Source organism: Magnolia sinica, chromosome 14, assembly GCF_029962835.1.
Source record: "Magnolia sinica isolate HGM2019 chromosome 14, MsV1, whole genome shotgun sequence".
NCBI classification, from domain to species: Eukaryota; Viridiplantae; Streptophyta; class Magnoliopsida; order Magnoliales; family Magnoliaceae; genus Magnolia; species Magnolia sinica.
Window position 1 is genome coordinate 61,768,656 of NC_080586.1, and position 72,089 is coordinate 61,840,744.

The 72,089-nt window shown below is 39.3% G+C and overlaps 1 protein-coding gene across 2 annotated transcripts; it reads right to left on the reverse strand.

Annotated features, from left to right (window-relative positions):
* Positions 1–2,448: 2,448 nt before the first annotated feature.
* On the reverse strand, positions 2,449–57,738 carry LOC131225896 (villin-2). 2 transcript variants are annotated; one of them, XM_058221500.1, is made up of 24 exons: positions 57,560–57,738; positions 55,253–55,424; positions 54,968–55,067; positions 41,832–41,900; positions 41,504–41,740; positions 41,198–41,375; positions 40,966–41,098; positions 40,172–40,334; positions 39,938–40,091; positions 39,749–39,849; positions 39,465–39,623; positions 33,551–33,619; positions 33,405–33,473; positions 33,096–33,233; positions 30,663–30,791; positions 30,164–30,311; positions 30,049–30,059; positions 29,811–29,951; positions 29,565–29,690; positions 11,416–11,481; positions 4,592–4,838; positions 3,453–3,685; positions 2,903–3,018; positions 2,449–2,791 (listed from the first exon to the last, which is right to left on the reverse strand). In XM_058221500.1, the coding sequence occupies exons 2-23, from the start codon at positions 55,306–55,308 to the stop codon at positions 2,905–2,907; spliced, it is 2,841 nt and encodes a 946-aa protein (XP_058077483.1). In that variant the 5' UTR covers positions 55,309–55,424; positions 57,560–57,738; the 3' UTR covers positions 2,449–2,791; positions 2,903–2,904. The 2 variants fall into 2 exon arrangements, with proteins under 2 accessions (XP_058077483.1, XP_058077482.1); XM_058221499.1 differs by having other exon boundaries at positions 2,449–3,018; positions 57,560–57,737.
* Positions 57,739–72,089: the final 14,351 nt, after the last annotated feature.

The following is a 72,089-nucleotide window of genomic DNA, read 5'->3' on the forward strand; positions in this document are numbered from 1 at the left end:
AGTGAAAGTCGGGCCCTAGGGGTTTTATGGGGTGCTGCATCACATGGATGGTTCAGATTTTGGGCCCACATCACGTGTGATGAGTTTCAAAAAGAACTGGTGCGCATGTGAGCATTCCTCTCTCTCTCTCTCTCTCTCTCTCTCTCTCTCTCTCTCTCTCTATATATATATATATATATATATATATATATATATATGGAAAAAGTTCTATACTGTCGAGCTCATGGGAACTTCCCATAAGGTTGAGCTATATATATGGAAAAGGTTCTACACGGTGGAGCTCATGGTAACTTCTCATGAGGTTGAGCTGTGTGGGCCAACCACGTACAAAAGTTGAGAAGGGTTACCCTTCCATTAAAACATTCATAATCATTTGTTGGGCCCACCAAGATGTGGTTCACAAATCCAGCCCATCCATTATGCGTGTCCCACTTGGTAGAGGAGTTAGACCAAGTTTCAGATGCATCCAAATTTCAGGTGGGCCCCACCAAGTGCTTTTATATGATTTAGGCATGTCTTTATATGATTTTAGATGGTATGGCCCACCTGAGTTCCGTATACAGTTGATTTTTAGGATATCCCATAATTTAAAGGGGACCCATCAAATGCATGGTGTTGATGTTCGACATACATCACAGTGGGGCCCACACAGCTCGACCTCATGGGAAGTTCCCATGAGCTCGCATAGAACTTTTTCCCACACACACACACATATATATATGGGAGAAGGTACTATAAGGTCAATCTCATGGGAACTTCCCATGAGGTCAAGCTGTGTGGGCCACACCGTGATGTGTGTAGAAAATCAAAGAAAATGAACACCGTTCATTTGATGGGTCCCCTTTAGGTGATGGGATATCCAAAAATGCTCCGTATACAGAACATGGGCTATAACATCTAAAACCTATAGAAGCACTTAGTGGGGCCCAACTGAGTTTTGGATGTGGTTGAAACTTTGTCTAACCTCTCATCCAAGTGGGCCACACACAATGGATGTGCTGGATTTGTGAACTAGATCTCAGTGGGCCCAATAAATGATTATGGATGTTTTAATGGGAGGGTAACCCCTCTCCACTGTTGTATGTGGTGTGGCCCACTTAAGTCCTGGATTGACTTGATTTTTAAGCCCATGGCCCACTATGGAATGGTACATCTAACTGATGGGATAGATGTTCAACACACATCAAGGTGAGGCCCACACAACTCAACCTCATGGGAACTTCCCATGAGGTTGCTACCGTTTCCCATATACATACATACTGCATAGTGTTCTATTACAGCTAAATAAATAAAGGTATAAATCTCTACATTGTAAATGTAAAATTGCATTGACTTGATCAATAGTAAGAACAAAGAAATTTGGGTCACTAAAAAAGCAATCTGGATTGCAAATGACCCACAATCCAGAACCTAAAATGGAGGAGGTTTTGCAATTTAGGGGTAGCCTGTAAACAGATTACCACTTAAAAGCAAAACCGAATAGCATGTAAACAGATTACACCTGAAACTCTTTTCAGGTGTAATGTGTTTACAACTAAACAATTACAAGCATCCAAATGACCTGATAGCATTGAGGTACATTGGGTCATTGCTAAGGCTGTATATGAGTCAAGCTAGCTCGAAAAGCTCACTTGACTCAGCTCGATTCAGCTCGGATTGACTGCCACCGGTCACCATCCTGCGCCCGCCCAAGCTCAGCTCTTTGCCTCTCTCTCTCTCTCTCTCAACCTGACTCTCTCTCTCTCTTTGCCCCCAACCTGACTCGTCTCAGCCCACTCGTCGACTCAAGAGCAGATTTGGGTCGGGTCAGGCGCTGGGTTGACATATGAACAAGCTCGACTCAACTTGAACCACTAGCTCAACTCGAGATCAACTCAAAAGCTTTGGCAAACAAGCCAAGCTTCAATGTTGAGCTGGAGTTCAAACTCGAGTATAGCACGGACGAGTCAAGCCGAGCTTCAATGTTGAGCTCGAGTTCAAACTCGAGTATAGCACGGACGAGTCAAGTCAAGCTTGGCCCAGCTCACCTCGACTCAGCTCGATGTACAGCCCTGGTCCTTGGTGTAGAGGCCCACAAGCATTTCAACAGGAGCTTGTGGTTCCTGTACCCATTGTAGTGAAATCCCACTGTGGTGTGAGTTACACTAACGTGATAACATGACCATCAATTAGCAAACACTTGGTGGACAGTCCCACTATCCCAAAATTGACAACGGATGCTCCACAAATCAGAGATTAGAATTACTCTCAATCTGATTTTTCGACACAGCCTATCTACAGCTGATGACACTAGAAATTAGAATTGTTCTCCCAATTTGATTTTCAGACTACGGCCCATCTACAGTTATTGACACGGTGGACGTTTTAATTAGAGTCATTACCATCCACTGACTACCAAAATATCAAGCATCCCACCGCTTAAGTATCAAATCACACCGTCCCAAAATCCGCATAATCATCATCATTTCTTTTTTATACATGATATGACCAACAAGAACATTCCAACAATGCCCAGCGAGAAAGAAATATGAACTCCCCACCCCTGCAATGAATCATTGTTCCATTAATACATATACACACCTCTTTTCAGCAAACAGATGAAAGAGACATAACCGTTACTACCCAAACATGTGGGTTCCCCCTATCACACATACTAAGCAAACCAGCGAGCAACCTAAGGCCCATCTGCTCGCATAAAATAAAAGAATGGCCTACTGCCGTTCAACAAAAAAAAAAACACTCCCGGCAGGCACAAAACGAGCAGCAGTCTTGTCATCTGAAAAACAGCAAACTAAAGCAATGCAAGCATAATAACCATTAACCACATCTCAACGAAAATCCACCAAGGAATAAGAAATGAAAGGAATAGTAGAAACAGTCGTTTGATCCTTTTGTATCCCACCCTTAGAAGAGATCGGCCTTCCTTTTCTGCATATCCTGCTTCCACTTTGGCTGTCGATAAAATGCTTCTTTCTTCATCCCCAACACACTCTCGAACTCGGCATCAGATAGATAGGCCTAAGAAACAAAAGATTGATAACGTGGATTACCATATGTTTCGTGTTGAAGGGTGATTAGTCAAAATCAGTTTTTATTTTTAAAAAAGCTAAAGGGAACACATCCCCAGAACCAGACCATTCATCGATAACATCCCACCATAAATCAGTTACATTTGAAAAAAAAATAAAAACAAACAGACCCTCACTCGTCCGGTGTGGCCTGTATATACAGCAGAACCTTTTAGATAAAGTCTGTATGGAGTGAGCATCCTTCACATTCTCCACAGACATTATTGAGAATGGGTCCACTTAATTCGACCACAGACACTCATTGGCTTTAGAAATGGGCCCACCCATTTTTAGAGGAGGATCAAAGCAATATATGCGATCTCCTTTATTTCCTCTTGAGAAAGAAAAACATGTAAATATATTAATTGTGAAATAAGCACAAACCTCCCTTCGCTTGTAATCAATCCCACTAGCTGGGTTGGTGGACTTTGCTTTCACACGCTCATAACTGAATGTACTTCCGCCTCCGTTCTCATCGGATGGTAACTCCTTCGGTGTCAAATCTTCTCCACTGCTTTCAGATCCAGATGGAGATCCTCCTCCCTCTATGGTCTCCTTGTCAGCTGAAACTTCTTGAGTATCCTCCACCGTGGGAGAACTATCACCCTTCGTCCTATCTGCAATAGTAATATAGAATGTCTTTAGTTTCAAACTTAAAAAAGTACATGAAAAACATAGAGCCCACCTGCATCCCATAGAACAGCCCAAAAGACAACTATTCTGAATCAGCCAATGACTATCTCGGATTGAGGAATTCCTTTCATCATTTTTACTAGGTGTTAAAACAAAACCAAAAGATAATTAAAAAAAATAATAATAATAATAATAATAATTAAAAAAAAAAAAATTTTGAAAAAAAAAAGAAGGAAGGAACAAAAGCCGCGAAAAATGGGTGTGATTGTTGTTTCGAGGTCTTCTTCAATACCAACTGTTTAATATAATTCCCTTCCCCCCCCCCCCCCCCAAATTACTGTTAAAAACTGTTGATCTGGTGACCCCACTGTGGTTGGCCACTCGCAATAAAATTTCTCTTCAAAGAATTCTAACAATCGATTTGTGGCTTGCAAACGAATGTTTGAGGAAGTGTAGGCAGTGTCCCATATGCAAAGTGAAAATGCCAACCCATTGAACCATGGAGGAGATCTTCAGTGTTGTTAAACCACAGTGCAGCCCACCAGATAAATAATCTGGATCACTGAACAGGCCCCCACCTCTATGTCATGCTGACCTGAACTAAAAGAAAGATATTTCAGGCTTAGCATATTTCATAAGCACGTGTGAAGATAATTCATGTAATCCAACAACAGGCAGTCAATAACTTGCATGAAGGTAGTTTGTGAGAGCATCTTTTCAGTCTGATAAAATCAGGACATTTTGGACCCCTACTAAGAATGCTTATGTCATTTGGAAAGAATGAGCTCTTTTTTTTCTTTTCTTTTTTCTTTTTTTTTTTGCAAGCATCTTCGAAATAAACAAATATCACTACAATTCACATCTAAACAAATATCACATCAGGGAACTACCGGATGGATCAGCTGAAGGACTTCTGCTGACCCGTGTGGGAGAGGCGTCCCCTGCCTTCTTTTGTTCTGCTGTAAGGACTGACGAGAGAGCTGCTACTGCAGCTGCCCTCTGTGATCCCTGGCCTGAACTAGATGGCTTTGGACCTGAAGTTTTGGATCCAGAAGATGGATTGAATGCAGAGGACAAAGCAGCCAAAGCCGAAGCCCGTTGAGTTGGTCCACTCGAACCATTAGATTTATCATGGCCCTGCAGTAAATTCACAAGCAGTAACTAGAAAGTAAATCAAACCCACCAAAAGCAAAACTCAGTCTCATTAGGAAAGGGCACAGCATGAAGATCATTGTTTTTTTTTGTTTTTTGTTTTTTTTTTCTGGTTAACCAATGATGCCAAGGATATTGGATCATTCAAAGAAGCAAAAGATAAATGCCAGGATAGAGGCATGAAAAATAAACAACATTCAGCAATGACTTGCTACCTAAATCTATATCGATCTTCTCGACATCCGTTTCAATCTGTACTGCAGACAATGCATATGTTAGAGTACAGCAGAAATCCCCTAGATATATGGCATAAGTACAATTGGCTGAGATATCTCGAAAAATATCGGTAGGGGTGTCAACAAGCCAAGTCAGGGTTAGTCCGAGCCTAACCCGATAATAGAACACCAGGCCTGAGTCTGAGATAAGCCAATTCTACATCCAATCACAGCTTATCGAAAATTTACCAGGCCCAATACCGACCCAATTAAAATTTCATTAGGACTAAGTAGACCCTACGTGCATTTCCTATATGTACAAAATGTTACAAACTGCTAATATATCTTAAATTTCTTGAGGACTGGAATTTGCAGGCGAAACCCAGTGGCACATTGTCTGGTCAGTCAATCAAACGAATAATGACCTGAATCAATAGCATTCTAATATGATTATCTAGCATAGGCCCACAACAATTCTCAAAAATGATATAGGTGTTCTTAGGTTTTAATTTCTAAAATCAGCAAATATCCTTACTTCCTACCAACTAGACGCAAAATGCAGGATTAGAAATCATTTCCAGTGGCCTCCAAGAGATTTCAGCATAAAAAGTAAATTCCATTGATCTTTAAAAGATTTCCAACAATCAGAATAAAATTTCAGCAATTAGAAAATTTTAAGTGATCTTAAACTGAAGTCAAATCAGATAAGTGATCTGCAACTTCGTGATTTTAACATGATTTTAATTCAAAACTTGTTGAGTTTACAATTACTTTAAGTTTGTTAAAAGACAGAAAAGTACAACAAACAAAACACATTTGAAATAAAGTGGGTTCTAGATGACTCGAACACAAAAGGCACTTCAATCAAACAATGGATTGAAAGAGTTCTCATGCCCCAGATTCTCCTAGATTTACTACACTTTTTAAAAATAAGGTATGTTTGCTTAACAAGGTGATACATGGTTCAAAGCAAGCCACTCGAGCTTGGTTTGACAAATTTAGTGGGGTCTCGATTGGTATTGGATTATCTTATACTCGGTCAAACCACTCAGTATTCGTTAACCAGCATGTGCAAGGCATTATGCTAATATCTGTGTGCATGGCATTATTGTTATAGGTGATGATGCTGTGGGATTTATAACTTGAGGCTCCATCTAAGTAAGGTTTTGGACATTAAAGATTTGGGGCTGTTCAAATATTTTCTTGGCATTGCAGTCTCTCGTTCAAAGAAGGGAATTGTTTTGTCTCAATGAAAATATATACTCTTGATCTTTTGATTTCAACTAGTAATCTTAGTGTCAAACCTATTAATTCCCTATTATAGCTTAATAAGAAACTTCAGGCTAATGATAGACACTTATTGATTATCCTCACATGTATCAATGCTTGGTTGGTCAGTTCATATATTCAACTACTACTCATCTTCACCTATCTCATGCAATCAAATCTCGTGAGCCAGTTTATGCATGCACCTATCTCCAATCATTTAGAAGTTGTTCGTTGCATACTTCGCCACATCAAGTCTTCTCCAGGATGTGGCATTCTATTTAGTTGTTATAATCATCTGATTATTGAAGATTATTCAGATGCAGATTGCATGAGATCTCTTGATGATCATCGTTCTAAAATAGGGTATTAAACTTTTTTTAGAGGACATCTTGTTATGTGGAAGACTAAGAAGTAAATTGTTAGTGCAAGATCCAGTGTTAAGGCTAAATATCAAGCTATAGGTTTTTTTTTTTTCCTAATTTTGCCCTTTTACTTGAGGGTATTTTATGTAATTTGCATATTTTATCTTATAAATACAATAGGGTTGGACGTCCAACCTAACTGATCTTTCCTTTCTTTCAAAGCTAAATAAAAATAAAAAGCAAAGAAGAGAGCCATGTAGAGATATGCTCGAGTTTTGGTCACTAAAGCTTGAAGATTTAAACCAGCATAGTAGTAATGAATTTGAAAATTTTCCCCTTCATTTCTCGGGGGTAAGCATTTTAGTGAGGTGGTCAGGAGGGAGGAGCATCTTCTCCATGTTCAGGGCAGTTACAATTGCCCTGGGCTGTGACCAGAAAAGTGGTCGCCTGAGCCATTGCCATGCAATCATAGCATAATCACACATTGTTCAGAGTATTGATATCGTTACATGCCACTCAATGCTTAAGATCTTGAAACTCGAACAAAATAAGGGACAAATCCATCAAAACTCAAGAATTCCTTGAGCTGAATTGGGTTTCTAAGTCTTTGCTCCATAGAAATAAAAAAGCACAGAAAAGATGGGCTGAAATGTTGGTGCAGCACCTACACTAATTAGTAAGTTCATAAATTCTCACTAAGTTATCAATTCGCACAGGCTCAATTACAAGTTGATACATCACATATCTCAGATAAAGATAATTTACAATTGACTGATTCATTTTTACAGTCAGAAGAAAAAATTCAGACTAAAGCCAAAGAATTCAGAAAACAAGTTACAGGCATTGCTTTCCATTTTGTAACTTCAGTTACAAGATACAGAAATTGTCTACATAAGCTACACTTAGAAACGACAAGGTGAAAAAGATAACATGATACTGCTTAGTACCAACTAACATCATATAAACCACCATCATCATCATCCAAGCCTCATCCCAATTAATTGAAAATCGGTTACATGAATCATGTTCCCCCATTCCACTATACCAAGGGCCAGACCTTCAGTTAGACCATATGTCATCAAGTCTTTTCTTACTACCACCATCCATGTCCCTTTGGGCCTTCCCCTTGCCCTTTTAGAGCCTTCAACTCGTACTTACTCCTAAAAGACACTACACTATTTCATCCAGAATCTGAACCCCTGGTAGAGGCAAAATGTAATGATTGAGGATCTAGACCCCTTGTGGAGGCGGCTGCTACAATTTGATACAGAATCAAGCTACCAGAGTCACCTAGAAAGTATAGAAACCCATCCTATCTCCATTATTGTCAGCAAGCAGAACTGCTATTGTCTTTGTTGTGAACATAAAACTATTTTCCATCCATATATAATACTACACTTCAGTTAATAATCCACAGGTTCTTGAACTACATCTTCTGCCTTTAGTCAGTAAGTGTAGATTGTAAAACAGTTCAACTAACTTCATGACAGTTGTACACATTCTTTGTACTGCAGAATCCTAGGACACCCAAAGGGTATCAGCATTGCAAAAGAATGCTCAATTGTCTTCATTGTCTTTCTTTGTATTTTTCTGTTTTCTTCCTCTTTGCTTTTTGGTCATGAAGGTAGAGTAGCACATCCACATGATGCAGCCCTAGCAACCAGCACAATTGCCTACCAGCAGTTGTCAAAACACCCAAAGATGGCCAAGCCATCTACATCACCAACATAACCAGCTGCTCCTTCAACTCTTCCTATATCATTACACATTTATTCTTTCGTTTATGCTGCCTTCCTGAACCTTTATCTTAGCAACATCCAGAAATAGCACCGTGTCATCCATGCTACATGAGGTAACGGTCCATACTACATGAGGTAATGGTCCAGACATAATCATCATCACCATCCAGGTCATGGTATTGTTATTTAACTTACCGCCTCTCCTTTCTTTTGCTTCTCCAAGGGGCTGTTTGCGGTGGAGGATTTTTCTGATGGATTACCAATTACATCAACTCAGTAACTAGAGATGGTCAAAACCTATAGATTTGACAAATCCTCTCCCCTGAAAAGTTTTCCTCCAGAAACCTTGTTATTCCCCCACAATTATCATGTCAAATTAGTTTCCGCCAATGCCTTCAACTGCAAAAAACCAAAAGCCAGATCTCCTGCTAAAGTATTCTTATTCCCATGGATGAATTTATTGCCTTGGCATGATTATAGTTGCATGAAGCATGAAGTGAAGCAGCAAGAGGTTCGGGTTCAAGAGCAGAGGATTATCTGTTTCAAACTGTTAGCAATTACAAACAGCTAGGAAATAGGAGCCAAAGCGTGAGTTCAAAGGGCAATTCCAAGTGGGAGTGGCACCTGCTTAGAAGGATCATGCAACTAGAGATGGTCAAAACCTATAGATTTGACAAATCCTCTCCCCTGAAAAGTTTTCCTCCAGAAACCTTGTTATTCCCCCACAATTATCATGTCAAATTAGTTTCCGCCAATGCCTTCAACTGCAAAAAACCAAAAGCCAGATCTCCTGCTAAAGTATTCTTATTCCCATGGATGAATTTATTGCCTTGGCATGATTATAGTTGCATGAAGCATGAAGTGAAGCAGCAAGAGGTTCGGGTTCAAGAGCAGAGGATTATCTGTTTCAAACTGTTAGCAATTACAAACAGCTAGGAAATAGGAGCCAAAGCGTGAGTTCAAAGGGCAATTCCAAGTGGGAGTGGCACCTGCTTAGAAGGATCATGCAACTAGAGATGGTCAAAACCTATAGATTTGACAAATCCTCTCCCCTGAAAAGTTTTCCTCCAGAAACCTTGTTATTCCCCCACAATTATCATGTCAAATTAGTTTCCGCCAATGCCTTCAACTGCAAAAAACCAAAAGCCAGATCTCCTGCTAAAGTATTCTTATTCCCATGGATGAATTTATTGCCTCGGCATGATTATAGTTGCATGAAGCATGAAGTGAAGCAGCAAGAGGTTCGGGTTCAAGAGCAGAGGATTATCTGTTTCAAACTGTTAGCAATTACAAACAGCTAGGAAATAGGAGCCAAAGCGTGAGTTCAAAGGGCAATTCCAAGTGGGAGTGGCACCTGCTTAGAAGGATCATGCAACTAAAAGCATGATTCTACACCTTAAAAATTCAAGAAGCTCCACAGTTGCATTGGCTTAGAAAAAATTCATGAAATAATAAACAGAATTTCTTTGGTATGACTTGACGAACATCCTAGAACACCCCTTGATATCCAAATAAGACAAAAATGAGATGAAAAGCTTCACTCAAGTCTGTTCCTTGAAATCCAAATGCCGGTATACCGATAGACATCTCTCTCAATGTCTCTCACTCTCTTCTAATCCAAATCCTGGGTCATGAATCAATGTCTCCCTCCTCCTTCCTAAATTTGTCCACTACCTCCTCAGGTAAGATCATTTGGGAATGATGAATCAATGCTTGGGATACAAATCAAACCCATCCTCCTTCCCCATCACTCATACTGGTACAAATCAACACTCGGGATACGAACCCCAACCCTTCTCACCTTCTCATCTGGGCATTCAGGATACGAATTAACCCCTCCCTCCCTCCCTCCCTCCCTCGCCTCAGTACACCTTCAAAAATATACAATATAATTTGTTTATAAGTTGACATTGTATTTATATTTGAAATGACGAATATCATTATCATGAATACCAAACAGAGTAGTATAATATCATATACATGCTACTGTGTGACTCGATGCATAAATTTATAGATTATAATTAACTTACAACTTAACCATAACGCGAGACCATAAATTGGGGTTGCTAAAAAAAAATTAATAATACAGATCACAATGAACAATGAACTAACTTGTTCAAGCCGGATTGGAAATGTAGGGTTAACAATCCAGGTAATGTTGGGTACGTTCAGAACAAATTCCAGCTAAGTAATATTCCTAGTACTCAGAACCTGAGTAGATCTAGAGTTTTCTAGATTATAAGCTTAATATTAACTTGTAACTTAACCAAAAGTTTAGGACAATAACTCTGTGTTGCTAAAAATTAAAAAAATAATAATAATAATCCGGATCACAAATGAACCATGAACTAGGTCGTGCAAGCTGGAGTGGAAATGTAGGGGTTAACAATCTAGGTAATGTTGGCTACATTGACAACAAATTCCAAGTAACCAATAATCCAGATCGCAAATGAACCATGAACTAGGCCGTGCAAACTGGATTGGAAACATAGGGGTTAACAATCTAGGTAATGTTGGGTACATTGACAACGAATTCCAAGTAACAAATGTTCATAGTATTCAGAACCCAACTAGATGGAGTTTTCTAGATTATAAACTTAAAATTAACTTATAATTTAACCATAAGTGTAGGACCATAATTTTGGGTTGCTAAAAAGTACTCCAAATCACAAATTAACCATGAACTACGGTTGTGCAACCTGGATTCGAAAATTTAGCATCAACAATCCAGGCAGGCTTGGGTACATTCAATGAAAATTACAAATAACTAATGTTCCTAGTATTCAGAACCGAAGTGGATCTGGAGTAAGTCCCTCGCAAAGTGGCACATCCTTGCCTTTGTCCAAGCATCAAAGGAAACCAACTTAGATACACTGGAGTTTTACGGAACAAAGTATCATAGAAGACTATTCTTTTATCAACACAACTTTGGCATTTAATTTTGTTGTAGGAAAAATTAACTGAATCAAGCATTTACCTCCAGAGCATGAATTGCTGTTCCAAGGAGCCACAAAAGCTTCTTTTCAAATGAATTTCCTTGAGCCTGTGTTACATGGGCAATGTACTACCATTAAACTGTGATGAGAACAACATACACCAAAAACACAAGAATAAAGATGATTTTCATGCACGCATCGCGATAAATATTAGCATCATCTGTCCTTCAAGGGAATTGATTTTCAGAAGCCAATGAGAATGCAAGCCATAAGATTTAAATGGTGCAAGTGATAAGCAAAGTAATTTTATTTTTGTTTAAATTTAATTGCTAAAGGTGCAAGGATAAGTATTAAACAGCATTGAGAACTTGATATTTTATTCACTGATTTCTCACATTAAAAATCCCTTGAGTACCCCTAGTCATGAAAAGAATAAGTATGAATGAGTTGGGGAGACCCACTCCAATTCAGCCTTACCAAGTGTGAGAATTGTGGCCCTAAAAGTCTGTGTCAATGTATTTGTCATTACAAAATTACATTATAGTTCATTTTTGTTTAATTATAATGAAATTGTTAGCATGGCAAAATGTATCTGACGCAGGACAGCCCTAATTATGATGCATGCTCATGGTGATAATTAAACAGCGGAAATAAAAGGAATAAATGATATAAAATTCTAATAGTAATCATCATAACTGAGAAAATCATAAAAGAAATATGCAATGGAGCGAGCCATCACTACAACCATGAAGTATGGAATTCAATTACTACTTAGGTTGGATCCGGCGAGGGATGAGACCTCCCGATCTTGCATGGTCACACCCAATCGATCAATGAAGATCACTAGTCCGAAGAACCAAGAAGTTTCTCGGATTAGGGATTTGAGAATTTGGGGATTTAGGGTTTAGATCGGTTCTCAAGATTTTGATCGAAGAAGAATTAGCCAAAACTGAAAAATAGAAGGAAGAAAGTTATTACCTTGAGGAAGTTGGAGGGGCACAGAAGAAATTAGAAGAAGAAGATCAAGGGGAGAGAAGAAGCACCATTAGAGAGAAGAGAGGAGGGAGGCAACCAAAGGGTTTGTTTTTCATTAATCAATAGTTGAAATTCGAGTTTAGGGCTTTACCCCACTTAAATAAGCAAATAAAGACATAAAATTACTAAAATTCGAGTTTAGGGCTTTACCCCACTTAAATAAGCAAATAAAGATATAAAATTACTAAAATATCCCTAGGATAAGCAATAAAGATATAAAATTACTAAAAGACCCCTAATTAAGTCAAAAACGCGCAAATAACATAAGTATGGGAAAGTTTGGGCGCTCGGTCTTCTTTCTCCAATCTTCCTTCACATGTGTCTTCCCTAAGTGGGGTCTTCTATATGTCCAATCACATGTGAAAGGTCTTCAGCTCCTCAATAGTCGCCTATCCACAAGGACGACACTTGTGGTTGGCGCTTTCTTCGTTGGTACACCTTGAATGCACTTGTGTCCGCATCAATTCCCCTCGGGTGAGAAAAACTCGACTCCGATGAGTTGAAACTTTTGTAGCACTCAAGTAGATCTGGATCAATACCCTGCAATGCGTCGCCCGACAGCCACGTAGATTCAGACGATGGTTTGTTTTTCCACTTGACAAGATACCTTTGGAAACCTCCATCTCTCGTGGATACTATCTCGTCATCCAAGATTTCCTCAATTGCTTCTTTATGGGTAATGGGTGGAGGAGGGGGTGGAAGGGGTTGGGTAGCAAACTCAGAAAAAGGCCATGAAAGGGACGATGTATCAACAATGGGAGTATGGGCACGGACTAAATCTTCCACATTAAAAGTTGGATTAATGCTCATTTCAAGTGGAAGGTCAACCCGATACACGTTGGACCCAACCTTTTGTAATATCTTGAATAGTCCAGCACTACGGGCTTGTAATTTCTTTGCAGATCCTTGAGAGAATCGCTCTGGCCTTATTCGCACCATTACATAGTCTCCTTCTTGAAATTCTTGCACTCTACGATGAGAATCAGCTGAAACTTTATAATCATCATTGCTTTTATTTAACCGCTGTCTAATATGTGTATGCAAATCATGAATATGGCGTGCGAATGCATCGGCTGACTCAGAAGACCTTTGGGTAACAGACATAGGTAAGAGATCTATGGGCATTCTAGGTTTATAACCACTTACAATTTCAAAAGGACTCAACCCTGTAGATCTATTAACTGACCCATTATAAGCAAGTTCAGCAGTTGGTAAAATTAGGTCCTACGTCTTAACATGTTCACCCACTAGACAACGTAGAAGATTTCCAAGGCTACGGTTTACCACTTCAGTTTGACCATCTGTTTGTGGGTGGTAAGCAGTAGAAAATTGCAAATGAGATCGAACGTCACGATCAGACACTATGGTTTTAGGTAACCCATGGAGACGCACCATACCATCAAAAAAGAGACGAGCAGCATGAGACGCATCTGACGTCTTCGAACATGGGAGGAAATGCGCCATTTTAGAAAAACGGTCCACAACGACAAAAACGGAATCGTGCTTTTTTATAGTCTTGGGAAGCCCGAGCACGAAGTCCATACTAATGTCCTGCCACGGAGCATGTGGCACTGGCAATGGCGTGTACAACCCAGTATTTTGCTTTCTTTGCTTTGCCAGCTGACATGTTCGACACTGCCCTAAAACTTTGGCTACGTCTCGCTTGAGGCTTGGCCAATAGAAACGATCTTCCATGAGGGCAATGGTCTTATCACGACCAAAATGGCCAGCTATCCCTCCTGAATGAAGCTCTCAGATGAGGAATTCACGAAGGGACATACGGGGAATACAAATTCTGTCTCCCTTGAAAAGAAAGCCATCTTTAAGAACATATTCACCCATAATTTGTTGGTCACTAGAGAGCGACGCGTAAGTACCCCCAAAATCAGGACATATGGGGTATTCATCTTTCAGTTGCTCAAATCCGACTACCTCTACACTCAAGGAGTTGAGCAACGCCGCTCTCCTACTAAGGGCATCCGCTGGTTTGTTTTCAACCCCGGCCTTGTGTTTCAAAACAAACGAATATTCCTGAAGAAATGCTACCCACTTGGCATGCCTTGGGTTGAGTTTCTTCTGAGAATGCAAATATCTCAAAGCCTCATGGTCAGAAAACAAAACGAATTCTTACGGTAGGAGGTAGTGTCGCCAATGTCTCAGGGATTGCACTACCGCATAAAATTCTTTATCGTAAGTGGAGTAGTTTTGTTTTGCCTCATTCAGTTTCTCACTGAAATAGGCCACTGGGTGTCCTTGACTCAACACTCCACCTATACCGACACCAGACGCATCGCACGCTACTACAAAGACTGTAGAAAAGTCAGGTAGACGCATGACAGGAGCTTCCACCATCTTGCCCTTAATTTCTTTAAAAGCCTTGATGGCGGCTTTAGACCACACGAACTCTCCCTTTTTCATGCACTCGATAATGGGAGCCATGATCATGCTAAAACCCCTAATGAACCGACGATAAAAAGTTGCTAGGCCGTGAAAACTTCGCACCTCATGAATGTTCTTTGGTTCTGGCCACTCAACTATGGCCCTGGCTTTTTCAGGGTCTGCCCGCATCCCTTCAGATGACACTATAAATCCTAAAAACACAACTTGGTTAGACATGAATGCACATTTCTTAAGATTAGCATACAACTTTTCCTTCCTAAGGACACTACAGACCTTCTTTAAATGTTCAAGGTGTGATTCCTTAGTGGTACTATAAATAAGAATATCGTCAAAGTACACCACTAGGAATTTTTCCATGAACGGCCTCAAAGTTTGTGTCATCACCCGCATGAAAGTACTGGGTGCGTTAGTGAAGCCAAAGGGCATGACCAACCACTCATACAGCCCATCTTTCGTCTTAAACGCCGTCTTCCACTCATCTCCTGGGCGTATGTGAATTTGGTGATATCCACTCTTGAGGTCTATCTTAGAGAATATAGTGGACCTGGCCATCATGTCAAGCATATCATCAAGTCTAGGTATAGGGAACCTATACTTGACAGTAATTTTGTTTATGGCATGGCTGTCCACACACATGCGCCACGTGCCGTCTTTCTTTGGCGTCAACAATGCAGGCACGGCACACGAGCTCATACTCTCTTGGATGAAACCCTTTTGCAGAAGCTCATCAATTTGCTTCTTCAACTCTGCATGCGCTGCAGGGTTCATCCTGTAGTGGGGAAGGTTCGGTAAAGTAGACCCTGGGACAAGATCAATGGCATGCTGTATGTCCCTCATAGGTGGCAACTCATTCGGTAAGTCTTCAGGAAATACATCACTGTATTCCTTCAGGACCGAGGTCACCTCACAAGGCAACTCTGATGGAACCTCAGGTGTAATTTCTCTAGCCACAAGGGCATACACCATAGAATCCTCCTTAGCTTCTTTTTCAAACTGTCTTGCGCTGATTATATGTAAAGACTTAGGTTTGGATTTTCCCATTTCTCTAGGCTCACTTGCCTTCTCATCCTTCTTCTTCCCTAATGTATTCTCAGGTGGCATGGGATTAAGTTTGATCTTTTTACTATTATACATAAAAGTACATGCATTCGAACGGCCAAAGATCGTGACATCATTATCGAATAGCCACGGTCTACCTAGGATAACATGTCCCACATCCACAGGTAAAACATCACACCACAGGGACTCTTTGTATGACCCAAACTCGATGGGGACTAGACATTGCTGGGTGACAGGTAGGGATGTCTTGTCAACCCAAGAAACTTTATACGGGTCTGGATGAGGTGTGGATTTCAGTTTTAAGCGATCTAAGGTGCTAGTAGAAATCACATTCTGACAACTTCCACTGTCCACTATCACCATACAATTCTTTTCACCACACTTGGCAATAATGTAGAAGATAGTGCTTCGACGCCAGTCAGCACTACTTCTAGACTGAGCTAACACACGCCTGACTACTGCAAGCGTTGCTTCTCCATCCACTTCTTCATCAGTAAGTCCTCCTTCAGGGTGATACTCTTCAACTTTATAATCACCCTGGTCATCTCCACCCTCGTGGGACTCGCCTATAACTAAGGCTCTCCCACGGCTCTTCGTAGGACACTGATTAGACATGTGGCCAAGGTTGCCACACTCATAGCACCTCACTTGGCTCATGTTACTAGGACCGGCACAAAGAACCCCTTTTCCCTTGTCCTCCCTAGGCCTAGGCGGAATGGTCGCCTGTGCCCTAGGTTGATTACCAATATTAGGTCTAGTTCCTTGGGAATTAAATCTAGCATTGGAGTCTTGGGACTCAAAACGACGAACGACAGGAGCCTTCAGATACTGCTCTAACTCCTGCACGACTTGATATGCTTCATCTAAGTCCGTTAAGGGCCGAGTAATAAGCTCGCGCTGAAGATCCGCACAAAGGCCCATCTTAAAACGCGAGAGCGTTACTAGAGGGTCTTCTCGGATATCACATCGCATCACATACTCTTCAAATTTAGCGATGTAGTCAGCGGCAGGCATTGACCCTTGGCATAAGGATTGCCATTGGTCAAGGAGCTTCTGACGGTATGAGAGAGGAAGATACTTCTCCTTTAACTTCTCTTTCATCTCATACCAATGTGTGATAGGGGCTCTACCAACTCTCTCTATCCTACGCTCGGTGTTGGTCCAGAAGAGCTTGGCTTGACCCACAAGCTTCATCTTAGCAAACCGCATTTGACGGTTTTCTGACATGCCATACCACTCAAAGTAGTGGTCCATGTTAGCAACCCAGTCAAGGAATGCCTTGGGATCCAAGCGCCCATCAAAACTCGGGGCCTCAACTCTCACACTTTTCATCGCACGCTCATCTAGATCATAGCGGTCTTGATGACCACATGTGGCTCGTGCCTCTCGCACCACACCACGACCGTTACCACGATCTCTATCCTCACTACCACCACGTGTGGCAGCACGTTCTTCCATGATTCCTTCCACTTGGGAGTGCGCATCTTCCCCTACAGCGGGGTTTTCCTTTTGGGACGCCTCTAGTTACTCCACCTTAGTCATGGTAGTGGTAATTTGGTTCTCAAGGCGGGCAAACTCACGCCTTTGACCCGCTTCTAGGGCGGTTATCTTTTGTATCAATTGAGCAAGTTGCTCAGATAACTGCTCGTTATTCATGGTAGGTTGAAGTCCGAAACCTCTACCTCTTCTCGTGGGCATACAATGAAGACTTGAACCAAACTCTACCTAACTAGACTACTAGGTGTTATGACTTTCAAGATGAATGCGATGAATGCAAAACTACTATGAACTGAAACAATTAAGTTGAAACAGGAAACAACTCAAATCTGGAAATTTTCCAGATTAGGAACTTTCTAAAATTGGAAAGTTTCTAAAATTGAAAACTTTCTAAACCTGGAACTTTCCTAAGTTAAACCTAAAAATCAAGACCCTAATTTAATAACTCGATCTAGACAAAAACCATGCAAGCCTAGGCTTTGATACCAAATTTGACGCAGGACAGCCCTAATTATGATGCATGCTCATGGAGATAATTAAACAGCGAAAATAAAAGGAATAAATGATATAAAATTCTAATAGTAATCATCATAACTGAGAAAATCATAAAGGAAACATGCAATGGAGCGGGCCATCACTACAACCATGGAGTATGGAATTCAATTACTACTTAGGTTGGATCCGGCGAGGGATGAGACCTCCCGATCTTGCATGGTCACACCCAATCGATCAATGAAGATCACTAGTCCGAAGAACCAAGAAGTTTCTCGGATTAGGGATTTGAGAATTTGGGGATTTAGGGTTTAGATCGGTTCTCAAGATTTTGATCGAAGAAGAATTAGCCAAAACTGAAAAATAGAAGGAAGAAAGTTATTACCTTAAGGAAGTTAGAGGGGCACAAGAAGAAATTAGAAGAAGAAGATCAAGGGGAAAGGAGAAGCACCATTAGAGAGAAGAGAGGAGGGAGGCAACCAAAGGGTTTGCTTTTCATTAATCAATAGTTGAAATTCGAGTTTAGGGCTTTATCCCACTTAAATAAGCAAATAAAGACATAAAATTACTAAAATACCCCTAGGATAAGCAAATAAAGATATAAAATTACTAAAAGACCCCTAATTAAGTCAAAAACGCGCAAATAACATAAGTATGGAAAAGTTTGGGCGCTCGGTCTTCTTTCTCCAATCTTCCTTCACATGTGTCTTCCCTAAGTGGGGTCTTCTATATGTCCAATTACATGTGAAAAGTCTTCAGCTCCTCAATAGTCGCCTATCCACAAGGACGACACTTGTAGTTGGCGCTTCTTCGTTGGTACACCTTGAATGCACTTGTGTCCACATCAGTATCTCTCCTCATCCCTGTAAGCTCTCCAGGAATCTATAGCAATCTCCAACATTCAACACCAGTCAACTCTTTTAAAACCTCTAAAAACTATTTTATTCTCTTTCAGAACTCTTATGAATATTATCAATAGTACCAGCTAATATTTACTGGTATTGCACCCCAGCAATACAGAGGGCAAGAAGGTATCGCCAATAATATCACTTTGGTGAAGGTCCTTAAAAGTACAAAATATTATCTATAAATGAGATATGACTGCATGTATTGACCCTTGGTGCGACAAAATAAATACAGATAAAAATCAGAAAATTTTCAGGTAAAAAAAAAGGGAGATTTGGGGGGGGGTTTTATTCTTAATTTATTTTTATATTTTGTAATTAAATAGGTTGGGAATTAAGTTTGATTTGACCCATATATATATATATATATATATATATATATATATATATATATATATATATAGTGTTAATGCTCACCTATGCACCTACTTACGTGAGCACCCATGCACACCTTTGCACACATGTTTTAGGCACAAAATCTGAACGGTCAACGTGATGCGCCACCCCTTGAAACTTCACAAGCCCAACTTTCGGCCCGATACAAAACTATGGTCGGCCATGGCAAAAGGAAACAATTTCTTCCCTTGATTTGCATTTCTCTTTGCTATGGCCCACTAGAGTTTTGGATCAGGCTGAAAATTGGACCCACGGAGTTTCAAAGGGTGCCGCATCACATGGACTGTTCAGATTTTCTGCCTAAGACAAATGTGCAAAGGTGCGCAAGTGAGCATTCCCCTCTCTCTCTCTCTCTCTCTCTCTCTCTCTCTCTCTCTCTCTCTCTCTCTCTCTCTCTATATATATATATATATATATGTTGATAATAGATTCTAATTAGCGTTTGAATTATCTCCGATATTATCTTTATCTCTAGCTCAGCGATACCAATAACACTGGTAGTGATATCGATAACGCTGGTAGTATCAGAAATTCTAGGTATTAGCAATGTATCGCTTAGTATCGCCAACGTATCAATATCGTTAATATAAGCGTCAATATTTTCAACTATGTAAATTCTAGGTATCACCTGTATTGTCAATGCATCAATATCGCCAATGTATTGCCAATATTTTCAACTATGTAAATTCTAGGTAATGCTTGTATCATGAGTGTATTGACGATATTTCAATAATATCATGAGTGTATTGACGATATTTCAATAATATCACCAACGTATTGATATCATCAAAATTTTGTTTATTAGAATTTTTTTATCTCAAAATTTTTCCATGGGCACATGGCTATATGTAGTGTTCAATTTGTCGTTTATAATATTGATAATATCTCAATATTATCGATATCGCAACATGCAAGATATTGAGACTACAATCTTTCATTTCCTTTCCAATTGTTGATGATTTCATGCGTTGTTGGTATTTTGCAATATCAATGGATGGAAGGTTGGATGGTTAAATTGGCCGGAGAGGATGGTTGGACTGATTTCTTACACCAACACATGCTTTTAAGGCCCCATTAAATGGAAACTTGCTGTGTATGCATGCTTTTTGCAATTTTTTTTTTTAATTTCTAAATATGCAAATATGTACAATTTAACATCTCCTAAAGTTTCACTGATGATTCCATTATTGATCCTATGTTTCCCCGCATTTCCGGTTATCAACGATATTATTGGCGATATCGATATTGTTTCCATATACCTGGCCAACGAAACTTGTAGCGATATCGATACTTCGAACACTGATTCTAATTACGTAGCTGACCCTAATTAAGTTGTTTCATAAATTTCTTACTTGGTTGAATAAATATTGAATAATTAAATTTTATTATTGTTGTTGTTGTTGTTGAAATTTTGAAAAAACAACTGAACATCGTAAATGCCATTTGTAAGAACTTTCTTATTGTTTTCTATTGTTGTATAGGCAGTCTAAAATGTCGGGAAAAGGACCAAGGGACATCAAGCAGGAACATGGATAGCCACTTGAGGGAACATATTATTAAGGTCCAAATGTAATTGCCACTGGCATGTTTCGAGGAGTGGGGGTTGTCTAGGTTGAAGGAACCCTTCATAGGGAATTACTGTAATAGGACTGCCACAGTGTTCTAAAGGAGATCAAGACATAGATGAAGAACCTGTAGTTCTCACGTATGAGGTATAGGGAGATTAGAGAGGAGTTATCACATCGTTATTATTATTATTATTATTATTATTATTATTATTATTATTAGGTAACACTACCAAGGATTGAACTCTGGATCGTATGATAACATCACCTATCCGGATGATTTTGTCATGGAACATGACAAGATAGCATTTAGATAGGATGCTCATGCCTCCATGCAGATTGCAAACAGCTTGGGATAGAGAGGAGATTCAGCAATTTGAGGAGACTATGCCTAGGTTTGAGGGGAACATACCTAAGGTTGGTGGAAGCAGTGGTTGCAGAATCAATATTGATGTATGCATTGCACCCTTGGGATACAAACAGTGTTGTCAAAATCCTATGATTTGTGATTCATGATTTATGATTTGAGCCGAATCTTAAGCAAAGCAATTTGAATCCCACCTTTGAATCATTTTTATATGAAACCCACGATTTTATGTAGAGCTGGGCATTTCTGACCCGATCCGGTGGATCCGAACCGAAGGCCTGGATCGATGCGGGTCGAGTTGGGCCTTTCAGATCCGAATGTTTTTCGAATCGAGTTTGGATCGTGGTCAATCCGGACCGATCCGATCCGAAACCCGATCCAAATGAATCCGATTTGATCCGACCAGACCCGATCCGGAGTTTACTCAGTACAAACCAACTATGTAGCTACTGTAGGTCGCCTGCTGCGGAAGGCTTTCTCAGGAAGTTCCTGTGCTGGGATGCAAGGTGGGGTCCACCGTGATGTTTATGAGAAATCCAACCCGTCCATCCATTTTTTGAGCTCATTTTAGGATATGTGACCAAAAATTAGGAGGATCCAAAACTCGACTAGGCCATACAAGATGAAATAGTGGGAAAAGGAATTCCTACCGTTGAAACCTTCTTAGGATCTGCCTTGATGTTTATATGCCATCCAAACTGCTTATAAGGGCATTTTTACTGGGATGAAGTGCAAACACCGAAAACTAAAAACTTAGACCAATACAAAACTTTGATGGCCATATAAATATTTCAATGGTGAAAATTAAATCCCCACTTTTTCATCTCTTGTGGGCCATTTGAGTTTTGGATCCACCTTATTTTTTTTCACGTGTCCTAAAATGAGATCGAAAAACAGATGGACGGGTTTGATTTTCTCATGAACATCGCAGTGGGCCCCACCCAGAATACTTGCGCAGGAGCTTCCTGCGAAAGCCTTTCGCAGGAAATCCATGTCCTGCGATGCGAAGACGCACTGATGAGTGACGTTTGACGCTCCTTGAGCTCCGGGTTGTACGAACGGTTCAAAGGAGATCAAAGTTATATGGGCCCCACAGTGATGTATTTATTATATCTACACTGTTTATATATTTTTAGAGATCATTATAGAGCATTATCCAAAAAATAAATAATATCCAAAGATCATCTGGACCACACCACAAATAGCGGCAGAGATAATGATTTTCACCTTAAACAATTCGCGTGGTCCACTTGATAGTTAGATCTGTCTTATTTTTCGTCTCAAGCCTTAAGACGAGCTTGCCAAATGCATGAACAGTTTGGATATAACACATACCCCATGATCAAACCCACAGAACTTGCTAATGTGAATACAGTGCAATGCACTGTGCACAGCGGCACAGCATGCCGCTGTGCTTTCTTGCTAAGCAAGCCACCGCCACTGTGCTTTCGTGCACAGCACGTCTGCACCACGTGTCGTGCAAAGGCGAGCGGAGTCTGCGCCTCGAGCTCCGAGTTGTACGAACGGCTCAAATGAGATGAAAATTACATGGGCCCCACAATGATGTATTTATTATATCCATACCGTTTATCCAATCTTGATGATCATTTTAGAACATTTGAAAAAAAGTTGAATCATATCTAAGGCTCAAATGGACCACATGGAAAATAGCAGCAAGGATAATGATTTTCACCGTTAAAATTTTTAATCTAAATCGTGCCCAACCCAATCCGACTCGATTTCCCTGACCGAGTCGGACTGGGTTCGGGTCAGGCCAACCGCGAAAGATCGGATCGAGTCAGATCTCCTGGACCCGGTCCTGGATCGGATCGAGTTCGGATCAGCTTGCCTATATGTTAGATCAAATCGGGTTGGACCCAATCCGGTCCTACTCGGTCCAATGCCCAGCTCTAATTTTATGATTTGAATCATATGATTTATGATTCAAATTATACTTGTTCCCTTCTATTTTAAGCTTCACTCGACCTTCATTTTTTATGTTTTTAAATTGGTGGGGGCTTTAAGAATCATTTAGTAAAAAAAAACATTTCAGAAAAGAAAAGAAAAAATCACTTAGAAAAGGTAAATTATTTTATTTTGTTGTTTATAAGAGATTAATGATATACATTCTCTTCAATGTTAAATCGTAAAGACTAATTTTATGATTTCTTACTTCTTAACTAGTCGTAACACCAAATTGATGTATGACTTATCTGCAACGTTTTTATAGATGGTTACAATCATGTGGACTTATATGTATTGTGGAATGATGGTTAGAAATCAACTTATCCTTTTTCGTCAATCGACAAAATCAAATGTCGCTTTCCCGAGGTATTTCAAAATGGTAACGGCCGTTTTTTATTTTTTGAAAAAATTCTTATTGGATCGTTATGGGCCCGTTACGGCCATTTTTTCTATAACGGCCATTTCGACCCCGTAACGCGTAACGGTTATGACCATTACAGTTACATAACAGCCGTTACAGCCGTTATGTAACCGATTTTTAATACTTTGCGCTTTCCAATGTGATTCTACATTCACGAAAGGTAACAAGAACATAAATTATTAAAGGATCCTAGTATTTTTTTAAGGAAATTTTCTTCAAAGGCAAAAAAGCAAAAGAAAAAAAGGGAAAGATAAGAATCATTTAATTTTTAAGTAATACCATGTCATGATAGTGTTAAAGTTTCTAATTTTTTCGGATTTATTTATATTTTTCATATTTTTAAGAAAATCATAAAAAAAGCTTACGATTTGCGTTTCGATATGATTCAACCCCTATTATGATTTGCTATACGATAACGATTTTGACAACATTGGATACAAAAACATATCTGTATTGGAAGAGAAATATGTATCAGGGAATGTACCGATGTTTGGAAAACATTGGGAAAATGATGGAATTGTTCAACAAAACTTTAACAAGATGCTAAAACATGCATGACTACACACTTAGAACTCTAAACATTACAAAGAACAAGTATGCATAACAAGTTTTCATCATATGTAGACCTAAACCATGCATCGCCTGACATAAGTGATACCCTTATATCCAAAAAGAGTTCATATAATACAAGTACCAAAACACAAACAATACATCCAAAAACTAAAAAAGAAGCAAAACCATAGTTGTTGTGCCTAAATATATGCCTCAAACCCAAATAGAGTTACAACGAGACTCAAAGTTGACAACTAGGTCTCCGCCAGTGCTACCATAGTAGTTCCGCTCCACGTATAGCTATTACTACATCCAAGTTATGTTATAATTATACCAACTTGGGTACTCTCTCAGGTATTGTGGTTACTCATCCTCACCGAACTAGTTGGGTAGCCTATTCATGTGTGGTGCACAATAGAGGTTGTCTTGGTGTTGGTCGGCAACTAGATACAGATTTGGTATTTATGTGACTCAAAACACATCCACCTGTAGTCATATGACTGATATCCATGGCCATATCTATATCTGTAGGCATACTCCTACCCATATCCATAGATCGGCCTAAAAGTAGTGTTCATCATTTTTTAACACCCTACTTGCAATTCAAATGGACAAAAACAAAAGATTTTCAAATTTCTCACAGAATCTTCCATTTCCCCAAATTTGGAAATCAAAGCAAAAAAAATCCATGATTGTACATGCAAAACATGCATAATCATGGATTAATGACTTTTATTGAATCCAAAAAATACAAAAACGAAATCAAACAAACCTCACCGAGAGGGTTTCGACCCAGTTTCATTCTTCGACCATAATGGCTGATTGCATCAATACCACAAACACAGGGCAAGAGGACCATGGTTAGTAGGGGGTGAGGGCAATGGTTAGGGGATGATGATGGCAGTAGATAGAGGGCTAGTGGTTTAGGGGCAGGGGGGGTTAACCACGTGGCAACCAGACCACTCAGTTGCAAAATGCACCGATGAAGGGTGGGACACAGAAGCGACTTAGAAATGTCTGGCATAAGGGAGTGAGGGAGAAGATGCGGTCATTCATATTGAAATTCTTTACATTGAATCATGTGCCAACTAATACAACTATCAGCCTACACTTGAAGCCAGTGCTTTAAATAATGTGTAGTGTATAACGTGGCATTTGGCCCTCTATAGCGTGTAGCGTAAGCTACAAAATCCTCAATATTTTTAATTAAACTAATAGAAAATATGATAAAATTTACAAAATGCATAATTTCTATGAGTTCTTGACTACGAATCTGGATCATCAACCACTTATTTACATGCAAAAACTCTCTCTCTCTCTCTCTGCCTTTAGACATCTCAAGTATGACTTCTTTTTTATTTATTGAAACATCACAAGTTCATGATATAGACCACAATTAAGATGGTCTGAATTGATCTAAGTGCTCTATGTACAATATGGACAACAATTTGGATGGTCCGGATTAGTTTAATGTAGCGCCATGTGTCATAAGTATAAGTCATCACCATTTTAAAATAAGTATTAAACTAATATATAATAAACCCTTTAAAAATGAGATTTGAGGTAGCTTACGCCACGCTACACACTACGCTACGCTGCATGTAGCGTATGCTACATACCCTGTAGCTTACGCTATCAAGGAATTACCATACTTGCGTATGCTACATAGCACTTTCGCTAAGCTACGCTACAGCGCTATTGAAAACACTGCTTGAAGCATATGACCGAACAAGTGCAACTCGTTAGCCTAAGCGAGAAGCCTCCACTGCCCTAGGAGATTATCGGGTGTTACCTAGATGAGTTGGTGCATGAGATGGAGCATTACTGATGCAGGACAATTAACCAGTTGCTCTAAAAGCTCGAACTGTTAGAGCATAGCGAATCAATCCCTTTATGTCATAGCCCAGGCCTCACATCTCATGGGTTAGGACCTCGGCCAAACCCCCCTTGCAGGCCCCAAATCATATGGGTACCGCCTCACACGAGCCACCCACCCCGAGTGTGTCCCCGCATCCCACAGGCTACCCCACTCGAGCCCGATGTGAAATGCGCATTAATCACCCCCGGTGAGAAGTCTCGAACACGAAACCTCCCCAGTAGGCTCCGCCCACCCCGGGTGTGCCCCTGCATCCCACAGACCACCCCACTCCAGTCCGATGTGAAAATACCCTTGCATTAATCACCCCCGGTGAGGAGTCTCGAAACAAGACCTCCCACTCTGATAGCAATTTGATGCAGGACAATTAACCACTTGCTCTAAAAGCTCGAACTGTTAGAGCATGGCAAGTCAATCCCTTTATCTCATAGCCCGAGCCCCACATGTCATGGATTAGGGCCTTGGCCAAACCCCCCTCGTGGGCCCTAAATCACATGGGTACCGCCTCACACGAGCCGCCCACCCCGAGTGTGTCACCGCATCCCACAGGCTACCCCACTCGAGCCTGGTGTGAAATGCGCATTAATCACCCCCGGTCTCGAACACGAAACCTCCCCCGTGGGCCCCGCCCGCCCTAAGTGTGCCCTTCCATCCCACAGGCAACCCCACTCGAGCCCGATGTGAAAATGCCCCTGCATTAATCACATATCTACATTGAGGCCAATGTGGGATATACACAAGGTTACGTTGATGTGTGATGAGTGAACGGGGCTACATTATCAATAATCAACTTCATATTGTACTATAGAGGGACTGAGGGAGGATGGTATTCCTTAGGTTCATTGATGCAACCAACAACATTAAGGAGGCAACCTACAAATATGAACTAATGAAGGATGTGATATAGAGGTAGGATTGGAGACTAGTTTCCAAATTGTGGAGGACGGGTAGTAGTAGATAAACAAGTATAATTTCTTGTGGACCTGTGTGGCTCACTGCATAGACCTGATGTCACAGAGAGAGAGAGAGAGAGAGAGAGAGAGAGAGAGAGAGAGAGAGAGGGAGGGAGGGGAGAACTCGACAGTGAATATGACTGAGAACACAAGGAGAGTTACAAATTTCATAGCCAAAATTCTCACCTCCAAATTCAATGCAATCCTCCCTAGCATCATCTCTAAATACCAAGGGGCTTTTGAGACAATTACAATAAGCAGGGGCCCCAACTATGATGACAACCTACCTCTCTCAAAGAATACTTTTAAAATTTTAACCACGTTCCAAAAAGTCTAAAAGGGGGGCATGGAGTAGCCATCCGATCCTTGCGCCTTGTCCCACCCCCAAAGAGTCCACTACTTTAATTTCTTCGTTGGAAACAGTTCTTTGGAGAGACTCCACTTCCGGACATTCTAGTTACTTGAACTAGTGTGATTATCCAACATTGGTCACCTCAAATTTTCTCTTCTTAGCAAATTCCTATAATACTGCAAAATCTTTGCACAAAATTGGGACTTCTCATCCACCTTTCTACCCTTCACCACAAGACTCAGTTCTACTAATCCTCGCTCTCACGCTTGCAATGCTATGGAAAAACTGTGTATTTTTGTCACCTTTCTTCAACCAAACAGACCTTGAATGTTGTCTCCACTTAATTTCCTCTTCCTAAGAATATTCACATAATCCAAGGATAGCTTCGCCTGCATCTCTTTATCAGCTTCTAACAACACTCCCCCTGCCTCCTTCAAATCAATGGCATGTATTTCCTTTAAAATACCTTCTGCCATTGGCTCCTGATTCCCATGAACCTCTTTTCTCCAAGTATTTAATTTTCTTTTTAGCGTTTTCACCTTCATACACAATTTCAAACCAGCATAACCATTTAATTTAAAAGACTCCCACCAATACTTTATTAAGCTCAAAAATCTCTACACTTCCAGCCATTACAACTCAAATATGAAATGTTTTGGGCTCTGATTCTCCTTGTTGACCTCAAGATTAATCAGCCAATGATGACATGGGCCTACAAAGGCCCCACTGCTGAACTAGCAGGAATCGTTCTACCCAATCCAAAGAACCAAAGATTCTATCAATCGGCAACAAAATAGCTTCTTCCTGCCCATTCACCCACGTGAATTTGGCACCCTTCATAGGAATATCCACCAATTTGTTTATATGCACCCAACCATTGAAGTCCTTCATGCTACGAGTGATGCGGTTTCCATTCGACTTCTGATCAATATATCTGATGACATTGAAGTCACCACCGACACAACATGGAAGCATCCACCTTTTCCTTTGTAGCATTGAGTTCCTCATACAGCAACTATCTCTGCTGCAAACAGCCCCCCCGAACCCCGACGCAGAATCCTTCAACACCACAGAGACCAAGAAAGAACCACACCATTCCTCCTCTTTACAACCACACCATTCCAAGCTACCACGATCCCTCCTGCGGTTCCGATCACATCGAGTAGTACCCAGTCTTTATTGTTCAACCCCAAGATCGAATCCAAAACCTTTCGATCAAAAAGCTTCAATTTAGTTTCTTGCAACATAACTAACTGAGCTTTTACTTTGTGGCACGTCTTTGATCTGCAACCTTTTAAGCTTGTAGCCCAGCCCCCCTACATTCCAACTCAGAGCTTTCATTCGCCCCTTTTCCTTTCTTCCCATTGCTGGCCTTTGCCCTGAATCATAATTGATTGAGACTCCAGACTTGGCATATCTGTCCAACCCTTAGGATGCTTCTTAGGCTTCTATTGTTATGTCCTGTGTTGTTGTTGGATTCCTCTCTTCTATGAACTGAAATAAGGCTAAACATTCTTATCGCTAGCCCCGTAAGAGACCCTATCAGTTTTCCCACCCTTTCCAACATGTCTTTGATCTAGTCCCATATCAGCATCCATCGAAGCTTCATTCCAACTGCTCAGACTTGTATCGCCTTCGGGGAGGCTGGGGAGACACTGTATGCTGTCATCTCCTCCCCAGAGCCTCTCGTTACCTGCAATGGGATGGCGTCGATGGTCCCCGGCACCAATGCATCCATGGTCACATCATCTCCCAACATTCAAGTAACCCCATTTTCTGCTTGATCTAACTTTTTAAAGGCTAGTACGAATGCTCGACCAAACACCGCAATCTTGACGGGTGACTCACCACCCTGCAACTCAACGTGCACCGACCGAACCTCTATGGCATCTAAAGTCAGCCCTCTCCTTCTCGCTCTCAAGATTGGTGAAGGGGGGACATAGTCTACATGCCAGAAAATAAAAGACTATTTATCTGTGTATGAAGTATTACCATGCCTACACTTTTGTAGTTTGATATGCCTAACACTTTAAGACACTTTGATAGATGACACCTGTACCACATTTCCAAGTAATAATAGTGAGCATGGACCAACATAGCCTCCCACACACCTGATAAGCGTCTGCATGAATGTGTACATCAATTTGAGGTAGGTCAACTCTGAAAGAAATATAGTTATCATTTTTTTGGATGAATAACACAGTTATTGGACTTTATTTTGCTTTCACATATATTTTTTTTTTTTGAATCCCCAATAAAACCGAATTGTATTTGCAAGTAAGCTACAAATTATTCCACTGACAGAGTTAAAGGAGAAAAGGAAAGAAGAGGAAGCCCCAGGCATGCAGCACATACAGTAGCTTTTGTAGAATCCCACGAGAAGTATGTAGTGAAGAAACATGGTTCATTCCCTTCTGTCACCTTGTACAAAGGTACATCTGGAGACAACCCTTCTGTTGTTGCTGCCAGTTCTATGTACATCTGGAAATTTCTTTAACACAGTTAGTCACATAAGGGAGTCATTTGAAAAGGTGATCATGCTCTTTTATCCGCAATAAGAGCAAATTTATTCTCTAAGCCTTTTTGTTGGTCAAAGAATACCTGTCCGATCTCAAAAACCTTTTGCTTTTCTTTGGAGTCCACAGACTGACCAACCCAAACAAAAACCTCAGCATGTGTGTCCAGTATCAACATATCCTCAGTCAATAGATCATCTTGAGAGAAGTTGAAAACCTCGGTAACCTGCCACCAAAAAATAGAAGGGAAGAATGCTATAAAATAAGCAACTGGTATAATCAGAGAAAATAAGAATTCCACTAAAAGTGAATTGGGAACATACCTCAAACTTTCCTGGGCACCAGCATGGGGTCAAGAATAAAGAGTCAAAAGAGATCAGCTTCATCCAACAGTTTCAAATACTCAAAGCCAGAACTAGTAATATGGAGAACCAGCACCTTTATTGGATGAAAATGTGTACAAATGGGGATCTCTAACAGTCTCTTGAGCACTCTTTTTGCTCGTGTAACTTTGCTTCCCGCCAAGTGCAAACCAGAATGCAGAGCTCTCTGTTCCCTCCTTAGCATGTTTCAAAGCAACACCGGGCTGAAACATTAAAGAGAATTATAAGCTACAAGCAAAAAAATTAAAAACTGATAGCAGGAGAAAAAACCATCCATGAAATTTGATGTCTCACAAAAGACACCCTGATACTGAAGTTGGTCTTAACAGAGAAGCTATAATCTTTTCTTTGGTGATCAAAGATACACATCCTGGTAAGAAATTCAAGACAGGTAAAGCTCTGCAGAGACGAACTCCTCCATTACCCAAAGAAAACCATCTAGAACTTCAAACAAACCACAACCGATGGTAGGACAATAGCTCCTAGACACCCGAGAGTTAAAAACCAGGAAGGAATGAACGATGCAATTACAGGTTACATCATAAAGAACATACCTTCAAAAATTCAGCAATTTTTGCTGCCAACTGTTGTTGCTCAAATGTACTTAAGTTTCCATGCCAGGTGAAAATTGAAGAGCCAGATTGCAACACGAAACAATCAGTAGAACTTAAGGATGTTGCGACCTGTATTGGAAAATAAATTGATGTCATCGAAACTGAAAACATTTTACAAATAAATAAATATTACTTTCTTTTCTGGCATTGATGCTGCAAGAGACTTGATATCTCAAGCAAATAATAAACATTCACATAGAAATCTTTGCCATGACAGAAGATAAAAACCACGGAGTCCAAGTAAATTCTAAAGAAGATAAGGATTTAAGGAATCCTTTGTTGTTCATCTTATATGCAGAATGTCATGCAATTATGCAAAAAACTCACATGTTGAGACCAAGCAATTCGGTAATGATAACGGCCGGCTGTAAAACAATTAAGACGGGCCATAACAGCCATTACGGCCCTTTAACGGCTGGTACAGCCACGTAATGCTCATAAGTTTTTTTTTAAGGAAAAAATATATAAAATATATTGGAAAATTCAGAAAAATGTGAGGATCAGGAAAAAATTTTCTTTTCTGGTTTCGAACATGTATTTGATGGTGTAACAGGCCATTCTTTGGTAAGAATCATGTCTCGGCCTCTCAGGATGCCTGATACTATTAACCTGAGATTGACTCTAAAACAGTAGCACTACATATTTAGGCTTCTAAATATCTAATATCATATATAATAAAGATTATAAGACTATGAGTAATGATGAATTGATGGCACAATTATATGCCCATTATGTAAGCACTATTTAGGCTTTGAACAGAAGTTAAGCATGAATTGGTGGATTAGGGCCTATAATATATTAGTACTACAAAATGAAAATGGAAAAATGAAGAAAAAGAGGTGATTGTTTACCCCTTTCAATATTCCCAATATGGTGCACTCCACTTCAGTTCATCAAATCCCACTCAATTTTGTGTTTTGATCCTCAAAATAATCTTACATCTAGTTTAAACTTAGTTTCTAAACCTCCTCCATGTTTGAACGATGCCGAAATGGTCCTACATGGCCCATTGTTTTTCATAATGAACTGAGTCACACCCACATCGTGTAACGGGAGTGACCTTTCCTTTACATAACGGCCTTTACGGCCGTAACATAACCGCCTTTTAATACCATGGCTGAGACACGACATATGAATTCTTCCATCGACTAGAATGTCAAGATGAGGAATACAGTATAAAATGTTGAACTTCAAATGCCAATCAGGCAACATGCTTAAATATTTCATTAATGAAAAAACATCATATGCTGAGAAATGGCATATACAGGCAAAAGATTTAGCATGGAGTATCCAAATTAAAAGAGTTGTACTTTGATTAATACTGAATGGAAAATATAAACTCATTCCTGCTTGACTATTATCAAATAATTCATGCATCTAATAATTAATTAGAATTATAAATTGGAACCTTCTCAACACTAGATATATGGAAATTTTAGTAGTACAAAATTTCAATGAAAAAACAAACATGAACTTAAAAGTGGCTTTGTTACAGCTTTCAAATAATGTACAAAACCACATACACTGTCATATACAGCTACTAGTAGATATCACACATGGAGAGAGAAGAAATGATTTGCAAGTGAGAAAGGGGGAAGGAGAATCAGCTGTAACATGTAGGTCTCTTTGATGGATACCTTTGCTTTAAGCACAAGGTTTCATCTTGTAAATTACCTAAAAATGCCCTTTATATTGATTGAAAACCCTTCCCATGTCCCTTCAATAATGCATACTTTTAGCAAATCATAGAACTAATTGTGTGCAATTTTTTAGAGATAAAGTATCCCAAAATATAGTATAAAATAAAATTCTGATCTAATTGTAATTAACAACAGAAAGTTGTATAACCTGTATTAGATATTAGTTGATAGCATTAATGTTCAAAGTATTCACCGTTTTTACCCTATTCTCTATTTATCTTTGTTTATTTTGTTAGCTACGTATGAATAATGAACAACTGTATCCCCTTCCATGCCAATGAATCCATTTTCTACTATAATATCAGTGTCAAATGAAGTGTGTCCTGTCTGCATCGACACACATATCCTTGGAAACAGATCCCCTTGTAGCATGGTTGTCAAAAGTTATGGATAACAAAGAACTAATTTCATCATTGCCCACAACGAGATTAATATTGTTCACCCTTTTAAGAAAAACTAGTTCATAAAGAATTACAACTGCAATAGATAAGGATACAACAGTCAATAGAGATATACACCCTTAAAACCCTAAAATATGAAAACAATTGAGGATGCCAATGTAGAAAAGTATCAGTAAAGAATATCACTCACCATATTCAACAATTACAGGGGAAAAAAAAGTGAAGTCTAGCCATAGTGCAATAAAGAAAACACTATTACAATGTTTCCATACCGCATCAACTTGAACTGCTTTATTGTTATGCACTGAAGCACCAGAAATTTGGACCAGCGCAACACTATCAGCAGCATAAGTTTCATCATTCAAACCCTTCTCTGCTACAAACTTTTTGTAACCAGAGCTGACTCCACCCTGCAAAAAAGTGGAGCAGTTATCTTAAATAAATAGATAGACTGCATCAATTAACCTTCAAATTAAACAGCTTCAAATGGCCCTTTCAAAAATTTATTAACAAGGTTAGTGGATCAATCTCCATGAAAAGAAAAGAACATAACCACATAACATAAGACCAAAAGATAGTACCTTCAAGATGACCATAGGCTGAAAGAGTGCAATAAATTGTGGTGGCTCTTTTCCTTGAAAAATACGGCCCTGCAAGGAGCCCTTGTAAGCCATGTCTTAAAGATAATCACTTCCTTGACTTATGGAAAGATAAAATGACATGATACCTGAACAGGTCTCCCCTTTAAGGAATTTGACATTGTATTAGCCAATCGAGCAGCCATCACTTGATCCTCCTAGAAGAGAGTAATATAATCATAGTATCCTCATTATGGCTGAGATGGATCCCATATAAGCAAAACAAGACTGAAAGTAAAAGATGTAGAGCAAAAACTCCAACAAAAGAATGTTGAAGTTCAAGGATATTATATGACCAAATCAGTAGAAGGAGAGGAATGCATGATATAATGTGAATAAAAATATATTGATTAGATAGGGAGTTATGTCAATTAGTATGGTGCTCTGAATATGCAAACATTATTGTTCCTAGAACATGCATCAGCTGCTTTTGATTCATTTAAGGTGCTATGATAGCATAAAAACCTCAAAGCATGATAGCAGGATAGCTATAGATAGCATATTCTGCACCAACACTGTAGAAACTTGAAAGCATAAGAAATGTGAATTATCGTAGAGGAAGATCTAGTAGCATGCGCCTGTACAAGTATAAGCTTTTAGATGGAGTTTTAATTAATAATATATATACACACACATACAGAGAATAGAAGAAATAGGATGAATGGGGAGATCTAAGAAAATATTGTAATCGACAGAACTAAATTACCCTTTATTTCCATGAGGCAACAGAAAATAAGCACTGCAACTTACACCATTTAGTAAATGGCATCAACCTCGCAGCCTATAAAGTCAGTGTATGTATTAATCAATCCAGACCAACCAACCAATAAGCAACCTCATGTATACAAATGGCCAAAAGTTGCAGCAAACGACTGTCTCTAACCATTCAGCCAATATTCTTTTTTCAACATGGAATTTTTCTGACCGTCCAAAAACTGGTGTATTTGATAGTTAATGAACTTCAAATCAGTGAGGCAAATAGGCTTATGCTCATCCAAGAGTTGGTCCACTATTTGGAAAGAGTCTGCTGTCATCATCAAACTACATCCATCAAAGGTTTGTAGTTGTAGGATTGATACCATTTGCTAAATGGTATATGATGTGCAATGGATCCAAAAGATACATTCATCTGCAATTATTTCTAATGATGCAGACCCTCTGTTTGGGGACTGATAGTTGTCAAATATGCTCTTCCTATCCCACTATGACATGCAAGAGCATGGCAATCTCTTCAATATTTTACTTGATAACTATCCATATACCATCCCTTGGACTTAGTCAAGAAATATCCTAAAATATGATGGAGAAAGAAATCAAAAGAAGACAGATTTCCAACCCTAATTTTTTCTTATGCCAAATGGCATCAAACCCAAACACAAATAGATAGGAAAATAATCCTGTGGAGTCAACTCAACCAAAAACTTACCATAGAGATGACCTCCGTGGACCCCCACCATGATGTGTACATTAGAGATACTACCCCCACCAGGACGTATTTAGAGACGGACGGTCTTGGCAGGGGATCTGTGGGGCCCGCCGTAATGTATGTGTTTTATTCACGCCATGCATCCATTTTGACGGATCAGTTTAGGTCATGAGCCCAAAAAGGAGGCAGATCAAAGGCTTGAGTGGACCACACTATAGGAAAAAATGGTGACAATGATGACAGCCATTGAAACCTTCCTTAGGCCCACCATGAGGTTTATTTGCCATCCAACCTGTCCATAAGGTCACATAGACTTGGATGAAGGGAAAACATAAATATCAGCTTGATCCAAAACTTTTGTGGCCTCCAAGAGGTGTTCAATAGAAGGCATTCAATTCCCATTGTTTCCAGTAGTGTGGTCCACTTGAGCCCTCAATCTGCCTACTTTTTGGGCTCATGTCCTAAAATGATCTATCAAAATGGATGGACTGCATGGATAAAACACATACATCAAGGTGGGCCCCACAGAGCCCCTTAGCCAGGTCCTGGTGGGGGTTAGTACCCAATCCGCATCCATGCACCAGATCCACCCCATCCATGAGACACACCCTTTGATGTTAGGCCATGTGGCCAAAAATCAGGACATTCTGAAACTCAGGTGGGCCACACCAACAGAATGTAGAGGTTTTAGATTTTTTCCACTGTTCCCTTTAGTGTGGCCCACCCAAGTGTCTAACTAGGCTGATTTTTAGGCACCAAAGAAAACTTGAAGAGGTAAACATGATGAACGGAGAAGATGTCATGCAAACATCATGGTGGGGCCCACAGAGGTCATCTATTCCAAAAAACTTACAATAAAGTGGATTGTAGTAGATAGGGACCCGTGTGTGTGTGTGTGTGTGTGTAAATTGATTATTGGTGTTTAGGGATTACCCTAGTGTGCTTTTTTTCTTTTCTTTTTTTTTTTGTGAAAGACAGAAACCTTAGCAATAGAACAACAAGCCATAACAGAAAGCAAGGATAGAAGAGGCTAGAAGTGAAGGTACCACACCAAACAAAGCAAACAAACAAATAATGTCCCCCTCATAACTCTGAGAAACGCCCACCAGATGTTGTGAACTAGCTCGCAAAAACAACTAGCCAAAGCTAGAAATGAGCAGCTAGTCAGCTACTTAAAGGAATCCCACCAAACCCATGGACTCGGGAGAATTAAGTGTTACCACCATCCATCACCCTTTTCCAATCTCGAACAAACTATGCCACCAATTTCTGGAAGAAGGAACAATGGCCCCATCAATAACCAAAGTAGAAATTATTCTTTTGATGACTCCTACAGATGAAATCCTGTTATCAAAAGTCTTGCAATTTCTCTCCTTCCACATCCACCATAAAATTGCATAAGGCAGCATCTGCCATATAAAGATTCCACTTACCATAAACGACCTCTTGTCCACCCTTCAGTAAGATCCATCAACAACTTATTCAGAACCATTCTATGCCAAACATACAAAAAAGTAACACAATATATCCGAGGAATGGAACAATCAAGGAAAGATGATCAACGTAATTCTCAATTTGCCAACACAAAAGTAAATATCTGGGAGGCCAATCATTCATCAAAATTTCCCATCCATTGTTTCAACACATCGTTTTGAAAATATATTACGATATGGCCGTATCAATCTTATTGTAAGTGTATTGGCCACCACCTTTATGCAATATCGGGGTGAATCGGTCCGTTAAGGAAACGAAAGGGTTGGATTGTACTATATCAGCCAGCCGCTGCCGCACCCCCATTCAAAAGTCCAAGCCTACTCTCCCCTCAAAACCACCCTCTCTGCAACAATCTATATTTGCTAGAGAAGGAATTCATACATAAATCATTCAGTTCATTACCATATCTCCACCACTATCCAAGTAGCACCCAGTTTTGTTCATTAATATTAATAATCCCAATCCCCCCTTGTTTCTTCAGCCTTTGAACTTCATCCCAATTCATCAGATGAAATATATGCTCTTCCCCCTCCTTCCCATAAGAAGTTCCATTGGATACACATTCCTTTGGATAGACTCCACCTTATTGGCAATCTTCACTGGCATTGCAAACAAAGAAGAACCATGTCGAACAATCTCCATAATGAGACATACAAACACCCAATCTGTTAAATATATATTCTTCATTACTTGGATAAAGATTTTGTCCAAGATTCACACTCATCTTAGATGCCCCTAACCTTCGCAATCAGTAGTCATTTTGTGGACCCATGATGAACACCAAAAAGTAAAGCCTATGATTTGAACAATTGGGATAATCAAATTCATGCAAATTCATGCTATGAACCATTCAAGAGGTGGCCAGTTAATTGGACAGTCAACAATTGATACTCACGCACCTTTTAAGCAATAAAAACAAGATGTTATCTAATTTGGCAACAGGCATGTGTCAGCATTGGACAAAGAAAGAACATAGCAGATTGTGGGCCAGTTTGGATTACCAATTACAATGGTAATGTAAAGAAAAGTGCAATGATTACAAATTCTTCTACCTGTCTCCTAACAACATCTGCATTTGACCACCGATTCTCCTGTTTTTATAGGCAGTAATATTGTAACGATGGCATTTTTCCATTAATGTCAAATGATCAAATTCATACATTTATGTTTCTGTTTGGATTTGAGATTTCCACAGTAATGCCATGAAAAAGTGCAATGATTACAAATTCTTTTACCCGTCTCCTAAAAATATCTGCATTTGACCGATGATTCCCGTGTTTGGTTGGCGATGGTAAAATCATCATGATGACACTTTTCCCTTACATTACCATGGTAATTGGTAATCCAAACAGGACCTAAAGGTTTGAAAAAAAAAAAAAAGAGAGGCACATCTAATCATGCCTATCAAAAATATGGAAATAGTAAAATACTATATCTCACTAGCATATTGTGTTATTTATATGTCAAAAAAGTCTCAATGAATAACCGTTAAAAATTCCCAATAAATCAATTTATATAAAAAATAAATTAAAAAATTAAAAATTAAAAACAACATTTATCAATTATACTTTAAAATCCCAAATAAAAGATAATAATGAATTAAACATAAATTAGTTTTTATATGACCTGTTTAACTCAGACTTGTATGATATGGCACAACTAAAAACAAAATGGAATGTCCTTGTTGTCGGTGTTTTAAAACCTGGATTGAACCTCACAACCGGCCAACAAAGAGGGTCAAATCACTAAAAACCTGTTTTGGGTGAGGTATTGTTTCAACCATCAGGGCCAAGCATTTCATCCAATTGGACCAGACGGGTCAAGAGGTCAAATGAGTTTTTTGCACACATAAATACATATCAAATCGATAAAATTCATATATCCATGGTAGGGGGTCGAACCTATAAGCTCTTGGATAATGTAAGCATCTTATCCACTCTAACAGCCATTTTTTGATGCATAGTCAGACCTATTATTTTACGTAAACATCACGGGTCACACTGGTTGAACCAGCAATTGGACCAGTTCTGATTGAGCTGCTAACAGGAACAGGTCAGGCTGTAATCCAAGTTTTAAAACATTACTTGTTACATGGCCACAATGATGCAATGCGAAAGTATATGGTTTCAACTTCAATATACCAGTCCATAATGTGTAATCAATCCAGACCCCTCAACGAATGTGCTGCCCTTCTGATGGGCCACACTACAAAAATGATGCACTGCATTTTGGTGGACCACATTTACTCGTGCACTGATTGTAAGGGGCCGAACCTACAACCTCCTGCTGAAAGGCAAGCACCTTATCAACTCTACCAGCAGTTCTCTGTTGAATGATGTCTGTCATTTCCATTATTCTATGTGTTGGACCATTTTTTGCTAATTACACTATCACAAGCTGTTGCATCACTAAGGTGTATGGTGTGTGCCCCATGGCCCCCATCCATACCCCATTCACAGACCATGCTGCGGTCATTGATCCAGACCAATCAACCGATGCACTGCTCCTTGGACAGGCCACTTTACATAGATGACAATAAACACAGTAATCCTGAGTGGCAAAACTAGAGGAAATTTTATGGACAACTAACCAAGATCAAGTAGGCAACAGATCGGGCGGTCAGGATGAGTCTCTCAGTGAGATTTTCTTTTTTATGAAACGGTCACTCAGTGGGATTTTCTCTACAGCCAATCCAAGAAGTGTCAAGTGTCAATCTACTGAATGGTCAGATGGGAAAGCAAGTGAACCTATTGAACTTTAACATAGTTCTGCATGGATTGAAAAACCACACGACTTTAAACCTTGTTGCCAAGTCATAAATTAGGTTTGCAAACAGGAAAGAGGAAAAATAAATAAATAAAAACGTAAAGGTAGACAAGCCATGAAGCTACTAATGGCTTCCACAGGTAGGAGGCATGGACTTCCTAATGACATAGACCTCGCTTCTCAAGGATAAGAGCATTTGCAACCTCAAACAAAAATGAGAAAGCCCTTTTGTTAATACCACCTGGCATGGACCTTGCCTTTGAGGCTGAAAGAGGACTCTTTCACATCTTCAAACTTTGTTCTGAGCAAGTAATTACCTGAATACTGTCTTTCCCCATCCAACAGCATAAGAAGTAATCTTCTTTCTTATCACCAGAATGATATGTGTAAAGAATAATGTAGCAATCTCCAGCATAGAATTTGCCAATCTCCTCCTTGGGAACTGGGGTCTTTGCACTGCCATTGATGCGCCATACCTGAAGAAAAAAACAGCTATCATTCTTCTGGAAATGTAATTAGCTGCTTTGATTGTAAATGCGACATATAAATAAGCAAGCAATTCCAACAGAAGAGACTGACAACATGAAGGTAACATTTTGACCTCAATTTTTCCACCTCCTTCAAGTAACGAGGGGACTTCCTCATTTACAGGAGCACCTTTCGCGATTCCTTTGACATCGACTCCTTGCTGCTTCAGCATAGCTGACATAACCCCAAAATGATGGGTATGTTAAAACAATTCCTGAAAAAGATTGATGTTCAGCTTTTAACTGATAAAACTCATTACTACCTGCTACTTTTCCTCTTCCTCCATCCTCTGCACCAGAAGTCCCTGAGCCCATGGGCCAAGACTCAAAATTGGACTTGAACGAACGTGTCTCATGCCCTTGAATTACCCGGGTTATGCGGATGGATTTTGGTCGATTTTGACTAGCAATAAATTCCTGAAAAATAAATAAATAAAATTACTGAAGTTGAGGGCATCCACTTGTACAAACAGAAGGAAATTGTCATTAAGGCACACCTCAGCAGCTTGGCTTGCAGCTTTTCTTTCCTCCACTTGTGTTACTCGGCCAACCCAGACAAATACTTCAGCCCCACAGTCCAGCAAATAGCATTTGTTGTTTTCCAATGCTGCTTTGGTAAGTGGACCTTCAGCTACCATCTTCACCTCGCCATCGGCAATACTACAGGAAGCAGCCATGACAAATTAGTTCCTCATGCAGATTATTTGCGCCAGTGACAGTATTATTCAACCAAAAACTGATGCATTTCCATAAAATGATAATTGTAATAAATGAACTTCAGGGGAAAAAAAAAAAATTGAACTTCAGGAAACACAACATTGTTCTGTCTATTTCTTCCTCAAAACAGACATCCAGTAATACTCGACTGCACATAAGGAATCGTTCACATCCCAACAAAACATATATTGAACTTCAAAAATAAACAAGGAAGAAAACAAAATTAAGAGCTCAAAGAAAAAAACATACAAATTAAGCTGAAGTATTCAAGCATAAATAAATACATGTAGTGATATTTGGAAACATAATGTACGTGTCTTCTGTGCAATCAGCACAGGAATGCAGTTAATAAAAGGTCCATTAATGGAACTAAGATATGTTATTCTAAGTTAATTTTCAGAAAGGAAGTGGGGCAATGTATTTTGTGCATTTAGGCAACAATTCCACTAATAACAAGAAAAAAAAAAAAATCTCACAAGTGACAACAATAAATTTCTCGTTATCACAATATGATCTGACAGATACATTGGGATCCTCCTATCTGCACTAATGATACGTAATGAAATTAAATTACCTATAAAGCATTCCAGGTGTAGTCTCCAGGGTAACGTCATCTTCACTTGCAGCCTTTTTTCCAATGGGTGCAAAACCACCAAAAAGGACCCAGAACTCACCTGAATCTGACTCGGCTACAAGCTTTCCATCATCTGGAACACCAAAATCATCATAAGTAAAAGCAGAAAAGGCAGCAAAAGATACAAACAAGTTGATTAAAAAATAATCAAAATTGTAAAAGATATCCTCACCAATGATTGCAACATCGCACGTTCCCTCATGGTACTTTTCCTTGAAATACTGAATTACTTCCAAAGACTTTGCTCTTTCTTGGATATTGGAGTTTGCGCCATTAAATTGATAAATCTTATGCTCAGTGTCCAGGATAAACACATCATCATGATTCAGTGAAGAGCGAGAAAATGGAACCTGCATGACCAAACAAGAAGCATCATTACCCCCTGGCAGCTCGTTTTCTTCTGCAAGTGCAAACATAGAGCCGTGTTTTCCTCTTCAACATCAAATGATGTCCATATACTCAAATCAAGAACTGGTACCTGCTTCAATTTGACAGCTCGTTTTCCTCTGCAAACATAGAGTCGTGTTTCGAACTTCTCTTCCTCATATTTCTTGAATCCAGAAGCAAAACCCCCTTCTAGTGGAATGATGCATGGTTTAAAGTACGACAAAAACTTGTCAGATTCATGACCTTGAAGTTCCCTTTGCTGAACTGCACGGCCTCCAAGAACTGCATCAAGTTCCACCGTCTTGATTGCTGCAGTTCCAGCTTCATCCTACCATCATTCCGTAAGCTAAAATGATAAGAGAGAGCATAACTTGTGCAAGCATTGACTTTGTAAGGAACTAATAAAAGTAGAAGCATACTTGACTTGAATCTTTTCCAACCCAATAGTGAATGTCATAGATATAAGAGCCTCCTTTGCCACCACTTGTCTGCAGAAAAATGTACAAGCTAATAAAGAACATATGTGATGCAGGACGCATGATCTAGACTAAATATGATGCAAAGAAATTATCAACGAATTAAAGAGCAATTCAAAGCATAAGATATACTAACCTACCATAAATCTAAGAAAATAAATAAACAATAAAATTCAGATTTCAAGCTAAATCACGATCCACAATAAACTAAACCATATAAAACATGGATTTCAAAGGATCAATGGAAAGTAGAACTTCCACTTTAGCATAGGCTTAGGCCTAATTCAAAGGGGCTGATTTGGTCTCTCTAAGGTTAAGGATATGAGAATCTAGGGTTAGGTTTTGAGTATGTAAGGTTATGGATTTGAAAGGAATTAGGGCTTCGGAAGGATTAGTGAATCTAGGATTTTACAGGAAATAGGGGATTAGGGTTTCATAGGGAATTAGGGATAAGGGCTTGTACAGAAAATCTAGGATTTTACAGAAAATTACAACTAGGGTTTATAAATGAATAGGAATTAGGGTTTTAGGCTAAGGTTTAAAGGATATGAAGAAGGATCGACGAGACAGAAGAAGAAAAGAGAGAGTAGGTGGGTGACCGCACGGTTGTATGGCCATATCTGTATAGCCGAACAGATTGGCTTGTACAGACAGGCAGCCTGTACGTGTGGGCTTAAAGGAAATAGGATGGGTTGGGTTTTGGTGGAGAGAGGGATAAGAGAAGATGGGTTTTGGGCAATGGGTTTAGGTTTTAGAGATGAAAAGTAAAATAAAAGAAGAATTTGAGAAGAAGATGAGAAAAACAAGAGAGATACATTTTCAAAGGGAAATAAGAAAGGAAAGATTAGGCTTCACACATTAGCATCACACTATCAACCTCCATTCACGGGAAGAGAAAACTTCAAAGGAAGCAAAGAGTTTTCATTTAAATCATCAAATCATACCCTAGGGGTGGCCGTTCAACCCTTATATAGTCTTAGGGAAGACTTTTTACAAAAAGGCGCTCTCAGATAAGAAGTCTCACACAATTGCCCCTACTTAGTGTAAAATGTCTAACATACCCAAAATCCAACTAAATATCAAAATAAATCCAACATAAAAAATCAAGTAAATAAATTAAATAAATCTAAAACATTCTAAAGTCTACGATCAATGTAATCTACGATCACAATGATCCAACTGTCCGATCGAAGCGTCCTCAAGATCCAATCGTCCAATCGGCGTGTCCTCGCAATCCAACAATCCAAACTCTTCAATAAGCAACCCGCATGCATCTTCCTAGTGTAGGGTCGTCGAAGATGAACGATCATGCATGTGGGGTCTTAAATGTGGCCCACCTAGGCCCATGTAGTGGTCACCAAGCCAAAGTGAAACTAGAGTTGATCTCCTCCTCCTCTGGTATATCATGTAAGGTGCTCGGATGTCCTCATTAACTCCCCCTAGCTGAGAAGAATTCTCCTCTAATGAAATAAAGCTGCAATAATGCTCTAAGAGATCCGGATCGAGTTGTTGAAACTCTATCTCTACAATCCACGCAATCTGACACTGGTTTGTTCTTCCACTTGGCCAGATACTTCTGAAATCCTCCACGTCTGGTGGAAATTACTTGCTCATCCAAAATATCTCTTATCTCTTCTCTTCTCATAAGAATAGATGGCAAAGGCAACAAAGGCTAAGAAGAGGGATTTGGTAATAGCCAAGGGTCATGGGACAGGTCGGGTATGTCATCATCTAGGTCCATATGAGGATTAGGGGAAGGGCCCTAGAAAGACACAAGATCTTCCACATTGAATGTAGAACTAATGCCCATACTAGATGGAAGATCTACAATGTACGCATTGGGACCTAATTGTTTCAATATCTTTTATGGTCCAGCATTGCGGGCGTGTAATTTCTTTATGGCTCCTTACAGAAACCATTTTGGCCTTATCATTATCATCACTTTATCGCCTACTTGAAATTCTTTGAACCTAAGGTGAGAGTCAGCAAATATTTTATACCTTTCTTTGCTCACATTAATCCATTTTCTAATTTCAATATGCAAATCATGCATATGTCATGCAAATGCATCTACGGACTCTGATGGTCTATGGGAGACTGACATGGGAATGAGATCTATAAGCTTCCTAGGCTTGTAACCACGCATTACTTCAAAAGGACTCATACTTATTGTCTTATTGACTGAACTATTGTAGGCAAACTCTGCAACTGGAAATACTAAATCCCAAGTCCAAATATGGTCACCCACAAGACACCGCAATAGATTTCCTAGGCTTCAATTAACCACCTCTGTTTGACCATTAGTCTGAGGGTGGTATGCCAATGACAACTGAAGTCTTGTACCCATCATATGCCAAAGTGCCTTCCAAAAATAACTCATAAATCGCGCATCTCTATCAGACACAGTGGTTTTGGGGCAATCCATGCAAGCGAACTACCTCCTCAAAGAATAGCTTCATAATGTTGGATGCATTAGACATTTTAGAGCATAGTAGAAAATTGGCCATTTTAGAAAAAACAGTCCACCACCACAAAAGATGGAATCGTGCTTTTTTGTCTTAGAAAGCCCGAGCATGAAATTCATACTGATATCTTGCCACGAAGTGTGTGGCACTAGCAAAGGCATATATAATAAAGTGTTTTGCCTTTTCTATTTTTCCAGTTGACAAGTCCTACATTTCCCGATGATTTCGGTCACGTCTCGCTTGAGGTTGGGCCAATAAAATCTATCCTCAAGAAGACAAATAGTCCTACCTCAACCAAAATGACCAGCTACTCCACTGTTATGAAGCTCTCAAACTAGAAAATCCTAGAGGGAAGTGCGGGAAATGCAAAGTTTGTCACCTTTAATTAAGAATTCATCGATCAAGACAAGCCCACTATCACTCATCGACTGGTCCTCCAAAAGTGACATGCACACTCTTCCAAAATCTGGGCATGCGGAATATTATCCTTTCAATTGTTCGAACCCAGTGGCTTCTACGCTCATGGATTGGAGTAATGCCACTCTACAACTAAGGGCATCGGCAAGTTTGTTCTCAACCCTGACTTTGTGTTTCAAAACAACAAAAGTATACTCATGGAGAAACTCGGCCCACTTGGCATGCCTTGGGTTTAATTTCTTTTGGGAGTTGAGGTATCGTAAAACCTCATGGTCAAAAAACAAGACAAACTCTCGTGGGAGTAAATAATGTCACCAATGTTGCAAGTATTGAACTATCGCATAAAACTCCTTGTCATAGGTAGAATATCGTTGCTTCACTTTATTCAAATTTTCACTAAAATATGTGACATAGTGTCCCTCCTGGCTAAATACTCTACATATACCCACACTAGATGCGACACACACAACCTCAAAGACTTTAGAGAAGTCAAGAAGGTGCATGACAGGAGCCTCAATAATCTTGCCCATAATCTCTTTAAACACTTTGGAGACCACATTAGTCCATTTGAACTCTCCCTTCTTAATGCAATCTGTGATGGGAACCATAATGAAACTAAAGCCTTGAATGAACCGCCCATAAAAGGTAACTAACCCATGGAAGCTACGCAGGTTCAGGACAACTTACTATGACCTTGACTTTCTCGGGGTCTACAGACATGCCCTCAAAGGAAACAATGAACTCTAAGAAGATAACTTTGTATAACATGAAAGAGCTCTTCTTCAAGTTGGCATATAATATTTGTCCTAAGGACCTTGCAAACTTGCCCCAAATGGTGAAGATGTTGTTGTTCCTTGGAGGTTACTATAAATAAGGATGTCATCAAAATACACTACCAGGAACTTACCCATAAAGGGCCTCAACACCTGCGTCATCACTCTCATGAACGTAATAGGAGTGTTGGTTGATGATGTGGACATCACACCACCACTCCGTACATATCAAAGACGTAGGCGTCGACAGGCTGCATCAACACTTTTACTTTGGCTAGGCAACTAATGGTGATCACCAGTGGTCATCAGTGAGCATTAGAAAAGCATGGATGACATGGATCATATTTAGAGATCATCTCACCGTTGATCATGGTTTACATGATTGTCCATCCATTGGATCGTCTTGTGTCCCATCATGGGGTCATCCGATGGTTGGATTATATTGGACCCTTTTGTCAGTTAGTTCTATTATGTTACTTGATGATTTGGACATTTTAGCTTGTGATTAGATAATGGACATTTATTTGCTATATAAGATATTATTTTTGGAGGGTAGATTAGACTTTTTACCTTTTGGGACATAATGGGTATTTTACTTTTGTTACTAAAGGGATAGAATTGTCATTTCAACATATTTTTGCTATAAGATAAGCAAGAGAGATGGGGATGTCCAACCATATTGTGAATTTGGAGAAATTTCTGAGGAGGCCTTGTGTGAGTTCCTTTTTTCTTCCTTCATCGTTGTGAAAGCTAGATATTTGGATAGAAGCCTAGAGGGTGTGAAGCCACTTAGAAAATAGGGCCCAGGGAAGATAAAGCAAGAAGAAAAAAACTCTCACAAGGCCTCCGAATTTTCTTCAAATTCACAATAGGGTTGGACGTGCCCACCCCTCTTACTTTATTTTATAGCAAAAATGTGTTAAAATGACAATTCTACCCCTTTAGTAACAAAAGCAAAATACTCATTATGTCCTAAAAGGTAAAAAGTCCAATCTACCCAAAATAATATCTTATGCAGCAAATAAATGTCCATTGTCCAATCACAAGCTAAAATGTCCAAATTAAACTGATGCAGACATTACACCACCACTCCATACATATCAGATATGTAGGCGTCGACAAGCTACATCGGCACTTGCACTTTAGCTAGGCGACTAATGGTGATCAACAGTGGTCATCGGCGAGCATTAGAAAAGCATGAATGGCATGGATCATATTTGGAGATCATTTCACTATTGATCATGGCCTATATGATTGTCCATCCATTGGATCGTCGTGTCCCATCATGGGGCCATTCGATGGTTGGATTATGTTGGACCCTTTTGTCAGTTAGTTCTTTTATGTTACTTGATGATTTGGACATTGATTGGACAATGGACACTTATTTGCTACAGAAGATATTATTTTAGGAGGGTATATTAGACTTTTTACCTTTTAGGACATGATGGGCATTTTGCTTTTGTTACTAAAGGAATAGAATTGTCATTTCAACAAAATTTTATTATAAAATAAAGCAAGAGGGGTGGAGACGTCCAACCCTATTATGAAATTGGAGAAAATTTTAAGGAGGCAGTGTGAGAGTTCATTTATTCTTCCTTTATCGTTGTGAAGGCTAGATCTTTAGATAGAAGCCTAAAGGGTGTGAAGCTACTTTATCTTTCGTCCCTAAGATCCTTTCACTTCAACTTCATACTTGATGGATCGTAGATGGTAGATCCCTTTGAATCTTTAAATCCAAAGGTAAGATTTTATCTTTCATTGTTCTCACTTGGATCTTATTTTACTTGATCCTAAAGGTCAACTCAACCATCTTCCATTATTATCAGATTCAACTCATTCGTGGATCTCAAACTTTCACCTATTGAACCCGGATTATTCCTATGCTAGTTGGAAGATCTTTATCTTCCTTAGGCCCTATTTTCCTAGTGTTTTGTTTGGTCAAAGGGTTGATGACTGTGATTTAGCCTTGAATCATACCCATCATCTCTTAGGCTTCACGTTGTTTACATGTGCATCACACTTTAGCTTGGTGATTTTTATATATTCCTTTGATTTTAAATTAAATCTCAGTCACATAGCTGGATTTGCATCATTCTACATCAGTTAAGCCAAAAGGCATGATAATCACTCATATAGTCCATCCTTCGTCTTGAAGGTTGTCTTTCATTCATCTCCTAAGCGAATACATATCTGATGATGATACCCGCTTTTAAGGTTGATCTTGGAAAAAATCATGGTACTGGTCATCATGTCCAACATGTCATCAAGACGCGGTATAGGAAACTAATACTTGACTGTGATATCATTGATGGCCCGACTGTCCACGCGCATGTCCCAAATATCGTCTTTCTTAAGCATAAGGAGGGCTGGCACGGTACACGAACTCAAACTCTCCTGAATGAACCCTTTTCTAAGAAGCTCATCAACTTGCCTCTTTAACTCCACATGCATCATAGGGATCATTCGGTAATGAGGAAGGTTTTGTAGAGTCAATCCGGGGATAAGGTCTATGGCATGCTGAATGTCCCATATGGGTTGAAGCTCATCTAGTAGGTCCTTAGGGAAAACATCGCCCAACTACCGAATTCACCTCAGGTGGCAACCTTATGCTAACCTTGGGTAAAACCTCTCATGCCATGAGGGCACACACCATCGAATCAGCCTTAGTTTCCCTCTCAAACTCTTTGGCGTTTATTATATGGAGAGATATAGGCTAGGATTTCCTCACCTCTTTAAGATTACCCTTATTGATGTCCTTTTTCTTCTTTAGGGTGTTTTTGGGTGGAAGAGGATTTAGCTCAATCCTCTTACCTTCATACATAAATGAGCACGTATTCAAGCGACCGAATAATGTCACATCTCAATCATACAACCAAGGTACCCAAAATGATATGGCCTATGTCAATAGGCAAAACATCACACCACAGCATGTCTTTGTAGGAGGCAAATTGAATGGGAATGAGACATTACTAAGAAACTGGTATCAATGATGCATCAACTCATGAGATTCGATAGGGCTGAGGGTGAGGGACAGGTTTTAAACCCAAACAAGACACAATGCTAGCGGAGACCACATTGATGCAACTGCCACTATCAATTATCACCTTGAAGTTTTTGTCACCACACTCAACATAAGTGTGGAAAATTAAATTCATATGCCAATCATCTCTCTTTATCCTGGGCCAAGGCACATTTGACAACTGCAAGTGGCATGGTCTCAATTCCTTCAACTTCTTCATCACCAGCACCAATTTCAAGCTAATATTCTTCTCCACAATCACGAGGGCCTTATTTCGTTATTTCATGGGGGCACCAGTGTGCGAAATGGCCATATCCTTAGCAGTTGTAACACCGCATTTGCTCACCTGCCTCGAACTGGTACTAGCTATACCTTTGCCCTTCACATCCCTATTGTTGGATTGAGTACCGGTGGGGGCTTTGGATTGACTCCCAAAATTAGGCTTGGCTCGCTAGGGAGTGGCCCTAACATTGGCATAATGAGAGTTGAATCGCCTAACAAATTGTGGTTTTAAATACCGCTCAAGTTCTTGCACCACTTGGTAGGCATGCTCTAAGGTGCTAACATCGTGAGGATGAGCTCACGTTGAAGCTCGAGTCGAAGGCCCGTCCTGAAACGAGAAAGGGTCATTAACAGGTGCTCCTCGATGTTACAATGCATCACACATTCATCAAACTTAGCGATGTAATCAGACACAGGCATTGATCCTTAATGAAAGGATTGTCACTAATCCAAAAGCTTCTGGCGGTAAAAGAGAGGAAGGTATTTCTCCTTTAAGATTTCTTTCATCTTGGCCCATAATGAGACTAGGTCATCTCCAGACCTCTCCATTTTACGCTCAACATATGTCCAAAACTTGGCTTGGCGCACCAACTTCATCTTGGTGAAAGTTCATGATGGTCCTGGTACTCACCAAGGGGTGGTTGGGTACGCACCCACACCTCTTTCACGTCCTCTAATTTGGTTTCCTCTAACTTGATCTCTCGCTTGAGATTGGCCATCTTCCCCATCGTCGGGGTTTACCTAAAGGAAGTTTTCCAATTGGGTCGTGCAAGTATTGGTCTCATTTTTAAGGGTTGCCAATTGGTTACTGCTTTCTGGTGGTTCTATTATGAGCCTTGATGGCCACGAGACGGTTATTGATAGTATTAATAGCCTCGGCAAACTGTTCCAAATTCATTGTGTGGTGTAGACCAAAACCACGCCAAATACGAGTGGGCATAAACCGGGAACCTAAAGCCGAACCTAGGAACTAAAGGCTCTGATGCAATTTGATAAGAATGGGAAGACTACTAACCCTAGACACGACAAGATGAAAACCTAACCTAGATGCAACATGAGAATCCTATGATAGACCTAGGCTCTGATACTAAAATTTAATGCATGACGCGTGATCTAGAGTAAATATGATGCAAAGAAAATATAAAGGAATTAAAGAACAGTTCAAAGCGTAAGATATTCTAACCTACCACAAATCTAAGAAATCAAATAACAAATAAAATTCATATTTCAAGCTAAATCACAATCCCACAATAAACTAAACCATATAAAACATGAATTTCAAAGGATCAATGGAAAGTAGAACTTCCAGTATGCATAGGCTTAGGCCTAATTCAAAGGAGCTGACTTGGTCTCTCTAGGGTCAAGGATATGAGAATCTAGAGTTAGCGTTTTGAGTATGTAAGATTAGGGATTTGAAAGGAATTAGAGTTTTGGAAGGATTTGGGAATCTAGGATTTTATAGGAAATAGGGGATTAGGGTTTCATAGGGAATTGGGGATTAAGGCTTAGGAAAATTAAAACTAAGGTTTATAGATGAATAGGAATTAGGGTTTTAGGCTAGAGTTTAAAGGATAGGAAGAAGGATCGAAGAGAGGGAAAAAGAAAAAGGGGAGTAGGTGGGTGAATGTACAGTTGTCTAGCCATGTCCATACAGCCTTACGGACTGACTTGTACGGACAAGCAATCTGTACGTGTGGGCATGAAGGAGATGGGATGGGCTGGGTTTTGGTGGAGAGAGAGATAAGAGAAGATGGGTTTTGGGCAATGGGATTAGGTTTAGAGAAGAAAAGAAGGATTTGAGAATAAAAATGAGAAAGACATGAGATAAATACATTTTCAAAGAGAAATAAGAGAGGAAATATTAGGCTTCACATCTTGACATCACACCATCAATCTCCATTCACAAAAGCATCCATTCAAAGGAAGAGAAAGCTTCAAAGGAAGCAGAGAGTTTTCATTCAAATCATCAAATCATACTCTAGGGTTGGCCGTTCAACCCTTATATAGTCTTAGGGAAGACTTTTTACAAAAAGGCGCTCTCAGATAAAAAGTCTCAGACAATTGCCCCTAGTTAGTGTAAAATGTCTAAAATACCCAAAATCCAACTAAATATCAAAAAAAATCCAACATGATTAATCAAGTAAATAAAGCAAATAAATCTAAAACATTCTAAAGTTTACGATCAATGCAATCTAAGATCACAATGATCCAAACGTCCAATCGAAGCATCCTCAAGATCCAACCGTCCGATCGACGTGTCCTCACAATCCAGTAATCCAAACTCCTCAACAAGCAACTCACATACATCTTTCTAATGTACGGTATTCGAAGATCCACGATCATGCATGTGGGGTCTTCAATGTGGCCCACCTAGGCTGATGTACTGGTCACCAAGCCAAAGTGAAACTAGAGCTGATCTCCTCGTCTGGTATACCCTATAAGGTGCCTGGATTTCCTCATCAATATGCCAACGGGAACTGATACTAAACCAATAAGGAACATTCATATCTACTAGAACACAGATTATCCGTGTCACTTTAAAGAGGTGTCTTTAAAATTATGGGTGGCAGTGGTTTCAGATTAGAGTATAGAAGTACCCATGCCATACCCATATAGCCATACCCACCAATGGGCACTGCACCCGTACCCATGTCAAGCCTGAAATGGGCACCCTACCCATTAGGGTGTGGGGTACCCATTTTTATTTTTATTTTTTCCTTTGTTAGCTTGTTAGTACACCCACCGTCAGTTCACACTTCACTGTTAGCCACCCCCACTAGGGAATCGATACCAAGACCTCAGCGTTGAAACGAGGTATCTTTCACTCAATCTACCACTTGAGCTATGGATCAGGGTGTTGGGGTACCCATTTATGATTGAAGTTTTCAATTAAAAAAAGTGATGGGTACCCAGGTGTACCACCATCACTATAAACTACTGTTGTATGTAAACCATTAGTCCATACTTTACTAGAGTATCAAAGTTCTTCTATTCCACTCTCCAATTTCCTTTTTTAGGCACTTTGTGTGTGGGGCCACCATGGTGTGTATATAACCACCATGGGGTGTGTGTTGTGTGTGTGTGCGCGCCATATATCCCGAGCAAGTGAGCCCCACACCATTATATTGGGTGCCTCGAAATTCAAGACAAACCAATCATCAAATGGGCCACACCATAGAATATAATGGACAACAACTCAAAAAAAAACTCTAAATTCATTTGGTGGTCCACATGATGGTGGAATCAGCATGAACTTTGGGGGTGTCCCACTTACATGGTAAGCTGATCCTGTTGGTCACGCTGTTTGGCTGACATACCGCACACACCACAATGGGCCCCACACGCAAAGTGTTGTAGAATAAACTTATCCCACAATGTTTTGGAGGAATCGTCATCTTTTTTTTATAGTTTTGTGAATTAAAAAAACACTAATTACTATTACTTTGTAAATTAATCGAGGTAATGCCCATATATCTTATATAAATATGAAGAGGTCTCAAGTCCAACTAGGTTGGACTATAAGTTATGGCCTACCCAATGGATAACTTCCAACTGATTGAGTGCATGAACACCCAACCCTCCCAATAGGTTGGCCCAACCATGAGGATCACCTAGTGCAAAATCAGCCCTACCAAGGAATACCAAAGTCCGGCCATATTATTAACTGAGTTCAAAATAATACCCAAACCCACAACCACACCCACACTCATTTAGTTACACCCAATGTTTTAAATATTGTTATTATCAGCCCTACAAAGGAATACCAAAGTCTGGCCATATTATTAACCGGGTTCAAATTAATACCCAAACCCATACCCACACTCATTTAGTTACATACAATGTTTTAAATATTGCTATTGCGCAATGTATCGCACCCTTGGGATACGGATACATATCGGTTATTGCATGGGATATATCGGTTGTATCGCTTAATGTATCGATGTTGTTGGGAAACATGGGAACATTGGGAAATTGGTCAAATTTTTCATGGTAACTTCAAGGATTGTTGAAAAAAAAAACATCTATAAATACTTAGAAATCAAAACATTATAATAATAATAATAATTTTTAAAAAAAAATTGCACATAATAGGGGTTTCCTTTGTATGGGGTCCTAATACATGCATTGTCCAGCTGAACTGATGCAAGTATATTTAAAGTCTATTCATATAATTTATAAACGTAAGAAGACCCACATGGAAACACAAGCAATACATTCAAAATCAAAAGAAGAATCATTAGATCAGGTTACACTTACACACATGTTTGATTTTGTGTTTAGAAACAAAGATTGCAACTGATTTGCGAGAAATTGAGAAATTTTGATTTTTCTCAATTTTCCGCAACTTACCCCATCTCCCCCAAATCTCGAAATCGAAGCTCCAAATCTAGATTTTTCATGAAAAACATGAAAAATCATAGATTTGTAACCATTTGACAGTGATTTAATGTGATTTAAAGCAAAAAAATTGATCGAAAATTGAAAATGCTCATTGGATCGAATAGGTGGATATATCGGCAATACCTGTGTATTTTGTATTGCATAGGTGGGATACAAGATATATCATGAGATATATCGGCCAATATCGTCAATATTTAAAACACAGATTACACCCGTACCTGGCCTGAGTTGGTCTGGGCTGGGGTACCCGTTGGGCATACCCACCCATTGCCATCCCTACTCAAACTTTACAAACAAAAAACGTGTCAAGCCAATTGGTACTGATAACAGTATCAATCTCTTTCTTTCTTTTCTTTTTTTCTTTCCTTTTTTTTTATGGGAGCAACAACAGCATCAATCAATCAATTGTACTAAAAACCAATTTGTTGAATGATTTGAAGCATGAAGATCTAATGCAGCCTTCAAATGGAAGCCATTGTTTTTATTCTTGACTATTGATGGAAGTAAACAAGGCAGGCCTGCCATTCTAAGGGGTCTCTAGATGACTCTAGGAATATGCATATTAATCCATATAAGATCCAATAGGCATAAAAGAAGAATATGAAGAAGAAGAAGAAGAAGAAGATGATGATGATGATGATGAAACTATTCTGAGGATATTCTACGTATAAAAAGAGAGAAAGGGCATCCAAACTCAATTTTCAGGAACTTCTACACCAGCAACATACATTGCAAGGGGTAAGGAGGTCCAGCAGTGGGAGTGAGGAGGGGAGTCCAATAATTGCTTCTTGATTAAGATTCTTACTATAGTAGATAAAGTCAGAATATTGGTACAGCAATTGTATTTTTCTTTCTTTTCTTGGGAATGACGGAGTGTAGTTGCACAAAGTGTGAAGCAAAGTGGTGATAGAAATTTTTGTTCAGGAGGAGGGCAGTGTTTGTTTCAAAATATTAGCAACCATAAACAGCTAGGAAGCAGAAGCAGGAGCAGGAGCACAAGTCTGAAGTATGATCCAAAGCTGGAGTGGCACCTAGTTAGAAGCAACTAACCCATGGAATAACAATTCTGTACTTGATTTATCAAGACATGTAACCATCCATTGTTAAACGATGGTCATTCAAAACTTAAAATTCATTGGTTTGGGGAACCTGTGCTGTAACACTGGTGGCCAGTTCTCACTAGCACAGGGGTTTGATTCCACCACAGTTTGTAGTCTATATCCACAACTCGGATTTTCATTAGCTGAGGTAATCAGTATTTCTTGTGTTATCATTTCACCAGGTATTTGATATGGCAACAAATAAAAATGGTCAGTAAACATATAAAGAAGTTCTTACAAGATGTTTATGATGAATTATCCAAGGTTCCATATTAACTTAATCTCCCTTCCAGGTTTTATTAGATTAAAACACTTAGTGACAAGCCTGTAACGTAAACCTTGTTAAACGATCAAACATGACCATACTTTTGGTATCTGAGGGTTTCAAGAAGTCAGACAGAGTTAAGTAATATATAAACTTAGTTTAACAAAATGGCATTAAACATATGTCGTCTTTGGCAAGTCAAATAACTCCCATTGTATGAAACAGCTGGAATGTATTATCTTAGTGCCCAGTAATATGATACTCATTGCTACTAACTTGCGTATTATTATTCATGAGACATTAAACAGGGGTATTATATAATTGAGAACATGAACAAACATAGAAGATTCACCTTACCTGTAAAACAATGTAACAATCCCCCATGTAGAATTTACCATGCTCAGACTTTGGCAAAAGTACTGGCTGAAAGTTCTCAATTCGCCAGATTTCAGTCCCTCTACAACACGTTAAGTAAAAAAGCAAGAAAATATGCATATAGCAAGGCCAGCCTAAAAAGTTATACATCCCAACTGAAAGAAAAGCAGATGAAATTCTGCATATAATTTAAACACAGGAAACCAAGAATTCATCTTACTGAAATTATTTTCTAGGTGCAGCATTTGATATATAGACTAAGGATACGGTCTTTGGCCAACACCCTGAAATGCAGGATCCAGAATTTTCGTCGAGCTAGACATATCCTAAGAAAGTGTTTATCAGTCACCTTGCTTACAAGCTATAGCCAAGATCGAGGAGAAGACCTTTCAAACTTCAAGTATGCTGTCTAAACCTTCCACAACTTTATATGTTGTTGCTGCAAATTAAAAAAGAAAAGAAAAATTGAATAAAATCAGGCAAATAAACTACTTGGAATTACAAGTAACATGGCAAGCTAGAAGATTCTAGAAATGCACAGAAAAATGAGAAGTCTATCATATTTTCCATAATCCGGGTAGGGTGGTCTCATTGCTAACCAGATACCCAAGACCAGTACCATATGATATTTTCAATGTTTCCACGAGTTACATCAACAAAACTTTACAAATAAAGGATGGAAAATAGGCATACAATGAGTTAAAAGAATGAGGCAATGGAGAGAAAGAAGTAGTCATTCGATTATGTTTTCTAATAACCTGGGTTGTTCATCATTCATGTAACCTGACAATGGAGGTTAGAGCCTTATGATAGTTCACCCTCTCCTTGGATTACCTTATTACTATAGCAGCAGTCTTAGAGCATGCAAAGAGGAATACTTTTATAATCCTAGTGTTTTAGTTGTCTGCATTGTTGCCTTCAAGGATTGACGTTGATCATTGCTATAGAAATCTATGCTCATACAACATTTAAAGAGATGAAAGGGGATATGGAAAGTAGATTAACCAATTAAAGTCATCTGACAAAAGACATTCAATGTGAAAAGACAAATAACAATGAATTCATTGGAGGAGAGGGAAAAGGAAGAAAGCAAAATGCTTCTTGGGCCTCAGATAAGAAGTCCAAAATTGACAGTGGGAACCCTCTAATAAACCAAAACAATCGAAATGGGTTGCTCAAGAAAAGATGCCCAGTGGTATCCATTTTTGTTTGTAATGCATCAGAAGCCCTAAGTTTTACAAGTAAAGGACAATTTTGCATTTATAATAACAAGAAACCTTTAACTTGCATCATGAGATTAAACTGAGATTCATGTTAGGAATCTAATTCCCAAAAAGGAACTTATATAGCCGATCCAAAATAATTGAGACAAGGCTGTGATGATGATGAAGAACCAGTAAGCGTAAAAATACACCCATACCATACCCATGTAACAAAAATGTATAAAATTGAAATGCTAACAAGGTAAAAAAGAAAGAAAGAAAGATAAAAACAAGAGGGAGCCAAAGATAGTACAGAATCTAACTCGATGATCAAACTAGATCACCAAATCAATAACCAAATTCAGCTAAAAAAAGTTGAACACATGCAATTATTCCAATCGCAGACCACTCAGAATATTCAAACATTCTGGTATGGAACATGCCAATTCACAATTAGGCTTTCTTTGGATGGTCCTAATTGGATTGGGAATACACTCCTTTGGATTGTCCTACTTGGATTGGAAATATGCTTCTTCACATTTCCAAGAAGAAGCTCTCCTATCCTATCAAAATTGTTCTACCACCTCTCCTTTGGATCCATAATACACACAATTCCTCAATGAATTTTTATTTTTAATTATAAATGAATGGATCAAAAATGAGAAAGGTTTGATAGCTGAAATACAATCCAAGTTGGTTATCAAGCACTCTATTGCCATACATGGGGGACGCAAGTATGAGATCCAGAACTTTCTTATTATCAAAGATGAGAAGGAAAAAATCCACAAATTGGCATAAGGATCATATGATCAGCGTGAATTTTGGCGTATGGCTCATCCATAATAGGTCCAAACAGATGAACAGTGACATCATAATGCACACCACACCTTCGTGGACTGCATGCTCGATAATAACTCAGATATCAACGTTTCCCACAACCCTTTCTGAAAATGATACAAATCCCAATCAAAGCACTGGAAATACATGACCTATGCACGCCAAGCTTTCCCAACTCTAAAACTAGCTGTAGGAAAAAAAAAAACTGCAAGAAATTCCGCAAAAATGATCCACCAAAAAGAAAAGGCCGTGATGATCCGGTGCCTCAGATCGATTCTGCAATCACAGATAAGATCGGCAGAAAATCGACATGAAAGAATCAGGAAATATAGCTATATATCCTTCGTCTGCATCTTAAGATGAAAAGAATCTAGAGATCTTGCAAAAACTAGGAATTCTGAGATCGGATGGAGAGAGAAAGGAATCGGAAAACGAATAGGAGATCTGAAATGTGAGATGGGATCCTCAGATCTTCAGCAGCATCAGATCAAGATCGACCGATCGAGAGAGAGAGAGAGAGAGAGAGAGAACGTACCTGAGATCTATGCAGAGAGGAAGGCGGAATTTAGGACGAAGAGAGTGCAGTGATGGAAAAGGGCGATTATATACATAAAAGGAAATGATTGCTCTCTCTCTCTTCTGTGTTTTAACCTTTTCACGAGAGATTGTATTAATTCTACTTTCTCAGTGAAATTCGAAGAAATAAAAATAAAAATAAAAATAAAAAACAGAAAAGAGAAAAAGAAAGGAAAACAGAGAGAGAAATGAGGCAAAGATCCGGTCAGCCTGGCACCGAAAGGAATGGTAACCGTCCATGCGCCAATGCACTTTTTCCTTACTCGCCTTTCACACGTGGTATTCAGCGCACGCGTGATAGATCCAAGCCGTTCATCCTATGTGTCACTGGTTTATGTTTCATTATTACAAAAACCAGAAAATTCCGATCGTTAGATTGGGCACACATTTATGATGAACGTTGCTGGTTAATTTCAATCAATGCATGCAGTGGCGTATCTGATGATCGTTTTGGTATATTTTGAAGGGGCATATCTTTTGAGCGGCTTTGATCTTGCACGTGTTTTAAAATATCGGCACGCGATGGGTGAGTCCTGAAAAGTGCAACCGGAAGAGGTCGCGCTGGCAATCCTCACTGGCTCGTCCCGGACGGAATATTTGCATAAGCTCCTCGGGCCCATTGGTTGTATTTCCACAGATGGGATGCACGTCGCGTGATCCAGACCGTCTGGCGACTCTAACATGGATGGATCACGCTCCATGGATCTCTCGTAAAAAAATATCCTAAACATCCAATAGATCCCCTTCTCACTGAATTTAGCCCCTTGATGCATTCTTTCGTGATTTCTATTGCCAATTCATAGATGGTTAAGACCATCCAATCAAGGAAATTTTCAGTACATGGTCCATTCACAATGGATCACATAAGATCAACGGTCTGGATCACAGAATTATCAGCCCTGCCTGTGCAGAATTCCAAGCCTCGGACCCAAGGATAGTATCCATTTCATTCAGGCAAGGATCATTATAATTCCTCACAGGGTCACACCTGTAAAACTAAAAAAAGAATTAAAAAGAAAAGGGAGGAAAGGAGTCCTGCCTCCCAAAGGTGGTCCGCAGGACTACTCGAAATTGTCTGGAAATTTTCCGCCAACATGGGAGTGTAGCTAACAAAACTCCATTTTAAACTCTGTTATCTGTGAAAAGTTTAATAATTGTCCACAAAAATTAAAAGTGCCTAAAGTTGAGAAGGAAAATATCATTCTGTCAAAACGATTTAAACACATTTTTTCACTGAATTTTCCTAGAAAAACCTTTTGAAAATTTTCCAATATAGATATGCTGATCCCCACTCATTAATAAAATTAAGCAGAAGATGAAAAAGTTTCATTAGAGAGGTATTGAATTAAAAGTTCCTTAAAAATGGTCCATCAATTAGTGAGCACATTAACGGCCTGTCTGGGCGGTGGGATTAAAAGGGATTAGGCGGGATGGGACTCATCTGGTTCCATGCCAATTCCACTCGATGTTTGGGAAGAAATGGAAAAGCTTGGAATTACATTAAATGGAATTGCATTAGTTCTCGTGGCAATTTCACTAAATGTTAGCAAGTTATGTAGGTCCTATCATGATGTGTGGGCTATATCCACACCGTCCACCCATTTATCGAGATTATTTTAGAGCATGGCCAGAAATCAAGTAAATCTGAAGCTCAAGTGGACCCCACCATAGAAAGCAATGGGGATTGAGTACTTATTGTTGAAAACTTCCTTCGGGCTACATAAGTTTTGGAACTACCTCATTTTTAGGCCAATGCCATAAAATGAGGTTACAAAACAAATAAACAGTTTAGATATAACACATGTATGTTATTCTAAGTAATTTCAAATGATGGTGGGTATATCCATTCAACGTACCACCGTATTATCAACAAAGCATGGCATTGTTCTTATCCCATAGCAACAGGGACAATCTGCCATAGGTAATAATTATGTTTTCTGAATCAATCCCTCCGAATCCCACCGCCCAAACAGGCCCAGAGTGTTACACTTACTGCGGGCCCCCCCTTAATGATGTTTTCTATATCCATTCTGTCCATTTATTTCAGGGGTCTAGTTCAGGCAGTGTTCCCAAAAATTAAGCAGATCCAATTCTCAGGTAGACTACACCACAGGAACACAGTGGTAATTGAACGTCCACCATTAGAAACTTCTTAGGGCCCACAGTAACATTTCCTTTTCATCCAACCTGTTTATAAAGTCAATCAGACCTAGATGAAGGGAAAATAAAACTATCAGCTTGATTCAAAACTTTTTGGCCCACTGTAACATTTTCTTTTCATTTACCACTTCTTTTCAATTGTGTGGTCTACTGAAGATTTTGATCTGCTTAATTTTTTGAATTATGCGCTAAAATCATACTAGAAAACAGATGGACTGTGTCAATATACAAAAAATTCCTTAGATTGGGCCTCACATGGTAAGGGTAACACCTACTAAGGTTTCACCTGGTATGGCCTAATCTGCCCCCATCAGATAAATGACCCTGTTAAACCTATCATCCCCCCGCATATACAACTAAGTCCTAGATAGAGAAATTCCTTAAACAAATGAAGCATTCCTCATTGACTAGAAGATGAAAATACTTAGTAGAGATGGATTGAATTAAAGCTTTCTTTCTTTAAAATGGTCCAGCTCTGGTGTTGGAGCCATCAGGTCGACGGCTTCGTTGAGCCAACCATGGCCCCCACATGTACAACCAAAAAATTCCGAACGCGGAATAGCCACTGACGGGTCGAGTAGTGAGACTCAGAAGTAACGTCGCCAAGTTATGTGGGCCCCAGCATAATATATGTTTTGTATCCACACCACCCATCCATTTGGAGAAATCATATTAGAGCATGATATAAAGAATGATTCAAATCCAAAGCTCAAATGGACCCGATCATATTAGAGTATGATATAAAGAATGATTCAGATCCTAAGCTCAAATGGAACCCACCACAGAAAACAGTTGAGAGAATGACACCCACCATTAAAAGATTCTAAGGGCTACAAAAGTTTTCGATCAAGATTATATTTTTGTTTTCCTTCTTTCATATCTGTGTTAACACATTAACAAGTTGGATCTCAAATAAACATCATGGTGGACCTTCGGAAGGTTTCAATGGTGGGTCACTTTTTCCACTGTTTGCTGTGGTGGGGTCCACTCCAGTCTTGGATCTGGCTTGTTCTTTGGATCATGCCCTCTGATGATCTCTCAAAATGTATGGCCAGTGTGGATACAAAACATAGATCATGGTGGGGCCACATAACTTGGTGACGTCACTTCAACAGCAACTCTGGCTGCTCAACCTCTCATTGGCTAATCCGCGTCCAAAAATTCCCCACGAGTAAAGAACGCAGCCTCGTGCATTACAGCCGGTTTTTCACTTGGGATAAACCATATCAAATGTAAATTTTTTATTCTCCCAACTTTTAATATTTGTATATGTTTTAGTGTAATTTTTAATAATCAAGATGGAATTAACAGGAACATCCGAGTAGGCCCACTAACGATCTGAACCCTTCCTGTGGTTTCTGTTTTGATTGGACAATAAATCAAAAGCTTATCTGCATCCTTCATGATCTTATCCATCCAATTAGTAGACCGTCTGTCGTTTTAGATGAACTATAAGAATATTTTTTTACTTTACCGTCCATTTGTACAAGTACTATCGATCTGCTAGACCTGTCAAATGAGACAGGTTTCTATATATGGGCTATCCATGGTGGACCCCACCAAATGAACGGCCTGGATCACTAAAAGGACCTTGAGAACAAACACTCCAGTTAGTTGGCATGAGCAATGAAAAACTCTGTCCTCTTTTATCCTTACCGTCGATTAGGGGAACTATTGTGGCGCTCCATGTTCGTCCATTGAATGACAGTTTTGCAACATGGGATATCTCTACTGGGGTGCTTCTGGTCAATGTTTCCAATCAGCAGGGGTGGGCCCCACATAAGCCGATGGTCTCACTAACTACAATTTGACGTGGTCCTGCAGGTTGCCACCTTTTTAATATTTACCATTTTAAAGACGGTGACTTTTCTACACGAGATAAGCTCCGACTGGAACCGCAAAGAGAGACGGGAGCAGATTAGCACGGTGCGAACCTGACCGTGGGGCCCACCTAGATATATTTATTGTACATCCACGCCGTCCATCTGTTTTCACGACTCATTTTAGGTCTGATCCCGAAAATGAAGCAGATCCTAATCTCAGTTGGATAATACGAAAGGAAAGAGCGTTGATTGACCATTATAAACGTCGTGGGCTACAAAAATTTTAGATCAAGCTGAATTTTTTCCTTCATCCATGTCTATGTCTGTGTGACCTTTTGTTAGGTGGGAAATAAACATAACGGTGGACTCCTGGAAATTTTAAATGTAAGCGTTCATTATGGTTTCCCATGGTATGGTCCACCTGAGATTTGGATATGCTTTATTTTTTATCTTATACCCTAAAATAAGATATAAAAGGGGGTGGACGGCGTGGATATACAGTACATACGTCAGGATGGACCCCACGGTCATGGCCGCACCGTGTTGGGTGAGGCCCAGCCGCACCTAGTAGTAATACGCTCCCGATAGAGACGGCTTTTCGCAACTCAGTAGCCACTGTAGAAGGTAACTGTGCAGCACCGATTCATTAGGTGCGGCCCACATGAAAATTAAGGCCTGTAGTCTTCCTAAATGATAAACGTCCATTTATTCAATGAGCACGTCTGGCCCAGCTGATCAGTTGATATGCTCACTTTCATGCACAACATGTTCACAGTAGTTTCCACCTGATGAATGGTCCTGATCTTACATTTAACAGGTGTCCATGTGGGTTGTATATTTCAGTTAGGGGTGTACATCGAGTCAAACTGAGTGGAGCTGACCTCAGCTCGAACTCGTCTCGACTCAATCCTTGAGCCTGACTGGCCAGCTTAGCTTGGTTCAGTCAGCACCTCGGGCCCGTTTGAACTGAATTTGAGCCAAGATTGAGCCGAGTTCGCCATTGCAGCATCTTCACAAACACCTGGACTGCACCTTCAAAATCTCACTACATTTTTATTTGAGACAGCAACAATGGTTTGACAGGTATTTTATCAAACCCCTTCAATCAAATAAAAAAAAGATGTTGCTCTCATATACCTACCTTCCATGCCACCAACCACACTTCTTTGAGTTATTTCACCGAGCACTTGGTGAGCAACATCAATATCAAAGTAATCGAGTCACCGAACTAGTTCAACTCAACTCGAGTCGAGTTGAGCTGAGGCCAGCTCGAACCTGGCTTGAACTCAATTTTGAGCTCTCGACTCGGCTCAAACTCGGCTTCAAACCAAGTTGAATCGAGCTTTTTCGAGTCGAGTCAAGCGAGCTAACCGAGCTAGCTCAGTTCGTGTACACCACTAATTTCGGTTCCAAATTAATTTTAAATTATTATCGAGATCTTTTTAAGAGAATTTGAATGAGAAATTTTATCCTTTTTCATCATCAATAAAACTGAAAAATTAACGAAATAAATTTATTTTTAGTATTTATCCAAAAATTATTCAATTATTAAAGATTTCCTAAAACATATGGAATCTGCAATAGATGTTTTTGCCAAAATGCACTTCTTTCTACTTCCGTACCCCAATCCAATTACTTTTATATACTATGGTGACTTTGCTCCTCAGTCCTCACTCAACACCCCTTAACGTGGTTCATTGTATTTTCCCTTTATTCTGACAAACGTGTCAAGTGGCTCGATGATAACATCCGTCCATATTTCGAGTCATATATGTTATATGGGCCATCTTTAGGAACTCTGATTAAATATATGATTGTGATTACATTCGTCCATTTTTCAGACCGTATGTTATATCGGCCATCCTTAAGGAACTCTGGCTAAACAAATGATTGTGATAACATCCATTCACATTTCGGACTGTATTCTGTGTGGGGCCATTCTAACGAACTCAAAATATCTTGTTTATGGGAGCAATAACAAAGGAATAATGTGGATGGTTCAGAGAATTGAACCATCGGACCATGTCGCCCCCAATGGTGACGCATATTGGATCTAGAATCACGACTGAGGTAAAAACAAACTTCCTAAAAAATAGAATGTGCTGATCTCAATATGTGCAATCATGCAGAGAGGGTATGACTTGTGCTAACTAAAAACTTTGTAACGAGAACATGCATCGTGTCTGCCCTGTCCATTAGTCAGGACACTTTCACCGTAGATCCTAAAAATCAATCTAATATAAGACTTCGGTGGGCTACAATATAGGGAAAGTGTAAGATAATGCTTAAAACCTCTAAATTGCCCCAAAACAAATGTTTGAATGTTCTAATTAGGGCTGTACATGAACCAAGTTAGCTCAGTTAGCTCGCTCGACTCAACTCGAAAAAGCTCGATTCGACTTGGTTCGAAACTGAGTTCGAGCCGAGTCAAGCTGATTTTTTGAGCTCGAAAATTTTTGAAACGATTTTGAGCTTGCCCAAGCTCGACTCAACTCTGATTGAACCCCAACTCAAATCGAACTCGGATCGAACCAGTTCGGTGACTCGGTTACTTTGATATTGACGTTGCTCACCAAGTGTTTGATGAAATGACTCAACAAAGTGTCGGCTCTTGGCAAGGAATGTATGAATATGAAACAAATACCATTTTTTCTTGATTTTGATGTTGCCTACAAGGTGTTTGATGAAATATCGGTAAAACCGCTGCTGTTGTTTTACATACAGTGAGAATTTGAAGGTGCAGTCCATGTGTTTGTGAAAATGATGTACAGGCGAACTCAACTCAATCTTGGCCCGAACTCGGCTCGAACTGGCCCAAGCTGCTGACCGAACCGAGCCGAGCTAGCCAATCAGGCTCGAGGACCGAGTCGAGCCGAGTTCGATCTACGGTCAGCTAATGGCCAAGTGGAGTCGAGTTGTGCCAAGCTCGACTCGGTTCGACTCGTGTACACCTCTAGTTCTGATTATGGGTTCCTTCATCCTAGAATTGCAGCCAGGTGAGTAGAATGGATGACATATATAAACCAAGGTGGACCTCACAATAAAATTCGTATGATTTTAATTGTAGGACTTCCCATTTTAAGTAGGGCTATCAATGGACCGGGTTAGGCCGGGCCGACCTCTATCCAAGCCCGGCCTATAATTCTGAACCTAAGCCTAAATCTAGCATAGGCCCATGACAGGTTGAAATAGTCCAGCCCGAGTCAAACCTGAGACATTTACATAAAGCCCGACCCAAGTCTCCTAGAGCCCAAGCCCTAAAGATATCCGTGCATAAATGATATTTTGGTGTGCCTTGTGTGTGAGAGAGAGAGGGAGAGAATGAAAGAAAATGGAAAAAAGTAAGTTTAGAAAAGGCCTATCGGGTTGGCCGAGTTTATAGGCTTTTAGGAAGATAAGCTCAAGTTTGGCCTAATTTATAATTGTACTCTTGATTTAAGCCCGAGCCCAACCGTCGAGCCTAATACACCACCCCAAATCCGGCCCAATATGGGCCAATCCCGATGGCCCATCGGGAGTACCTGGCCCATTGACAACCCTAAATTTAAGTGTTTTTGTGATGGATCCCGTTTTAGTTTTGTTGGATATGTGTATGACTTACAATGATGATTTGACACACTAGACATACATACAAATGCATCATGAATGATTTGATGCATTTCATGTGAAGCGTGAAGATCATGTTCATGGTTATACATGTGTGGATTACAAGATGGTCATATATATAGACTTATGGGCCATGATTATTATTGATTATAGGTGGACTAAGTGGCCATGAGCTAATATGGTATTTACATAGACTGTGGGATCATGGTTTATGTTGGATGGTATGCGAAGGATTTGTAGCCGTGATTGATTGGGCCGGTGCACCACGCATGCATACATATTACTTTTGTACCAAAAGGAAGGAACTGGATTCAACCTTTAATGGTGTAGGATAATAAATCGGGGCTTAAATTTTGTATAACATCGTAGTCATATGAGACCAGAGTGTGGTCCAAATTTGAGTTGCGATGGACAGAAGAAAGTGGTTAAATCGGAAGATCTAGATTTATAAGGAGTTGGTAGGCCTTGACAGGATAACTTCGCGCTTAAGGAAAAACCTACCAAAGTGGAGTCTTCATATTTCACACTTGGTTTATATGATGAGCTATTAAAATCACATCTTAATCAAAATTCTTAAAGGATAAATAATTGTTGGTGGTAAATTAAATAATTGCATAGAGAGAATCATAGTAACATAAAAGCATGGTACGTAAAAGGGAAAATAAATCATATCAACTTAAATTACTGTAAGCTTAGAGGAATCCTTCACCTTAGCATTAGATCTAAACCCTAAATAGATATTCATGTAGGAAAGCTTCTACATGAAAAGCTTCCACATGAATCACGACATCGCTTGATCAAGAGGGAGACACCATACATATGGAGAAAGAAGAGGGCGTCTAGGCTTCTCTTTCTCTTTCTCTTTCTCTTCTCTCTCTCTCATTCTTTCTCTTTCTCCTTCTCTTTGGACGTTTAGGAGGTCGGTGTGTGAGTGGAAAGGGGATGCACAGTCCTTTTATAAAGGAGTGGGCATGTAAGAGGAGTGTATTTCTCATCCTACTTGGATTGAGCTTCTCCAATTTGCCATTTTTTATGATCTTTCTTTAAATCTAATTCGTCCGTTGTGTCAAGGTTGTCGAATAGAGTTGGGGTATATGATTTTTATTGGTGATTCAAAATTTAGATTGACACATCATGAAAATTCTCTATACGAGTGTCAAAATGAACTTGATATCCATTAAAGATCCACACTTGATCATCAGGGCGCAATTTTGGGAAACGATGGTGGAAAAAGCCTAAATCTAAAATTTCACCTTTTGTACGAAAAAGGAAGGAACTGGCTTCAACCTTTAACGATGTAAGATCATAGATCAGGGCCTAAATATTGTATAACCTCGTATTCATATGAGACCAAAGTGTGGTCCAAAGTTGAGTTGTGATGGACTGAAAGAAGTGGTTAAATCGGAAGATATAGATTTATAAGGAGTTAGTAGGCCTTGATAAGATAACTTCGTGCCTAAGAAAAAGCCTACCAAAGTGGGGTCTTCATATTTCACACTTGGTCCATATGATGGACAATCCAAGTAATTCATATGAAGGGAAATATCTTACTACGACTACCCACGACGTTTCTTCACTCGATGGACACCAAAATCAATGGTTATGGGGCTAATTAAGGTTTATTTTTTCTGTTATGTTTTTAGGTTAGGATTTTTTTTTCCAAAATTATTTTTAGAAACTAACATTGTTTTCTGTTTTGTAGGATCTCAACATAGCAACTCTTATTCGGTAATTTTGTTCCAACCCTCTCTCTTACCTTTTCTAAATCTCTTATTTGTTTTGGTTTTTCTACTTTTCTTTTTTAGGTTTAGTTATTTAGTTACTGGATGGCTGAGAGTGTTTCATGCCCAAGTGGGTTCGTGATAACACTTTACATCTTTTGAGTGAAGGAGGATTAGTCGAAGGTTTTCCTATCCATCGTAGGATTAAACACTACTTGAGACCCTCTGAGTCAATAGAAGTGATGGCTAGAAATCAACCTCAACCTCCAGTTGAGGAAGTTCAGGATGAAAACGAGGTGCCTAATGCACCCCGCCTCGTACTCTACGTGATTATTTACAACTGGCGAGGGTGAGCACACCTTCCTGTATGATATTCCCATTGAATGCAGGAATTGTGGATGTTAAACCAAAGGTGATTCAACTCATTCCTAACTTTCATAGATTAGAATATGAAAGTCCATACTTACATATGAAAGAGTTTGATGAGATAATATCTACATTACACTTCTCAGATGTGTATGAGGATGCGGTAAGACTGAAATTGTTTCCTTTCTCTTTAAAAGAAAAGGCTAAGTCATGTTACATTCCTTAAGACCACGGTCCATTGGCACATGAGATGAGATGACAAGGGAGTTCCTTAAAAATTTATTCCCATATCACAAAACAAATACCTTAAGGAAAGCAATAATGAATTTTGGGCAAAAAGAAGATGAGATATTCTTCCAATGTTGGGATCGATTTAAGGATCTCATAAATTCATGTCCACAACATGGCTACAAAACATGGAGGATAACAAGCTTTTTCTATGAAGGATTGACCTCCTCCATGCGCCAATTTGTGGAGATGATGTGTAATGGGGAATTCATGAACAAGGAAGCCAATGATGTGTGAGATTATTTTGAAAACTCGCTGAAAACATGCAATCATGGGATACCTTCTCAAGAATTACCACTTCTAAGCCTACTCAATCAAAGGAAATGTGAGGAATTTACGTCTTAAAAGAGGAAGATGATGTAAATGCAAGAATAGCCCAACTCACAAGAAAAGTCGAGGCCATGGAACTTAAGAAGGCAGAACCTGATAAGTCTTTAGAAGTTGTTTGTGGTATTTGTGCTTGTATCATACATATAACTGAAAATTGTCCAACAATTTTTGCTTTTCAAGAGATATTGAATGAGCAATCAAATGCCGTAAATAACTACCAAAGACCTTTTAGTGGACCCACCTCAAATACATATAACTCAAGTTGGAGGAACCATCCAAATTTCAGTTGGAGGAATGAACAAACCGCTACTCCTCAAGGGATCCTTAACCAATTTCTTTAATCAAAGGAAAGCTCAAGAGGATCTGGTCTTAAAATATATTCAAAATAAAAAACTTTTTAATCAGGGTATGTTGCAAGCCTTTTAAGACCTTACAAAGTCGAGTTCTAAGGACAACCTAATACTAAAAACTAAAGGCTTATGGTAGGACAACCTTACTAGAACGTTTGTAACTATAAAAAACCCAAACCAACAAAGAGGCAGAGGAAATAAATTAAGTTATTACAATATTCACCACAAGTGCATAAAGTAAATTACAACATTCACCACAAGTGCATAAAGTAAATTACAACATTCACACACATAAGTAAATCTAATCATCCACCATAACTCCAGGAAGTATAGTGGTTCATTTGTGTGTACACCAACTATTAAAAAACAGCCATACAACTACTCCACTCATAATATCAACTCCCTCGGGATATTAACTTTCACTATGAAAAAGGTTTTCCAAGGTTCACCTTAAAACCTTCATAATTGTGTCTTTAGATGAGCTTAGACAATTACAAAAACCCCACACTCTGAGATTTCTTGGCTTACCTTAGACAAAACCAAAAATGAGATTTTCCTGACATAACCTCACAAACCACAAAAGATACACAAAGATTAAATGGTACTTATCTGAAAATTCTCCTTCTAATGAAACCCAGTAGAACCAATCCGATGTAAACGAAGATGTTCAATGTCCAATCTCACAAATGAAAGGTTCTAATCTAAATGATTTTTAGATTAATTCAGCTTGGGCTAGCTTGATTTGATTTTGATCTCAAAGAATGTAAAAATCATAATTCTCTTCTTTAATGAAATTGAGTTGAATGGAGATCGCAAAATCAAATACAAAAAGCTATTTAAGATAATTTTAAATGAACACAATATAGCTTAAGAAATGCAGGAACTTATCTCTCAGAGTGATAGTTTGATATAACTTGGAATGAATTAAAAACTCTGAGATTTGTCCTCTATTTATAGGTAAAAATACTGTTCTCTCGACTGGTCTAAGGGTCGGTTTAACTGGTCGAAGGACCAACTAAATTTCAAAATTTCTAGTGCGATAAGATAAGGTCATTACTCGACTGGTCATGTGGCTTGCTCGACTGGTCGAGTGGCCTGCTTGACTAGTCGAGCAAAGCACTCGATTGGTCGAGTGGGACCAAAAAACCTTGTTGGACTTTGAGTCGAGCCTACACGAATGGTAGAACACTGTTCACTCGACTGGTCGAGCAGTCTCCACGACTGGTCAAGGATCTAACAGAAAATTTTAAAAATTCACAACAAATCTTGGACTAGTCGAAAAACTCTTGGACTGGTCGAGCAGAGCTTGGACTAGTCGAACAAAGACTAGGATTTGTTGATGAAAAGACCTATAAACTTATGAAATGACCCACATAGCATATGTAATGAATCTGACCTAACCTATGGTCAATCTAGGGTCATCCATACCTTGTTTGTGAGTTTGAACAATTGAAACATCGTTCGCTCTGCTATCTCATACACTTGAAATACTTGATGCTTATCTTTAAATCTTGAACTTGAGCTTGAATAAAGACTTGAGTTCTTGAGTCTTTAAAGTATTGAACTTGAAGATTAAACTTGAACTTGAGCCTTAAACTTGTACTTGTACTTGAGCTTGAAATCTTGAACTTTGACAATGTTTCTTTAACTTAAATGTGTAGAGAAGTTCGACGAAGACTTGAACAACTTTAAAGTGCACATAGTTGATTAATGCATCTCATCAATACATGAAACAGATTCTAAATGATTTGACACAACAAAATTTGACAACTCTAGGTGCTAGATTTACAATATAGCATTTACACTCACAGGATATTCTAGAGGTGTTAAAACAAGTGAAGGTCAACATTCCTCTGCTGGATGCCATTAAATAAATCCCTTCATATGCCAAATTTCTGAAAGATCTATGCACTACTAAAAGACAGCAAAATATTCAAAAGAAAAAATTTATGACAGAAAAGGTGAGTGTCATCCTCAAGCAAGATGTGCCATAAAAATATAAAGATTCTGGTAGCCCAACTATCACCTGTATAATTGAGAATCAGCAAATTGAGCATGCACTTCTTGACTTAGGAGGGAGCGTTAATCTGATCCCTTACTTGGTCTACAAAAAATTGGGTCTAAGTGAGTTAAAACCCACTCGGACCGCATTATAACTTACTGATCGTTCAGTCCATGTATTGAGAGTGATGATCGAAGATGTGTTGGTTCAGGTTGACAACTTCTACTATCCAGTAGACTTTATTATCTTGGATACTCAACCCATCGTAGATATGAGCACTCAAATTCCAGTCATTCTTAGTCGTCCATTCCTTGTTAATCAAATATAATCATTAATTATAGGAATTGAATTATAAATTTATCTTTCGAAAATATGACATTGAAGCTCAATATCTTTTTCAACATGAGAAAATAGTCAGAGGATGTTGATGATATCTTCATAGATTTTTTTCGTGGAAGATAGAACACTTTTGACTTTATACTCTGACCCTCTAGAGACGTACTTGGCCCACTTCCCTAATTTAGATGATGACACGATTAGGGAGATAGATGTCATGATCGATGTTGTTTGGTACTTGAAGTTAACCGGTTGAGGCCACAATTTGAGAGATTACCCCAAACTGATGCAATGCCTTTACCGTCTAACCTCAAAGCACCGAAGCTTGACCTAAAACCTTTGCCCGATGATCTTAAATATCTCTATTTAGGTCAAGATGAGACATACTCAGTCACCTTGAGAAAGAACAGGAAAGTGTATTTATTTCCTCTCTCATTGAGCATAAAGGAGCCTTTGGATGGTCGATTACCGACCTCAAGGGAATTGACCATTTGATTTGTACTCATCATATTCTTCTTAAGGATAATGTGAAGACCCCTTGACAACCACAATGTCAGTTAAATCCAAATATGAAGGAAGTGGTTAAAGAAGAGGTTCTTAAGTTATTAGATGTGGGCATCATCTACAATATATCTGACAGTCAATGGGTGAATCTAACTCAGGTGGTTCCTAAGAAGTTCGGAATCATTATCGTAGCCAATGCCGACAATGAACTCGTACCAACTAGAGTCACTACTGGTTGGAGAATGTGCATTGACTACAAGAAGTTGAATATCGTTACAAGGAAGGACCACTTTCTTTTGCCATTCATTGATCAAATTCTAGAAAGGCTGGCTTGTCACTCTTATTACTATTTCTTTGACGGGTATTCGGGCTACGATCAGATAAAGATAGCCCTTGAAGAACAAGAAAAGACAACATTCACATGTCCCTTTGACACCTTTGCATACCGAAGGATGCCATTCAGACTATGTAATGCCCCCCCACCTTTCAGTGATGCATATTGAGTATATTTTCTGACTTGGTGGGGCAATATTTAGAGGTTTTCATGGATGGCTTCTCCGTCTTTGGTCAATCCTTCAGCGAGTGTTTGAAAAATCTTAAATGTGTGCTGAAGTGATGAGAGGAAAAGAATTTAGTTCTGAACTGGGAGAAATGTCATTTCATGGTTACCAAGAGAATTGTTCTTAGACATATAATTTCGTCCAAGGAAATTGAGGTAGACAAGGGTTAAATTGATCTTATCTCTAACGTACCTCTACCTAAGAGCATATGTGACGTGCGATCCTTCTTAGGATATGCTAGATTCTATAGACGATTCATAAAGGACTTTAGTCATCTCTCTCGTCCTTTATGTAATCTACTTGAAAAGAATGCACCATATGAGTGAACTGAGCAATGCCAAACAACTTTCACTAAGCTCAAGGGCATGTTGACAACCACACCTATTATGCAGCCACCCGATTGGAGCATCCCATTTGAGATTATGTGCAATGTGTCTGACTAT

Excerpts from the sequence above, each read along its gene's own strand:
- LOC131225896 (XM_058221500.1), bottom strand. The coding sequence starts at position 55,308 with ATGTCTAGCTCGACGAAAATTCTGGATCCTGCATTTCAGGGTGTTGGC. Across the intron at positions 30,312-30,662 it reads AAATTGCTGAATTTTTGAAG|CCCGGTGTTGCTTTGAAACA; the intron begins GTATGTTCTTTA and ends TTAATGTTTCAG. Across the intron at positions 4,839-11,415 it reads CAGCAATTCATGCTCTGGAG|GGCCATGATAAATCTAATGG; the intron begins GTAAATGCTTGA and ends AATTTACTGCAG.